We start from the raw sequence: 53969 nt of genomic DNA, 5'->3' as shown, positions 1-53969 counted from the left end.
TGACCTTCGATCTTCAAATCTCATTTCTTCTTCACGCATAGACCTCTAATAATGATAATACATCCGCATGTAACCAATAACCTGCACTGTCAATTTTCCACCTGTTTCGGTGTATTCCCAGTTCGCGAATTTTTATAAGGATTATATTTATTCAAGATAAGCATACAGGGAATAATATATCAGTAATGGGAGACGGTTTCCAACAAGACTCCATGGAAATGCTTTGGTAAAAAATCACACGAAAACAAAAAAAGTACATCAAAAAAATAAATTTAATTTATTTCCATAATTATTACGAAGCGATTTTACTGATGTCTTCGTATTCCACACCGCGTACCACACGACCAGAGAGAGGACCTTCCGATATCTGAAACAAAAGTCCTCGCATGAAATTTACATTATCACAAACAGGAGGTTCTTATTTGATAATAATTATGACCACAGCTGAACATAGGCCCATCCCATAGATTCTAAATAGGATCAACTGGAAGCGGGGTACGACCAGCGTCATCCTGAACACGGTAATCTGTTCGCTGCAAGAGTTAAGTAATAATCATTTAAATCGTAAAATGTCCACAGCTTGGCCAACTCGCCCACAGATTTTCAAAAGAACCATTTGAAAGTGGTTTGCACCCAGAATCTTCTTTATCCATGTCTTTCCATCGTAGGAGGTCACTTTACGCTATGTGGCCTACCCACTTCAACCAGCCAATCTGCTGGACTTTCATCAGAACTGATAACCCACGTTCCAGTGCTTGGTCATCACTGATAACACTCTTAGATGATAGACCTTCGCGTTCATGCGCTGAAGGATATTGGACTACAAAATGTTTCATAGTCTTCAGAACCCTTCCCAGCTGAGGTGGATATGATTTATAAACCACAACAACACACTAAGAATAAATATTTTTTTAAAATAAAGATTTTCGTAAAATTAATATAAATATATATAGTTCTTAGAAGCTGGTCTGACCTGGATGTCGCAGCAGAAATTATCCAGGTCCACGCTGCGCAGAACACCAGTGTGACCACTATAGGCGCCGTTGACGAACCTCACGGCTCGTCCAGTTGAAGGTATCACAGTCTCCAGGTGGTTCTGTTTAGAACAATATACTATGACGATTTTTTCATCACATCAGCCAATATACTAAGCATAAAGCCTCCCCCAAATATAGAAGTGCCATTTTTTACATATAGCAACTAAAAACTATACTCCCATGGTTTTTAATACTAAAACATGATTTAAATATCAGTCTAAGTATACAGGATAATTATCTATAGCAGTGATTCCCAAAGTGGTCTATATTGATCCCCAGGGGTCTATGACAACCTGCAAGGGGTCTACGTTAGCGAAAAAAAATTGGGGGTCCATGAAATGAAAATGGGGGTCCACGATAGTGGATCTCAACACATACACTGATAGTACCTATTTACTTACATCATACTATCTTATACTATCAAAACATTTACATTATTTATAAAAGTACATATAAAGTAAAAAAATTATTATATATGTTTATAAAATTGTGTAAGTCGTAGGATGTTGGTATTCGCTTTGTGGTCGTAATACATTTTGAACATACACTAAACTTCACTACAGTTAGAAATTTACATGAAATCAATATCAGGTAAGTAGGGGGTCTACCCAACACGGAAAAACATGGCAAGGGGTCTACGACACAAAGTTTGGGGAACTCTGATCTATAGGTATAAAAGATTTAAATGGGTGAATTTATATCTCATTTACTGTCAATTAATACATGGTAAACCCAATCCCAAAATCAATGGTTTCAGAAATATTAAATAACCTAATGATAATATAATAAGAAAAACTACATATTATTTTTCAATGTAATATCCCACGTTTATGGGGACCTTTCTTTCCCCCTATCATATGATGACAGGGCCTTTCTGTGCAATAACATTTAATTTTTATTAGCACAGTCTTCCCATATTCTTCACAAATTCTTCTATCTCCCTTTCAAACATTACATTCTCTATTCGTTCATTCACTATTCTTACACACATTCCCTCTCTTTCTTCACCACTACAATGTTCTGCAACTGTTTTTAGTTCATACTTTTATTTATGACTTGTTTTATTATTTTGTGACAAAGTTTTAAGAATATATCGCGTAGTGTTTTGTCTTCTATTCTGAAGGTGATGGTTACACTTTTTACCATCTCCTTTATCTACACTTTATATTCCCACATTTATCTTGCGAATTGAAATCCATTATTTATATTATTATACTACCTACCTCTGTCATGTCATTGTCATTGGCTGGTAGCTTTAAAAAAATGTAACATATTTCAGAGTGATCACTTTATTGTATGTATAATTTATAATATATTTAAAAGCTATACATTCACCAAATACACATAGCACTTAACAAAAATCAACACAGAATGTTATGCGACAAAATTGAATAAACCCATAATGTATCGGAGTATTCAAGTCGTCAACTGTTTGTATATTTAGCCGATTAACCATACGCCATTTTTGTTTATATAAATTACGTTCAGTATTACTCTGTTTAGTTTCATACAATTTTATATGAAAATCATAGACCTTGTGCCTCTGTGAAGTGGGAGTTTCGAGCCCCCACTCTAATCACCTGTGACTCCAAAGACTCAATTTCCTATGGTAATCAAGACTGACCTGATCCAACTTGATCTTGACATTCCCGTCAACCAGTTTGACGTGAGCAGCGTATTTGTCCACCACACGCTCCACGACAGCCTTCCTCTTGTAGTACTTGTCCCCGAGGCTCTTTGTGACAATCTTGACGACGATACCCTCGGTCAGCCAATGATCTTTCCTGTTAAACAAATTTATATTACTCATTATCGCACCAACGATACAATCTCCTTCAACTTATCATGATGGGAAAGGTCGCTGGTAGAAGGAAGGTTGGTAGGAGAAAGAAGTCGTGGCTTCGTAACATTAGAGAGTGGACCGGAATCGCCAGCGCTGCTGAGCTATTACGCAGAACTAAAAATAAGGAAGAGAGCAGGAAGCTGATAGCCAACCTCCACTAGTTGGAGAGGCACTTCAAGAAGAGAAGATATTACTCATAATGGTCGGCAGCGAATTGCCCGTCTAAAGTGGCAATGGGCGGGAGCACATGGGTTCTCAAGTGGCGACGACGTGTCTCGATCACCAGCACAGAACCAGTAATTGTGGATATCTTGGCGGAGGCCTATATAATACGTTACTATTCCCCCTTTCACCAGCAAATTGTCTGATGGAAAGCTAATCTAAGATGAAACACACAGTAAGTACCAGTTCTAACCCTGAAGAGACCCGGGTTATATTTCTCAGGATATAAACCCAGCAGATTTTTTCATACTCGGGTTGTACGGATCAGAAACGTTGAATCGAAATTTCTAGAATTCGGTAGGATAATATTGCAGACTGCAATAAAAGAAAACCAAACTCAGAAATAAAAAAGGGAGGGGGGGGAGGGACTTGCAAAAGTCAAGAAAATAAATTAAAATATGTAGTCAATACTTTAGTGTAAGCATATGGAAAAAGGATAAGGAGTAAGGATTTTAGAAAAAAGAAATGTAAATAAATAAAATAAATATGAGTAGTCTGTGATAGTTGATATATAGGAACGGGAAGGATATAGGAATGTAAATGAAGGAAGTAAGGAGCAGAGAGGCGAAGAATGACAGATCATGTGAAGCGTAAAAAGAAAGGAATAAGAGATAATGCGAAGGAAGAAAGAGAATGTAAAAACTCATTTTACTTCAATTTGTAACTTCCAGTTCCCACAAAAGTCAGGGATCGAGAGATCCTAAAAATCAGGGGGGTGGGGCATAAAAAGTTTAATACTCCTCCAAAGGAACCCCAAAATGTGAGTGTGGTGCCAAATATGATAGTAGGTAAAATCCATCAGCTGCTATTGTAATACTTTATACATTTCTTTGTCCACTACTGGTCATAAACGGGAGACCTAATGTCCAATAACATGTGATGTAACCCGGATTTGTGATATTTGAGGAACGAGGCAAAGAAAGTGGGGCATTAAATGATAGAAAATTGTAGAATGAAAGACAAGGACAGAAATAAAAGGAAAAAAAATGAAATTAAAACATTGAACAATATCAAACCCTGTGCTGTATCAAGATAGGGGAGTACAAGAGGTCCCCAATAACGGGGGTCATATAAAAATGTCCAAGAAGACTGACTTAAAGCGACCTGAAATACACATCTTTCAGAGACCGTGACAATGTTACCTCTTCACCTAAAAAAAACATATAAAATATTTACCTCACCTGTTGGCTCTCTCTCTCGCTTTCTCCTGCATCTGCTTTATTTCATCCAGTGCACTCTGTTTACTTCCGTTCTCCTCTTTCCTCTTCTTTGTAGATGAAGATTCTTCTTTCGTCTTGGGCGCCAGTAGAGCTGATTTCTGCAGGCTATCTGTTCTTTCTATATACAATATATAATATACATTTAAATATATATATTGAATGTGTTTCAATTTCAACTTACTGCCAGGTTCAAAATGTTGCTTCTATCGAGAATTCGACCGTTACACTTTTAGCGTCACATTTACAATAATTCTAAATATAAATGAGCATGTTCCTAATTCCGGACATATTTATCTCCTATCTGATAAATATAGAACTATTTTATCATATTTTCACTAAAATTCTACTAGATGGCGCCAGTCAACAAGCTTCATAGACATAGTACTGATTTACCAACGATTTATATATTTAAAACCACAATATATGCGTGTAATATGTTCTCTAAAAATGAACAATTATATATCACAAAAATTGTTTCTCTGTCTTTCTGGACTCTGAGCAGCCTAATATTGTCTAAATAATCTTTAACACAGGGGAATTATAAAAGTGTCAACTGATAAAAATAAATATTTTAAATAAAAAAACGGTAAAAAAGTAAAACAAGGAAAGATAGTAAAATTGTAAATGAAACATTAGAATAAATAAAATAAAATTTGGTAACAACTGATAATATCTACAAATATAATTAGTAAATAATACATATTTAAAATAAAATAAAAAAAACAGTAACAAAGTAAATGATGGAAAGATAGTAAAATTGTAAATAAAACATTAGATATATTAGATAAATAAAATTAAATGTGACACCAACTGATAATATCTACAAATATAATTAGTAAATATGGTTGAAGCATTAAAAAAATTGTGATAAAAAAATAAGAAACCCAACACCTGTGATATTTGAGAGGTGAGATGAAGGATGATAGGTGATGAAAAGGAGGAAACTAAAATTGGACGAGTATGTAAGATCATGTATAGTATTTTAGAAGACCTGAATGATCTCAGGACTGAAAGAGGAGTAAAGAAATATAAAGAAGGATGTGAAATAAATAATCAAAATTGTAAGTTTCATGTCCTTAAACGAGATAAGTGAGACCGAGTGGTGTGCAATAGTGGGAACCATTAAAAAAAAATCTTTAATACAGTAATATGCTTAATTGTGTTAAAGATTGTTACAAATGTATAATTGATTCAAGGATTTTATTACATAAGGAAACCTTGTCTCAATTAAAAGAAGCAACAACCATTCGCTGCTTTTAACTAAATCAAAGTTCATTGTTACACATTCGGTTAAAAAATAACTTCTTAGCGAGTAAATGTCAACTCGGTAAAAGGAACATGCTACAAAATTTTCAAGTATCTTAACTTTATGGTGTCCAGTTTCATTTTATGTGTCATCTTAAGAGGGAGAAGCTCGACAAATGTAACAGGAGGTACGTGGAATGTGAAACAGCTTCGGTAACTAGGATATTTTTTCCAGGACCTGTAGCAAAATCGTACTGGAGACAGTGCTGGCCCAAATGCTCACGGGGCATGGTGGATTATTGGAGTATCTACTTTTACACTCAACGAGGATCCCTTGTGTAATTGTTACAGAGGGCAGAATGTGCGATGTAATTGCAAAGAAGAGAGAGTGGCAACATTGCCTCCCTGATGGGAGATATCCGTTGCCCGCCACATATTCTTACACTAGTACAAAATAGCAAGAAGTAATGTTATAAAAAAATTGTGGTGAAGAATAATGGGAGGTGATGTAATGAATGTTCATAAATAAAAGTTTTTGATCAAATATAAAGATGAAGGAGAAGAAAATTGTACAAAATTTTAAAGAAAAAGTTCTAATATTTTAACTATGATAGGAAGAATTAAATAAAAATGGCTATATATATACATATATAATTATCTTTTTCATACCTTCTGTTTTCCGTTTCAAATTAAGACTAAGAGTGACTTTCTCTTGGCTGTTCTCTCTTTTGAACTCAGTGTATGTAGGCTCCTCCGTTTTTATCTCTTTCTTCCCTTTTTCCACTTGCTTCTGTATAAACTCTAGCATCCTCTCCTGTAATTAGAGATATTTATTTATATACACCCAGTTCATACATGTAAAAACTTTAAATGTTTGGCTCATTAGTCAGCATGAAACCTTTGAAACCTTACAACTATTTCCAATTACCCTTTATAAAGCGCTCATCCTGATTATTAGGGGGACCTGACAGTAATGTCGTTTCTGTTGATATATATTTTCCTGAAAAACCTATTATTTTTCACGCTCCAGCATTTTGTATACTAATTGGCAAAAGGTTGTTGACAACAAAGTTGAATATATTGTTGATTAGAAACATAAACTTGTTAAAAGTTCAGTGTAAATTTAACTTAAGAAAGCGACATTACTTTCCGGTCCCCCTAATATAACAAATTATTTTTTTTTTATCTATTAGAATATGATAGGCTGATAGTTTCTTGCAGTATAATAAAGTCTATACAGATAGAATTAAAACACTTTCTCTTACTATATTGTAATTTCGTTATTTATTATTATTAAAAACATTGATTTCGTAATAAAGTGGAATGTAAATTAATTGACAGCTAATATGCTTTATGTTTATGTTCTAAAGCCTTCACACTTATATAATCAACAAGACACAGGCCTCCGTTAAAGATCACCACTATGACCAAGCTATCCTCATCCATTGACTTCCTGAGACCTTGATTATTTTATCCACCTAGTCGGGGACCCATACTGAGTGGAGTGCAACTCGAGAATCTTTCGGCCTCAATGGCCATCAATTCTTCGAGCTGCATCCAACCTTGGTTCTTTCAATCACCACATATATATGAACATATAGATATATACAACATACCTGGTCATCTTTCTCCATCTTCTCCTTTTTAGCTTTAGCCTCCTGCGCAGCGATGGTGGCTGGATCTCTATCTATGTATGCGACGAACCAGCCTTTCTCCGTTTCATCAACAACACACTTCCCTTCTCTTCCCAACCATTTTACAAAGTCTGTCAACGTTTCCCATTGTGTTGCGTTCATGTGAAGATGGTCTCTGGAATCATTAGATTAATATAAACATAGCCTTTCCTAATAAATGCTTAATTCAGAATAATACGCGAAACTTTGTCAAATAAGCTGTCTGCAGAACTATGTTAACATCCGACTTCCCTTCCAAGGAGCTCGAGAATATGAGTGACATCGGATGGATATAGCGTCAGTTCTGGGTTAGGCTGCAGGGGTGTCACTGCTCACCACAGCACCAGCTCAGACTCATAGTCCCCAAATCGACTCTAAGATAAGTTAAACAATAGAATTAGAAATATTCTTGTATAACTTAAAAAAAAGTCTTGTATTTATGTAACTTGACTAGAGATTTTTATGTTAAAAATAAGCCCTTGTAAGACATATACATCCTCCATCACAGATCGCCATAGTGGCACACACACACCTTTGAGTTCTTTGACCTTTTGAGTTCTAAATGCTCTCTCTAAAGAGTCCATAATAAAGGCTCATCTAGCACTGACAGTGACTAGGGATGAAATACCTTAAAGTTAGACTGAATCATTTCCACTGTCCTTTAAGCATAAACAACAATTAATTTTATTGTTTTTGGTACCGGGCGAAAGAGAGATGCCTTCACAAGAATAACCAACCAAATTTCAGTATACTAGGCTTTGTGAAAATGCTCATAAAAACCAAAGAATAAACACAACTTCCATAATTTAAGAAGCAATGTACAAAGGTTGAAATACAGAAAAAAAAACAATTTCACTATTTTTGGTCTACTCATTTATAATTATAAAAATAACAAAGGTATCCAGGTATCCATATAAATAGTAAAAGTTTATTTCTCTCTTACAAAACATATTTGCATGTGCAAAAAGTCATCTTTTCATAATAATTTTATAAAGACTAATTATTATGAAGTATATCTAGAAAAGGTCCGATAAGACCCAATGCCACAGCAAATGAAGCCGCAGCTTACATCGCCTGAGCAACCATCTTCAGTATTTAAGTTTTGCAATAGGAAAAGTTGTCCACAAAGAGTTAAAACAAAAAACTATTATTTTATCTCATAATGAAATTAAATCATTTATAACATATTACAAATTTATTTTGAATAAGAGTTCTCCTGCATGGCAAAGAACTTTGAGGCACAGGCCAATATATCATCTCCTGCACTTCTCGCCAGTGTACCAGGCACCAATATCAGCTCCTGGCACAAAAAGGTCTAAGTAATTTAGGTGTTATTATTTTGCAGATATATTAGCAACAAGTGTCCCATGTATTGTTTTACAAAAAACTTTACATTGATTAAAAAAAATTGACATATACAACACATATGACTCTAGTACAAGCCATTGTAAATGCCTATCCATGCATTCATACATGAAAATGACTTTAGATAAACACATATGTGTCATGAAGCCCAAATGGTTAAAATGATGGTAGTACAAATGATGTTAACAATGCTATACTGTAGTTTATCTATTGAATATATTATATGTTTGTAAAAATGTGATTAAACCATATATTATTTGCTATGTAGTTTTTCATCAACGAGAGTAAATAACAGGGGTGGCCAAGCTCCTTGATAGTTCGAGCCATTTTTAAAAACTAGAAATTTTTCGCAAGGTACAATTTAATACGCATTTAAAACATGCAAATGAATATTTATTTAACAAAAATTATATTCATTGCAAATACATTACAAAAGTACAAAATATGTTTATTGAAGTTAGATACAATGGTACATGTATATGACAGCACTCCTAATAATACTTGAAATGCCAGTTAGTTGATTACAATCGGTGTTTGTATTTCGCTAATATTATGGCAGAATAATAATAATAATTATTCACACCAGTAATTTGTTACAATTTCCCAGGAGCTGGCATAGGTTATATAAATTAAAATATTGAAATAATTCAACAATCAATCAGAGCCAAAAATAATTGCTGATAGAACCGCATGTGGCTAGCGAGCAGTTTGGCCACCCCAGGTATATGTGATAATTGGCATGCTTGGTAGGTGGGATGGTGAGTGGATACTGCCTATCATGTGGAAATCGATCCCTCTGTCGCCCTGATTTCAATAGCAGGAAATTCTGTACATGCAGCATGGGAAAGTAACCTACTAGGTAGACTGACTTAGTCAAGGTTGCAGGAAGTCCCTGGTTGTAGGCAATGCTAGACAGGTCATCATGGCTATTTTTGAGGAACGTCTATGCTTTGTAATGAGTATCTATCATCTATCTTACATGGTGTCATTTAAGTCAATTTTTTGTTAGTGCCAAGCTTTAACTGTATTGAAATAAGATAATTATTTGTAATTCTGGAAAATGTTTTACCTGTTAGATATGTAGTCTTGATACACTTTGTTTGCGTTAACCCTTTTAGTTCCGAATTGACGCTTCAACATTTCAAGGTACCCGTCAGAGAACTCTCTGGAGAACTCGTCTATGTACTTAGAAGCGTTGTCGGCGAAGAGTAGCAGTTGCCGCTGGTGGGATTCTGACATGGTGTGGCATTTGAATCCGTTCTCGTCCCTACACTGTTTCTGACACATTTGACAGTACCATCGCAATTTCTGCAAACCTTTAGCTTTAATTTTATTCGCTATGTACTTCGGTGTACCTTTTTCCGCTTTTCCGCCCATGTTTTACAAATATTTGTAATGAAATTATCAATTTTAAACAAATTACAAATCTACAGTTTCGTCACGCGTTTGTTACAAATTGCAAAGTTTGATCATATATCTAATATTTTAAAGTTTTTTTATTAACCCAAATAGAAGAATTGTCCTTTTTCTATTTAAACGCCTCCTAATTATTACAAATCGAAGGAAATACAATATCAACACGTAAATAACACCATAAATGTCAATGTCAATGTCGTTCAAATTGACAGCTGCCCACAGACTTCAAGCAAATTATTTATGGCATAGATAAAAAATTTTAAAGTTGACTCATTGAATATTTGCTTTTATTTCAAGATAAACGATTAATAAGTAATATCATGAGTAAATAAATCTTTTCCAAAAATTATTTTATGCTCTATCATAAGTCTTATGAAATATTAATTTTATTAACAAAATAATAGTTTCTTTATAAAAATTGAGGAGTGTATATTCATACATAATCAATTATTCGAGTATTAATTTATATGGATGAAAATTTCTTAAATTTTCTATTTTATCCTTTCTATTATAGACGACAATTTAAACCTCAAGTCAAACAATAATTTGCAGCTATTAAATATTTTTTTCTTTTAATTTGACTGTAATAATATGATATAGGTGACACGAAGTGTTAAAATATAATGTTACAAAATAAAATTATACAAGTTCTTTTACCTATATCAATTAAATTTTAATTTTATATTTGTATAAAAATGGATATAACATGGTCAAAGGATAGACTGCTGAAGATATTCAGTACAGTAAGTAAAATATTACTTTGATTTCATATGCGTCTTACTGAATAGTTACTTATATGTTTTTAACTTATATATCCTAATACAATTTAAAACTTCATATTGCCATTTTGCGTTTTGAAATTACCCATTTCGATCAGTAGATAATAAAATGAAAAGACTGCCAGGAATGTTAAAATTTGATAGAAACTAGAATGAAAAGCAACTGGTCTACCAAGTTCTCCCATAACTTAAAAAAATTCAGCCAGACTTTTTTTTTCTCACTACGGTCGGAAAAGTTTTTAACTCGATAAAGCATACATTGTCGGGATTTAAGTATAATTGCTACACTTGAAGCTTCGTTTGTTATCGTCCAATAGTTAACCAGCGAAGTCCCGACCGTCGGTCTACTTTAAACGAAGAGAGAATAATGGCCATGTTGCTATTAATGTTGCCACAACACATGCCACGCTTGTATAGATTTCCATGTAATTGTATTAATACAATAATTCCGAATGTAACAGCCATGCGGTTTTCTTCACTCAATAATGTTTCATTTTATTTAGGAATTGAGAATCTCCTTTATGCTAATGTGATCGTATATTTTTAGGGAGTATGTTATTATAATTTAAATATTTTGTTGAATGCCGAACGACGCTGCGTTTATATACACTCCGTTAGTAAATTAAGCGTATATATAAGATTAAAATATAAACGGGTTGAACAATATGTCATGCCTTTGCCAGGAGTCTCTGATGGTGCACGCGAACGCCACGGGGGATTGTGGAGCGGTCCCTGCGCCGACCTGCCGGCTGTGCGGCGGAGGTAGCGACCTCAGACGTTGCGAAGGCACCTACCTCTGGAATGGCACCGAAGAGAATTACGAGCTCATGCTCTATGAGTGCTTCGGGGTAGAGGTAACGTCGTTTTTCTTAACCCTTGTATAAGATTGGGATTGAATTTAGTGGACTGTATTTAATTAAAAGGTCTTGGTCCAGAGAAAGAATTAATTTATTAAGACTTAATTTCACAAGGAAGCGGAAGACACGTGTGCTCGGTAGCGGTAGGGAGCAGAGAGAGAGCGAGCACAGATAAAAATATTTTACAAATTCGCCAAACCATAGACAAGATATTACCTAAAACATTTTTGGTTGGTACCATTGCCAACAACCCTTAATAGCCTGATTTACGAAAGTGATTTTTTTTTAATATTACTATGTTTGCTTGAGGGTCTAGATGAAGGGAAAAATAGATTTTTTTTAATTTCGTTGTAAAGAATATTATACAACAGTAAAATTTGTACAGCCAACCTATAAAAAAAAAACTAATAGTAATGTGAACATTCGGTTTAAAAGATTGGTATCAAAATTGAAACTCTAGGCTATTAAGGGTTAAAATCAATTTAGTGATGACATAAAACACTGAAAGCTGGTTCTCTACTTCAGGCATCGTTGACAAGTAGCACAATTATCCACGGAGAGGACTATTCTCACATTTTCTCTATTAGATTGAATCAGGAATAAGTAAGAAAAGGACCAATATTTAGCCACTTTCGCACATGCAGTGGTAGTCGTGCAATAAAGTGCACCGCCCGCCAGCCCGCTGATAAATGCGTATGCGGCAAACAATGCGAATCACACAACCGCCACCGCCAAATTACTTAACACGTGTTTCACCCCTCCACGGGGCATCTTCAGGAGTTATGTTACACCGATTAGTGCCAACCACAAAGTCAACTGACTGCATGACTACCACTGCATGTGCGGAAGTGGTTAAATATTGGTCCTTTTCTTACTTAGGATCGACATCCGCGAAGTAACGCCTGATTCCATTAAATATTTGAATCAGGAATGAAGAGATCTCTGGAGGAACGGAAACTGTGGGAGAGGTTTATGTCCAACGGTGGACATACTAAGGTTGCAATGATGATGATGACGTAAATTTGATGAGGTGAAATTGTTTAAAAACTATGAATAACACGTTCACTGCGGCTTGAGGCCGATTCAGCCTCATGGTAGACTTTGCACTGGTGCGGCGCGTAAAACTCGTGTTTTCTCTCTAGTGCGGCGGCTGTTTACACTCAACCGAAACATGAGGCAGAAAAGGCCTTAACCGCACTACTAGGAAGTTCAGCTTGAGGCTGATTCGACCTCAGCCGCACCAGCTGAAAGTTCTTCAAAATTGGGCCCGCAGTGAACCTGTTAACTTGACACAGGTGCCGAGATCGGACTGTATGATATGCGACCACTGTATACACCAACTGCGGAGCGCGCAAAGATTCAGGAACATCGTCAAGGCTGCCTTCGTGAACCCTTCAAGCGAAGGTCACAAAAATATTTTATGTTTCTCCTTCTCTTACTCGACTTTACCACTAATAAGATCACATTAAAAAAGAAACCTTGAAAGACCTTGGAGCCTTCAGGTTCTGGAGTGGAGATCACGAACCTGCAAGCGCTGCAAGTCTTCCACTAATAAGCCCGGCCATAACCTGTTCTATTGGAATATTTTTGGGACCTATGAGCAGCTGTGAACATCCAACAGCTAAAGAGTTGCTTAAGAATAATAAAAAAAAATAAGAATCTGCAACTTATCTTTCTATTCCTTGGTAACGCCATATATAAAGATGAATTGAAATACGTTTATACAACATTGTAACTTTTAACAGAACTTATTGATCGTCAACGTATCTATTTATGTTTTTAATCTATTTTATTATTGACTCTACTCTGCTTTGCACGATGTTATAGTTGTGGAGAAGAAGCAGGAAGGAACTTCACAGCAATACATATTAGTAAAGTTTAACAATACAGATTATATATGCACTTTATCGTTTAGACGTCACTGACAAGGATTCTTTTCATTTAAATATTCGTGTATTGAACAATAAGCATTTTTCGTTAATTTATTTTTAATACGTGCTTGGAGTTTTGGAAATGGTGGTCCAATAATGTTTTGTGTATTTTTACTAAAAGTTTTATTCCGTTTATAGTCCGAATTAGAAGACTTTTTGCAGTCGAAATTTTGGTACAGACATATCATAATTTTTTTATGTTTAATAATATTTCGCTAAAGATTTTTATGTCAAAGAAAATAGAGAAAGTTCTACAGAAACTTTTCGCATTTGACAGTTCGCTTTGAACTTCGTACATTTGACGTTTCACTTTTCGCGCGTTTGACACTTCGATTAGTAGATGCATCGGTCAGTATTTATTTATCTCGAAATTTCTTTATTTATTTCACACCTAATTAATGTTATTACTCTTAAACATGTATTGTTTTTTTATTAAAAAATAATTGGCCAATACTTTCCGGTTTTATATAATCCGTCTACACTGCTGGTTTTTAATATTAATCTTACATTTTATTTATGGATATTTGTTTTTAAAACAGGCGAAATAAACTCGAATATCAAAATTATGAAGACGTTATCAAATTCAAGGGTCGATATTGGTATTAATTATCCTAAGAAGGTAGCTGCGAAGACGTCAAAGCCAAAAATAAGCGAGGGGTACCAGAAGAGAGGAGAGCTGAGGCGCGATGTCAGAAGACCGTTTCTGGTTCAGCCGAAGAAGGCTAACGTACTCTGCAGCGTCTGTAATCAACGATATCCGATGATAGTCCCGTTCGATGGCTTCAAAAAGTTCGTCTGCTCACGCTGCAAGAAGAATGCAGAGACTTACGGCGTCTGCAGGACTTGTAACTTGAGGATGCCGATGATTCTGATGAATGACCACATGAAGACTCATGAGAAAGTAAAGAAAGGGAAAAGCAGGTAATGATTTACCATAATTTCCGTCTTAGGTTATCCACTGGAGATTGATCTCCACATAGACTTCCAATGGGACTGATAGGGAGCGGTCTCTATCTTTCTTTTTCCAACGACCTTCACAATTTTTTTTTTTGTTTCAAATATACTCTTTCCCGATATTGTTTCTGAACAGGGCATATATACCTCCCACTTTCACCCTACCTCTCTCATCCTACATATTTTCTGTTATTCAGCATACATTCAATATACATCATTCACTCACATTACATTCACATATCGCCTCCCATCCCTCGCCACATTCCATGTTACACGGTTTTGTTTTGCCTAATTACGTCGCCCATCACCCTGCAACAAAACCGTAAGCAAGAGTGGTGGCTCTCTTCTGAAATGGCAATGCTCCTACCCATTTCCACTTCGTAAACCACTGAGCCCTCCATATACGGGACAGCAAGCAATTGCTTGCACCACGGACTAGTCCACCGCTGGACAACAAATGCACGAGGGACTCCCTTTGAACTTAAATCTTTGCAGGTACTCTTAGAATCCCCCGTGTCGCGTGAACATTTCACTTTTTTTTATGGCCCCCGCTATTGGGAGCCTCTCGTACCCCTTATCTGGTGTGGGACAGGGACTTTTTGTTTTAATTTATTAAGTTTTACACAATCTTTTTTATTTTCTTACTCTTCATTTATACATCTTAAGATCTTTCATTCGGTTTTTTTCCACATTTCTTCTTTCATTCTCTTTCGCTCTGTGACCTTTCATTCCTCTCTCGTAACACAAACATTTTGTAACTTTATTTCTGTTTATTTACATTGTTTTTTCGCTTCACATTAATATCACATTACATTTCACCTATACATATTGTTGTGGATGTCTTACGTTATGTTTACCGGTGCGTGGTCTCCACTTACGTCCCAAGAGCCATCTGTTCTGTGGGCAATGTGGCCTGTCCACTGTCAACTCGAGATGCCAATCCGTTGGCCTATGACGGTGGTTATTTTAGTTCGTTCACCGATTCTGGTTTTGATAATTTTATTATGGCAATGATGGTAGATTGCCAAACTTTTTACAAGCTTAGACTAGAAGCAAAGACATTGGGCTTTTAGCCGGGCCGGTAAAACAATATCAGATCTATTAATCTAAAATGAATATTTTCAAAATTCATTCATTCATTCATACATCATTTAGAACAGAGTTCCCCAAACTTTTTTGTGTCGTAGACCCCTTGCCATGTTTTTCCGTGTTGGATAGACTCCCTACTTACCTGATATTGATTTCCTGTAAATTTCTAACTGTAGTGAAGTTTAGTGTTAAAAACTTAGTAAAAGCACATGTTAATTTATACATTTATTAATTGAATTTAAATTAAAACTACTCAAAATAAAATTTTGTATATGTTATGTAAAATATACGTATCATATTAATAATTTTTAACTTCATTGGTATTTTTATAAATAATGTAAATATTTCGATATTATAAGATAGTATGATGTAAGTAAATAGGTAGGTACTATCAGTGTATGTGTTGAGATCCACTATCGTGGACCCCCATTTTCATTTCATGGACCCCCAAATTTTTTTTTGCTGACGTAGACCCCTTGCAGGTTGTCATAGACCCCTAGGGGTCGATATAGACCACTTTGGGAATCACTGATTTAGAGTGAACAATTGTATGTCACGAGACAAATAACAAAAGGGCCGAATTTGATTCAAATTACAATCAAATTCACGTCCCCTGTAACTACGAGGGTTCCAAATGCATTGTGATCTGTAAAGAGCGCACAACAAACTCAGTTTGTTTGTGGTCACATTTCCTTTGTACAGTAATATAGCAATTCTTTCCCGTTTATTATCACTTAAAAGGCAAAGCTACGGTACAAAGGCAGGTTCAAAAACGCTCATCATCCACGAGGCTCAGAATAAATATAACATAGTTTTGACTTTAGAACACCTGCCAATATTCTAATAACAGGGGCAGCTTTAGCTCGTGTAGCGCCCGTGTGCAATGAAACCCTGGCGACCCCTAGACCTACCCCCTGCGGCTTTAACTATTAATTTTCTGTCGTAACAAGAAAGTTTTTTCATATTCCAACAAGCTGTTTCATGAGTAGCATGTAGCATACAGTATGGTATTAGTTACGGCCTTTCTTCTTATGACGGCAGAATAACTGTAGCACATCTCTGTTGCGAAACTAAGCGGCGAACCGCTATAGTTCATGTTTCGTCTTGTGTTTGCTATCTTATGGATAGCGAAATGGATAAGAAAAAGCGTGTGCATTGCACACCCTGCACTACAGGTTAACACATTCAGTGCTCATCACTCGGATCCGAGTGGGGCGGGGCCATAGTAGCAGTGCCTCCCACTCGGATCCGAGCGAGCTTCCCGTTCATTTTGTATTAGTCAGTAAAACGCCAGCGCTTGTGGCCAGTGGTGGTTTTTTGCGCGGCCACTCTGGTAACATCGTCAACTTACGAAAACGTGTATTGGATTCATTCTTACAGACTACGATATTCTCCCTGATATACCAGACAGTCTATTAACCGATAACCCATCAACTCCAACTGTATCCCTTCTGAGATCTGATGCGCCCACTCCAAACTTGTCACGAGAGCATAATGACGCCTCTTCTTCTGCTTTACCTGTTCCGAGATCTGAATGTAGTACTCCCAACTTACCAATTGATAACGATGATGTCCCATTACTTGACCATTCACAAAATAACTCACCTTCTCATCAAGGAGCCACTAGTACCTGGAGCAGTATTTCACATTCAATGAAAATTATTGAGTTTACTAAAGAACAGGAACTTTTAGTGCCACCTCCATCAGATCCTAACCAAGCATTCCGTTTATTAATTGACGACGATTTATTGGATCTTATTGTTCGAGAGACGAATGCAAACGCATTGAGACAGTACCCACTGCAGAGAATGTGAAGCAAAAATCAAGAATAAAAAATTGGAAAGATTTAACTCTGGAAGAACTGCTGACATTTCTAGGTCTCCTTCTTCACACTGGAACAATTCGACTAAACCGTATAAGCGATTATTGGAAACGACACTATTTATTTAATATTCCATGCTTCGGACAATTCATGGCTCGAAATTATTTTCTACTAATCTTACGATGCTTGCACTTTATGTCCGAAACAAGTGAGGATGGCCGTTTGAAAAAAAATTAGACCATTTATACCACTCGGATCCGAGTATTTGGCACCCAGGCGATCCGAAAAATGATTATTTTTATTAAAATAATAATAATAACAATATACATTCATGCATATTTTCAAATATTCATTTGTTCTTAATCAAAATTCAGCTAATAAAAATTTGGTTCCCGACTATTATTTTTTATTTCTTTTACAGCAGTGAATGTGTTAAGCCGCCCCTGTCTAGAAATATTCCGTACTTTCTTTTCAGTGTTTATCTGCAATCAGTTTCAAACTATATGCAGATCTCCATGTCCTCTATCTAGTCTAGACCTCTACTTTTCAAGAGATACCTCATCTTTCACCATCTATTACAAGTTCTATTATGTCATGGCGTTTCATTGTTTTGGTATGGCTATTGGTTGCCAATAGCTGCTTAGGCTTTTAGGTGATTTTCCAGTCGTGGTATATATTTACCCCCTGTTACTTTTTACTTCTAAATAGTTTTCATGTTGAGTGCTTCATGGATCTCTGGAATTTTTATGAATTGCAGGTCATCCACGGCACCAAAGATGTTGCATACGTTGTCCAAAACGGAACATCTGTCGAGGACAAACACGTATGTGAAGTACCCGAAGAAGTACCAGTGCAGTCATTGTCAGAAGCGGTACATGGTACCCCACCACCTGGCAAGCCACATCAATAACGATCACGGCGACCTGCTTGACTGTACTTGCACAGTCTGCGGTAGGGATCTGAAGACGCGTGAAATGCTCGACAAACACATGAGGACCCACACCGGTCAACCGATATACCAGTGCCACAAATGCATGAAGATATTCAAGAGCCAACGAAACCTTCAATCTCATTACGCTGTACACGAAAAACGATAACTTTGTCTATGGTTATAAAAATAGCACAATAAACACGGAACAATTCAAATGAAAGCGCGGGACGGGCTGCCTGTCAAAATGACTTTGACAGATCGCTTTTAATTTTTTTTTTGCAAATATTTGACATTTGCGAAGTTTGCTAAAACATTCAAAATTAATTGTGCATCCAATATGATGGCGATTCCGTTCCATGAATGTAAAATTGTTCGTATGCGAATATAAATAATAAATTATATATGTGACAATACGTAAATGACGTTTTTAATTTAATTTGCATTTTAATAAAGATATATATTGAACAAATTTATATATACACATTAGGCTTCCTTCACAGATTTATATGACGCGACTTTGTCGGCGTGGAATTTAAAAGAAAAAAATATTTAGTTTAGTTTTCTTTTTTCGTCTGTACCTTTGAGTTGGAATCCTAAACTACTTAATTAAAACCTTAAAAACACTAACAACCTAGAAAGATTACCTGTCTTCCTAATGCACGGAAGTTTTAACACGTTTTCAGCGGCATTTATTATATTTTTTTGCTAAATCTTCCACTATCTGTGGTACAGGGCGTTTTGAACCTTTTTCTTAACCAGACATTGCAGCGTTACCAGGTCTAATAAACCCCACCGCCCTAATTTTAAAAAATCAAGGATTTTTAACAATAAATTTAATTTTAATGAGATTTATTTCAAAAATGTTTAGTTGTAATTATTTATCAAGGCATAATTATTTTAATTAAATTCTGTTTAAAACACTGGCGGTTGATTCCAGCCCGGAATGCGGTATGAGGTATGCTGGATTACAAGGTGCTTTCAACCTCGTTCCGTACTGCATCATCATTTTATTTATCCAGTGCGGCACAGGATTTAAAAAAAAACCCTGTACTAAGGTAAGTATGCCACGGAGCCCAGGATTAATAGCATATCTCAGATGTTTATCCCTTTCCTCCTCCGATTCAAACAGAAGTTACATTCTCCGCACGACAGGCCCCGTTCAGCATTCAACGTTAAATGACAATTTCACTTTACTGTTTAATCACAGTAGTATGTCGCATATATTCTTTACATTGAAAAAATCGGTATATTTATTTGTAACAAAAAAGAAAGACTTCTATTGTGTGTAAACAGTCACTTTAGATCAGTGATTCTCAAAGTAGTCTATATCGACCCCTAGGGGTCTATAACAACCAGCAAGGGGTCTACGTCAGCGAAAAAAAATTTGGGGGTCCATGAAATGAAAATGGGGGTCCACGATAGTGGATCTCAAGACATACACTGATAGTACCTATTTACTTACATTATGCTATCTTATAATATCAAAACATTTACATTATTTATAAAAGTACCTATGAAGTAAAAAAATTATTATATATATTTATAAAATTGTGTAAGTTGTAGGATGTTGGTATTCGCTTTGTGGTCGCAATACTTTTTGAACTTGTAAAAACCTGAGAGTCGCAGTCTCAGAGCTTCGCTACCTTGCACTGACTTGTTCAATTCGTCACTCTATAAATACGAATGTGGGACAAATACGTTTATTCGTTTCCTGAATCTTGAAAAGGAAAGTGCTAAGAAAAAATATTTTAAAAAATATAAACATAGTATATCACACAATTTATAGTGAGTCAGTGTTATTTTGTTTAAGAGTGCTGGAGAAAAGTAAGTACATTATTTTTTATTAAATTTTAGTTTTGTACTCGTAGTTAGCAAAGATAGATAAATGACGCCACTCATGACAGTTAGAAATTTACAGGAAATCAATATCAGGTAAGTAGGGGGTCTACCCAACACGGAAAAACATGGCAAGGGGTCTACGACACAAAAAAGTTTGGGGAACTCTGCATAAGATGAACAATCCTTTTTAACGTTTGATGAATATCATTAAATTAAAATGTACAATTAGTTCATGTTTTAATTGCAATAATATTTTGTAAATCAAAGCGTATATTAGTTTCTCCGTGACATGAAGATGGTTCATGCGAACTTGGAGCAGGTCTTCCGGAGCGGCTGCGGGGCGGTGCGCAGTGCCGCCACGGAACTCTTGGTGGACGACAGCTCCTTCCTCAGTCTAACAATGTCGTTCTCAGCCTGCCGTTTACGCTGGAAATACACTGCTGGATTTTATTACAATTCTTCTTTGTCATCTCTTTTATTAACAATTATTTTACATTGTTATAATGCATCAGGGGCGACTCTAGCTCGTGTAGCGCCCGTGTGCAATGAAACCCTAGCGCCCCTTAGACCTGACCCCCCCCCCCGCGGCTATAACTATTAACTTTGCCGTCGTAACAAGAAGGTTTTTTCATACTCCAACAAGCTATTTTATAAGTAGGTATAGCTTACAGTATGGTATTAGTTACGGCCTTTCTTCTTATGACGGCAGAATAACACTCATTGTTTTTATGCCTGTAGCACATCTCTGTTGCGAAACTAAACAGCGAAGTGCGATAGTTCATGTTTCGTCTTGTGTTTTAAGCTTTATGGACAGCGAAATAGAAGCGAAATGTATCGAATTTCTGTGTCGTTGCTCGTAGAACTTACAACACAAGGCGTAACTCTATCGCGGTTTTGCCGCTCGAGTTCCGTAAGAGACGAGGTTGCCAGCGACATCAAGAGTTTACTGGGTTTCCCCGTGGAGTTGTGTTGGCTGAAAAATATCCGTTTAAAACAGTTCACTGGGTTGATTTGTAAGTAATACTTGCAGGTTTGAAATTCCGCCATTGATGACATACTTGGATTCTGACAGCTGTCAAAAATGGCGGGAATCCATCCAGTCTCGTCCGGCGAGTACAGATTATAAAACCATTGTCTTATATAAGTTACACTCTTAACATATTAATAATTTTAAATTTAAATAAATATTGGTACTGGAATGAAACCAGGAACACATTTATATATAAACAATACTGGTGAGTGACGTATTGATTTCTTGTACCGCCAGAGGGCTTGGGTAAGAGAGCTGCCATCATTAATTGCGATCTGACCAGTCCACGATTACCTTCAGCTCATTCGCCAACCTGGCCTCCACCTGGGCCACCCGCTGTCGCAGTTCTGCAATATCCCGCATAAGCCTCGCTGCTGCTAGCTTGTTGTCCGCCTGGAAACATATAGTACACCTGATCAACGGCTGTCCTGTGTTTGGCACGGAGCGTATAGACTGTCAGTTTCAGTTCACAGGAGAAAAGAGGAGGCAAATATTGCCAAGCTTTTAGAGGAAGAACAAAGGCGCCAAATCTTCTTGGAGTAGTGTAAAAATATAATAAGTAAGGTATTTAAAAGAAGCAAATCCTAGTCTAGTAAGATTTGAATGAGAAAACAAATTGAGATAAAAAAAAATTGTAATGTAAACTATTTAGATAAATAAAAGTAAATGAAGAAAATAACTTACTACTAACTAACCTACATTTACTAATTATAGTTTTTTGAGTTCACAGGTATAAAAATAAATGTAAAATTGTGTTTTTATTCATTTGCTCACCGCTTTAGAGGGTGCGTTCTTGGCGACATTTCGACTGACTATATTTGGCAGTTCCGTCACGGAGCACGGCGAGAACAACTGTTCCACTGGCATCTTCGTCACACCCTGAATTGCCTGAATAAGCAGTTTATTATTCCATATTTTATTTCCCTGGCATACATAGCGCTTTTTCATTCACACATTTGTATTAAAATGAAAGGGACAGATGATTGTTTTGGCATCAACAATTATAATTAAATATTAAGATGCGTTTATACTTTTTTAATCTCCTCGGCTGATTTAAAACTATTTCATTCTCTTTGCTGAGATTTACGACATATTTACCACAGCTGCCCACGAAATCAAGTACAAGTTTCATCATCAATACACGTTCAGCCGTGTGATCTTCACTGAACATAGGCTTCCCATATGAGATCAGTCGAAATCGGGCTGCATCCAGCTTCGCAGTAAATGCTGCCTAGCAACAGATTAAACAGAAATAAATACTAGAAGAAAAAAGTAGAGGAATTTCGACAGTTATTTATTTGTTGCTAATATGTTTGACTATTTGCGAAAATGTCCTGTTTTAAGTAAGAAAAGGACCAATATTTAGTCACTTTCGCACATGCAGTGGTAATCGTGCAATAAAGTGCACCGCCCGCCAAACACAGAGTCCACACACTAATCGGTGTAACATAACTCTTGAAGATGCCCCGTGGAGGGGTGAAAAACGTGTTGAGTGATTTGACGGTGGCAGTTGTGTAATTCGCATTGCTTGCCGCATGCGCATTTATCAGCATGCTGGCGGGCGGTGCACTTTGTTGCACGACTACCACTGCATGTGCGGAAGTGGCTAAATATTGGTCCTTTTCTTACTTAGGATGAACTTCCACAAGGTAACGCCTGATTCCATTAAATGTCCTGTTTTAGTTTTAGATACACTGTGGTATTTGGCAAGCAAATCGTAAGCCATTTAACGACAAGATGGACAGTCCTTGTTGAAATTGCCCAACCCGGTCTTATAGCTAATATATGGGTAAGCCCTATGTCCAGGAGTCAAAGTTTAAAACTTACCTGTGCAACTGCGTTTCGCGCGTGCTGTGCATGATGGGCCTCTTCCCTCTCCAGATGCCTTTTCAGGTGTTCTATCTCGGAGATAATTCCGAATTTCTCCTTCTCCAGTCGAAGATTGGCCTGTTTCAGTGCCTGTAATCATTCTTTTATTCATTACTGTCTCCCACTTATTATGAGAAGTTGAAGAGTTGGTTCAAAAGTCTTATTTAAATTGTCTGAAATCCGTACGAGTGAGACGGATGATATTAGTATTTTCTGTCTCGTTCCTCTGGGATAGGGAATTGACTTATGTATTTTTTTTTCAATTTCACATTCTCTGTTCTATCTTTCAATATCTTTCACTCTACAACTTTTATTTATATTCTGTTCATACATCACCGCCTTCTATTCGTCGCCACATTTCTTACAATAATACATATTTATTATTTTCTTTTTTTTTATTTGTATTTTTATATTAATTTTTATTATTACATTGATTATATGTTTTGTTCACAACTATGACTTTATGATATCCCGGCAGTATTGTAAGAATCTTGCTATTGTAGATCTGTATCTTCTTTTTTCTTGATCGGGTCTGTAACTTCCGCTCAGAAACAAGTTACCAGAGGATGGGCAACCTTGTCCTCTGCGTAACATACCACACTGCGATCGCCTACCCGCCTTCCTAGTGTGGCGATTATGGTATATCCCTTCAGTTTTGCAATGAGTATATATGGATTTTACTTTTTTTTTCCGTTTTAGGAGCGAATTTTTGTTTATACTTTTATATATAATTTTCACCTAATATATATGTAATAGTATATGGCTATCATGGTATATCTCACATATATCATAATCGCCACGCTTTGTAGACAGGTTGGCGATCACAGTATAGTACTATGGTACGTTAAGGACGGTGCTGTACATCCTCAGAAAACTTATTTGTAAATAGTGACAATCCTATGTATATGATAATTAACGCAAAAAGGTTTAAATTATATGTAAGATTGTTTTCTGAGAATCGATTCCAGTGATCTACAATCGTAAGTCTAAAAATAATACGTCACGGTAAATATCTTTCAGTCTTTCAACTGATAAAGGCAGTCATCCTAAAGATGCTATCTTGTCGAACGATGGTTTAATTAGAAATCTATGGGACAGTTCAATGTCCAACAGTGGGAGTTCTAGGGCTAAAATGAATGAATAATTGAAATTTAATAATTTTTATATACGTCTTAAATTTATCTGAAATATACTGTGGCGTTCATTTGAACGCACCCAAATTTATTATCTATGAACGCATCTGTTTTTGCATGCCTATTCCTACACTCGGTACATCTCGCCCTTTCTCTGACGCGCCGCGCTACCGATCGGACGTGTCGCTTCAACCGCTGTTCAACAAAGGAAATACTTGTAACTCAGATTGAGATCTATTGTTCTTTGATATTATAAGTTGAACTATCCGGCAAGTGTTTTTCTTTACATCGAATTATCTATTATGGGACTAGGGGCCCGTACTAACGACCACCCCTCAATACCTTCATTTTTTCCTTCTTCTCTAGATGACATTCTTCAACTCTCCTCTTAAGTTTCCTCTTGAGTTCTTCTAGAAGGCCGGAGAGTGTTGACCTGTTGCTCTCCAAGTCGGCACGCTGTTGCACTATCTGATTTATTGCGGTCAAGAGTTTGATTCCTGTTGAAAACATTATCATTTGGTTTTAAATGATGATCTTTATTTTAACTGGATATACAGGTGATTCATTATAAGTGTAAAAAGTGGTGAACGTATTTATATGCATTTACAAACATTTGAAAGATTTAGAAACATTGAAAAGCGACAAGTAACTTCCGTTAGTACAAAATCTTTACAAACAGGTAGTAAACAACTAATAATTTTAATATGTAGTCATCTGAATTTTTATAACGCATTTTCTTACAATATTATCATAAAGTTTTTTTGTTATTCTATATTCAATAATTTTTTATAGTCGAATGTACTGTTACGTACTATGGGTTCTGACTCGAAATGCAACACCACTGGTTCACAAGGAGTCCTTTATTCACAAATCAGATGGTCACCCTACTTTAACACAAAGTATACTTTCGCTTCCAAACTTCGCTTTTAAATCGCTCAAGAAATCACTGCACAAATAACTTACCAAATAGTCACATTGTATCACTGATCGTAGATCTTAATCTTATAACTTGAAAAACAACTTGAACTGTCGTCATGCGGAGTACACCTATTTATACTACGAATAAAGTTCTAGTAAGTTCTAGATAGTTCTCGGTTAGAATTTCCGAGAACTGTACACAAAAATCTATCAATAACTTTAAGATCACGCGTGTTTACGGCACTTCTTGATCCTGGGGTTCCGTGTTTATTTATTGTTTAGAGGGTTCTGTAACTCGTGCTTTAACGACATATAGATAAGCTTAGTGATAATTGGACAAGTTTTTTGTTATATTAGTTCGTTTTATATATATTTATATATATATCTATCTTAATATATATAAATCTCGTGTCACAATGTTTATACTCAATGGACTTCTAAACCACTTAACCGATTATAATAAAATTCGCACACCATGTGCAGTTCGATCTAACTTGAGAGATAGGATAGTTTAAATCTCAAATTATAGTCGCAATTTTAATTTATTGCTAATTATTGTCTGTTATTATTTGACAGTCACAATTATCTGTTAACTCCAAATGATTCTAACAGATGTCGATACCTTTCGACTGGGTTGAGTAAGTAATCAATAGATGGCGCTGCTATGGTAAATCTACGAACGTGTCATATAAGCTACATTTTAACAGCATAATTACCACGTGTTGTTGACGCTATAAAATTAATTAAATTTATTTTGTAGTGAACGAAATACCGTATAATTCAATTATTTCCACTTTTTAAATTTTCACAGCAACGCGTGGCCGGGTCAGCTAGTGTATATATATGTACATCGTATTTTCATGCTACGTCATGAGCTGGTGGAACTAATTTGAAATAAATAAGAATAAAATAAATAGAACTGAAACTTATATACTGAAAAAAGCTAAAATTGTTTATTTGTGATAAAATTTGTATTTAAATATGTATATTAATTAATAATAAAACATATTATAAATAAAATTGTAATGCCCTGCCCCTTAAATACGTAGAGATCAAGCCAGGACACTCAAGATAATGCCCTTGTGTATCGGATATGATCACTTTAAATAAATAAATTCCGTAGGGGTCGAACTAAATATAAATACATTTAAAAAACTTTTAAGTTAAACGGTTTTGATAACCATATTGTGGTGGTTGTGGAAAAATATGTACCTAGTCCGCCATATTGGAACGGCGTCCATCTTGAATTTTAAATTTTGACATAATCATCGTGGTTTACTAGTGTAGCCCTTTCATTTGATACCCATATTGAGGAGGTTAAGGAAAAATATGTAATCCGCCATTTTGTATCGGCGGCCATCTTAGATTTATAATGTTATTGATTTTAATTTATTGTATTGTCATCTAAATTAAATGTTTGTACCAAATTTCAGATCAATCTGACAACGGGAAGGTTCAATTTCTAATTTTGATCCAAATAAATTCCGTACGGGTCGAACTAAATAAAACCGTTTAATAAAGGATAATTGCTTTTAACATACTCTGTTCGTTTAGACGAAACCTCTGCGCTGCTGGCTGGAAATGACAGGCGTCGGGGCTGGGGGCTCCGGAGTCCTGTCCCGGATAGGACTGCGGACCGTAGCCCCCGCTGCTGGAGTCCGTTGACTCCTGCACACGAGAATGAACCTACAATTTTACTGTCGATTAAAATAAATGTTAATTTCATTTCATCATTATCATTTCTTCCGTAGAAAATCTGCAACTGGGTTAGAGATGGGTAGCTCGCGAGCTAAAGACAAAAAAGATATATATCTTTGCAAAAGATATAATCACTCTCCAGCGCGCGCGTTGCCATTGTATCTCTATGACTTTATACTTATAACGAGTTGTCTTGTTCAGAGTTAGAGAGAGAGATAGGCTTATATAGCAATTTACACGTAAGAGAGAGAAGGACAACTATTGCATTTTTGTATTAAAAATGTAAACTACGAAATTTCGGAACGACATCACTCGCGCGGGCGTTTAGCTTTCCTGTGCTTTATGACAAAGACATGAAATGCTTAATAGGAATATTTCACGCGTTTTATTCCGCCTTACCAAGTTCTAAGTTTGAGCTAAAAGAGCTGAAGATATGAAGGATTTAATTTTAGTGTTAGCTGCCTTATTCTCTCTCTGAGCCGCACTGAGCTAAATGAATAGATATAAAAGAGATATATATTCCAAGATCGAAAACATATGTATTATTCTTTTCTTATCAGAGATATATTATATATTTTACCCATCTCTAAACTGGATGAATGTAACCATCATATATTTCCAATAAGACAAAGTGCTAAAAACAAACCATGCGGTATTTTGAACGAGAAAAAATATCTGGATACATATAAATAACAATAGTGATGCTATTCGATTCCTTTATATATGACACAATATTAAAAAGTTACTATATATAGAATTGTAGAAAGAAAAATGTCAAATCAAAAACCAATTTAAGAGAAAGTGATCGCACGTAAGAAGATACATCTATCTGTCTTACTTTTGACACCGGAAGAGTTCTTAATTTGAAGATGTTACTTCCGGGGTGCAATCTTTAAGGCTGTGTGCTTAAAAATAGTCAATTAAAATTACAAATATATCTTTATAAGAGACGCGAAAGATTGTGCATGAAGCTGTTTTTAATAGGTAATATATAAAGATAGTTCAGAACATCTTGGAAACATGCACTATGGTCCAACCAAAAAAGCATGACGCGCAGATACAATATAAATGTGGTAGAACTCACCAAAGACTTGTACCTGGGCAGCTCGTCGCTGGAGAACCTGACGCTGTGACCGCGGGGCAGTTTCTGAACGTTGTGCTGAAGAATCTTCAACGCCATGGTGATGGTATTGAACCGGTTTTATTGAACATCTGTAATATCATCACCTGGATTTTTATCACTTAGGTTCTTACTACTTTTGGGGACCCTCGTTCGACCATTGCCACGACATGAGTCGACCATAATTGCTCGACCCATGTCGTGGCAATTATGGTATACACCAGGAGTGTCCAAACTGCGGCTCTTTGAACGATTATTTTTGGCTCCGATTGATTGTCGAATTATATCACAATATTTAAATTTATGTAACTCACGTCAGCTGCTGGAAAATCGAAATAAATTACTGGTGTGAATAATTATTATTATTATTGCACCACAACATTAGCGAAATCCAAACACCGATCGTAATTAACTAACCGGGGTCTTAAGTATTGTTAGGAGTGCTGTCATATACGTGTGCCGGCATATCTAACTTTAATACATATATTTTTTACTTTAGTCATATAATTTTTATAAAAAAAATATTCGTTTGCGTATTTTAAATGCGTATTCAATTGCGGCTCGCGAAATTTTCAAATTTCGAACAATGGCTCGAACTAACAAGAAGCTTGGTCACCCCTGGTATATATCCTGAAAGATGTCTTTGGGGTAGGCCTATTCCTTGCAGTGCTTCTAACGCTGGAACGGTGACAACGGTCCTCGTGGATTAGCTAGTGGACGATACGTGGTTCAACCGGCAGTTCAGGAAGATGCTACTTTTTGTTCACCACGTGAAGCAAGTGTGTTTGATGTGTATCACATATAGGACGAAAAATACATTTAATACATATTTAACATACATTAAAGCAGCTTGGAAGCAAACATTATATAAAACAGTGATTCCCAAACTGGTCTATATCGACCTCTCGGGGTCTATGACAACCTGCAAGGGGTCTACGTCAGCGAAAAAAAATTTGGAGGTCCATGAAATGAAAATGGGGGTCCACGATAGTGGATCTCAACACATACACTGATAGTACCTATTAACTTACATCATACTATCTTATAATATCAAAACATTTACATTATTTATAAAATTACCTATGAAGTAAAAAAAATATTATATATGTTTATAAAATTGTGTAAGTTGTAGGATGTTGGTATTCGCTTTGTGGTCGCAATACATTTTGAACTTACACTAAACTTCACTACAGTTAGAAATTTACAGGAAATCAATATCAGGTAAGTAGGGGGTCTACCCAACACGAAAAAACATGGCAAGGGGTCTACGACACAAAAAAGTTTGGGGAACTCTGCTCTAGTGAGTCCAAAGAATATAATTTGAAAATTGTACAAAAAAATATAATCCGTGTTGTGTGATAATTAAAGAGAAAAATCCGCCATCTTGTTGTCGACATTAGTGGCGTTCAAAATGGCGTAATTTGAGCTAATATAAATAATCGTAAAAAGAACTCACCCAAACAACTTGCCGGCTACGCGACCGCTTCGCCTTTTCTACGCCAATTTTGCATTTTAGTTTTCGTACAGAGAAACTGTGAGTTGCTAATACAGGGTGATCTAAATGTAAATGCTTCGTATTTATTTATTTTTCAATTGGAGATGTCAAAGGTTTAGCTGGTTTACTAAATGTTGACATTTTTCCTGTATTCGCTCGTTCTGCAAGTGCGACTTCTGTCAACAGAATCATTATTTCGACTCGCAGATTTTAAGGTTCAAGTGGCAGATATACTCCTCTTACAAGTAGATTAAAACGGCTGCCGGAACATGATGTGCGATTTACTGACTTGCTACTTCACATTGGCTCATCGGTTGACTTCGTTGAGTTCTGCTGGTGTCGATGTTCATTCTGGCAATGGAAATTGTATTTTTTGACATGTGCGAAATTCGTGTACCTTCACGGATACTACAACTTCTGTTCTTAGGGGGCGGCCGCCTGTTCCCTTAACATAAACAGCATGGATGAACCAAGGTTGGATCCGGATCGCTCCTTGGCTCGCCTATCGTCCAAGCTGCCGTCCCAAACCGCATACACAACATCAACACTACACAGCTCTACTCGGGTAAAGCGGTTTAATACGTGCGAACGTCATCGTACACCTGGAATGCATCTAACCTTCTGTTTTATTTTTAATTTCACGGACCCTTCCGCTCCGTGAACTCTGCTCCGATGATGCCGTAAAAGCCTTCGGACTATCAGCACTAACATCAACAGAGAACATGTAAATAAGTAAGAGGCAGTTCATCTTGATGTAGACGAGACTGGTTCGTGACAGAGGCCGTTGAAGTGGCTGAAGAAGCTGATGAGAGGCAAGTTCCGCTGGTTGTGAATACACGAAGGTTTAAAAGGAACAACTCCAAGCTGCTGTAACTGCGTAGATTACTGGGTTATATTTGATTGGTGCTGGAAGCTTTTAGCCGTTCCGGATCTTACAGTTTCTTCGGACTCGGGGCTTGGAAAAAATAAATGAAAAAATAAAATTACGTCAGATGTGACGCCTGATGTATTGAATTGACTAGTTAATATATACTCGGTATCGGAGAAAGGCGTGAACCTTTTCTCTGAAGACATTTTAGCTGAATTGTTATCGCAGTTAGAGCAGGTTTGAGTCCCTAGCGTACATGAGGGTGTCGCGTACTATTAAGATAAAGTAGTGATTTTTTAACGGTTTTATTTAGTTTGACCCGTACGGAATTTATTTGTTTATTTATTTGGGTCAAAATTAGAAATTGAAATTTAAGCACCTTCCCGTTATCAGATTGATCTGAAATTTGGTACACACATTTAATTTAGATGACAATACAATATAGTAAAATCAATAACATTATAAATCTAAGATGGCCGCCGATACAAAATGGCGGATTACATATTTTTCCTTAACCCCCTCAATATGGGTATCAAATGAAAGGGCTACACTAGTAAAACACGATGATTATGTCAAAATTTAAAATTCAAGATGGACGCCGTTCCAATATGGCGGACTAGGTACATATTTTTCCACAACCACCACAATATGGGTATCAAAAAACCGTTTAACTTAAAAGTTTTTAAATATATTTATTATCCATAATGTAAAAAAAAAATTTATTTATTTACACTTTATTGTTCGCCATAGATAGTAACAAAAAAAACAATTTATATAGATGTACAGAAGGCGGTGTTATCGCTAGGGGCGATCTCTACCAGACAATCTTTGGATGGAGATGAGAGACATGAAGGATTGGGCAGTTTAGGGTGTAAGTACATTACTAAACACACATACATATATACAAACATACTTATATAACTATATATACAAATATAATTACAAAGAAATAAAAAAATTTCAATTATGTACAATCGATGCATTGTTTGTTCATAAAAATTATTTTAATTTAGAACATCCTGTATGTATAACGAGCCGTACTTGGTACGGGCGAGCGTGCATCGTAAAAAATGAAATCACAACCCCTACAGCATTTTGCCAAAGATCTGCCATTTTGAATGCCTTTATGCTATAATGCGACAGTAATGAAAATATTTTGACACTTTTTTTTATTATTAGTATCAATGTTAATATTTTAGACTTATTATTGCTCCCGCTTTTACGTGATACAGTGTTTACTGAGTATCTTAATCTATTTTAACGACGCCATTACAATGTTCTGTTCTTAAATTACGTTTTGTACGACCACTTCCTCATCCCTACTCCACATTACCATCCTCAGGTTGTGCGCCAGTTGATGAACCTTGCGATCGCTTCTTGAATCTCGTGTGACGTGATATTGCTAACACAACATGGACACTGTTGTACAGCCCGAGAGTGTCGATGGCCACCTCGCTCTTTAGCCCCTGAACCTCGTGGATGGTGAGCGTCTTTGACCCTGTCTGTATCGTAGCCTTGGTTGATGGGAACTTGTTTATCCACTTGGGTGTCAGTTAGATACAGGGTGTTTCTATAATATTCTAATATTTAATTTGATTATTTTTACAGTATATATAATGTTTGAAGGAGTGAATGTATTGCATTTTTGCAGTTATATATATAGTACATCTTATCCAAAAATAAATAGTTGAAGAAAGCTCATTTGTCAGCAATAATCTTTATAACTTTCATTTCACTTTCCGTTCACTATGCATAAAATGTCGCTCTGAAAATCTTATTTTCATTTATTTCGTGTTATTAGAATGCGTCAGACCCATAAATTCTGGCAGCACGAAGTCTGCGTTGACAGATAGTAAAGAATAATGAATTTTAATATGTAGTAATACTAATTTTGAAACATATTTATTGTACTAGTATTGAAAGTATACTAAAGGTGTACTTTATATTAATCATCAACAATATGGGCTGAAAGGCGGTGCAGTTCATTGCACGACTACTACTACATAGCGGAAGTAGCTATAAAGTATATATTATTTTTTTACTTTTGCAATTCTTACCCTTCTTTCTACTTTCTTAATTATGTCATCAGTTTACCTAGTGGGGGCTTATATTGGCGCCAACCGGTTCATGATCACCACTGGAGAATCCCTGACCTGACCGGCCATGACCGCAATAGGTTGCATGAGAGATATGCCCCGGCAGTGTGGCAGGCAAGTGGCAGTACTTCAGACGAGAAATATATATAAATAATAATATATCTTTACAACGATTTAACACTACTGCATTAAAGTAGAAATAAGGTAATTACACGTAATGAATTATATCTCTCTCCATGCCTTTGGAAACAAAAATAATAAAAAAAAAATCTTTATTCAAGTATGACATGCGCTTTTAAATGGTCGATTATTTTAACATTATAAGCAGCAAGCTGCCGACGGCTGTCGTTGTTTTAATAGACGGACAGAAAGTCAACAGTAGCTATTTTTAAATGACATTTAACCCTTTTCTTGATAATGTATCTCTAGAGATACATCTGAATTAAAAAAAATAATGGCACCAATTTTGAACGCAAAGTAATCATTTGTATGTGAATGTTTAGGTAATTTTTTAATTTCCGAACGCTTGTTCAGTTGGCATCTCTGTTGGCATCCTTGGGTCTTAAAAGTCAAGTGGTATGAATATTAATGTATAATATTCAATGTGTACATTATAATATCGACCATGTAAATGGGTCACACATTTTGATTTTATTTTTAGATTATACTTTTAATTTTATATTTGAACTTAGAGAAGGAATGTCTGAAATATCAGACACTCGGACCCATGAAGGACTTGTTTTTGAAGACGAAATTTACAAATTTATATATTTATTTATTATATTATTAGTGTATCTGTCGCTATTTTTATATTAGTACTAGCTGATCCCGCAAACGTTGTTTTGCAAAAAAAATATTTTTAATTTTCAATTTAAAAATAAGGGTTGATCGTAGAGGGGTGAAAATTTAGGCTTGTATGTATTTTTGTATGTTGTATCATAAAAAAATAAAAACAAAAAATTTCGTCAAAAAAATAAAAAATAATTTAGGGGTGGACCACCCTTATGACTTAGGGGTATGAAAAATAGATAGTAGCTGATTCTCAGACCTACTAAATACGCATATAAAATTTGGTAAAAATCGGTCAAGCCGTTTCAGAGGAGTTCAAGTTCGAACACCGTGACATGAGAATTTTATATATTAGTACTAGTATTTAAATGTTTACTAATTCGCTTGTGATGTATGGCATAAAGCCGTCCATGTTTGACAGTGGCTCCCTCTGCTGAGGCTTGTCACGCGATCGAGCATCGATTGGAAGGAAGGTTTTAACAATACACTGACAGAAATACATTTATTGTTATGCCAGGAATATTTACTGATCAATATATATATCCTTTAGACGATAAAATATGTTTTAATTAGGCTGAGCTGTTATTTTTATCTGTAATATAAGAGGTAAAGAAAATTTTAGAGGAGTAAAGAAAAAACTTAACAATGTATAGTCGAGTATATTTTTTATGGCCGCTTTTATTGCGGATCTCTCTTTCACAACTATCTGGTGAGTTATAGGGAAATTACCTTCAGTGTTAATAATTTTTTCAAATAAATTTTTATTTAGTTATTTCTCTATTTCCATTCCTCGTATGATCATTCGTTTTCTTATCATTCGTCGTTCATAAAGTCTTTCATTCTTTTATCTTTATTGTTTCTTTCATTCAATCCTCTCCTCCTCCTATTCCTTTCTATGTTATTACACTTTTATTTAGTTTAGTTTATTATGGTGTTGTACACCAATACCTAACTTTGCATCGTGGTAAAGTTCCAAAAAAAAAACACGACGTTAATTGAAACGCCGCAAAATGAATTAAGATTTTCTATAGCAAACCATGTTAAGATCGAGGATAGGTTCCAGGGTCACGAAAATATTACTTTTTAAAAAGAAAATTAAACAAAGTAAACGTTTAAAAAACAAAAATAATAAAACTCTGCCAATAAATAAATTGGAATAACATTTACCTTTTTTGTAACCAGAAACAACGCGTAAAAATTAATATAAATTTATTATTCTCTTTAAAAAAAAAGCACAACACACTATGTAATTGAAACTGAACTCTAAAATTAGCCAAACAAAGTGAAAATAAAACTGTATTAAAATTGCGTTGATTTTTAGTCATAAAGGGAATCCCCGAGTTTTGATGGCATGGCGCAATTAGAAACAAAAATGTTGCCGTCTTTTGGAAAAAAAAAAGAAAATTTCAAACTTATCGATTTTGTTACGGCTATTACGGCCTCGTAGAGCATTATCTCTGTCCCACACTAGCTATGTGACGTTTTGTCAGTCGTGCGACAGAGATAACGCTCTATGAAGCCGAAATTAACCGATTGTTTTTTTCCAAAGGTCGATGTGCACTATTTATCGCCAGGTATTGTAGTTTAAAGGATTTTTATGTAATAATAAAGCTTAGGAATTAAATATTCTATTATCGTATTAAAAATGCTGTTAACAAAGGATTGTAACGGAATCCAACGCTTAAAATCATCTATCATTAAAGACAGCACACAAGAGCAGGGGCGGCTTAACCTATAGTGCATGGTGTGCAATGCACACGGGCGGCGTGCCGCTCCCTGAGACAGCTAAGAGCATCGTCTCGGACCATCACGGTACAACAATGATATGACAGAAGCGGCCAGCCAGCGCGGTGGCGGCAGTTATCAAACGCAAGCGCCCTATGGACGGCTTCTTTTTCGACAGCTTCGTTTTAACTCGAAATAAACCTTATTTCACGTATTTAAAGTTTAATACTGTAAGCTATACCTACTTATAAAATAGCTTATTGGAATATGAAAAAACTTTCTTGTTACGACGGCAAAGTTAATAGTTATAGCTGCGGGTGGAAGATCAGGTCTAGGGGGCGCTAGAGTTTCATTGCACACGGGCGCTACACGAGCTGGAGCCGCATCTGGCTACCGACCAAGTCGAAGTTCCGCCCTCCAGGCTACCCTTGATTGTAGTTACTTCATGGAGTGTCCAGCAATCTAAAAGCTTGGCTGTCTCTACTACTTACTCTCGGTTCTCGGTTCAAGTTGATGCTGTTAGCCCAAAGGCTTTTACAGCTTCGTCGGAACTGAGTTCGCGGAGCGGAAGGGTCTGTGAACTTAAAAAGGAAACAGAAGCTGAACAGACGCATTCCAGTTTTCGAACGTAGTAAACCGCTCTACCCAATTAGAGATGTGTAGAGTTGATATTGGGTCTGGCTTGGGACGGCAGCGTGGACCACAGGCGAGCCAAGGATGGATCCGGATCCAACTTCGGTCCGCGGTTAGGTGTGCTAAGTAGCGTTTGGTTCTGTTGTGTATTCCTTGATGTCCTGTGCGGAGTCTCGCAGGTGAAGTGGACGCTGGTGCTGTGTGGTTAGCGCCTGCAGTGTGGTGCATTTTCTAGGAATCCTGTGATAGGTGTGAGGAGTAAGTGTTTGGGATGGCTGACCTTTGCTGAGTTACGAGGGGGATAGTGAGAAGCACTCGCTATGAGAGGGTTTGGTCGGCCTTCCAAACCGCTGAAATCGTAGTGTAGTGGCACGAGACGAGTCTTCCTAGGGTGATCTCGAGTTTTTCTACTTTAAAAGAAGCCTTCATTGCCCGCTTGCACCTGCAGAATCTGCAAATGCCATCTGAGCACCGGAGTAAGTCAGAAATAATAAAAAAAATGGAAGATAATTTACATGTCGGATTTCAAAAACTACGCCTACATTTACTAATTTAAAAAAAAATCTTAACTATTTGTGATAAATAACATTCTAAAGTATTGATTTAATGTTGAGTGAAGAAATTTAATATTTCTTTTATTTCATAAAATTGTGTACAACGCCATCTATGGGAGAGATAATGTAGTAAACCACGCCTTTTTTTATATATATTCGTTCCACTTCAAATTTTACTGGGCACGGAGATTTACTTTCTTTATTAAATTTTTCACTTCCTCTTTATTATTTTCATACTCTTCTTCATTCTTCACAATCTCTATCATTCTGTTCTTCATTTCATAATTCAGTATATTTTTCTCTTCCGCTTTAATATCCTTTCGTCCATCCTCAATTACTGTAGTTTAGTTTATTTATACAATTTATATATATGACAGCTTTTTTAATAAATTTTGCATGTTATATCTATATATCACAGTTCTCTTATTTTCAATATTCAATTTTTATCTTTTTTTCAAAATAAACCACTACTTTCAGTATTTTCAGGTCTGTCCACGGGGCTGTTTTTAACTGTACGTTTAAGAGAACAAAGGTTTGAGACAGTTGTCAAATTGTGTTTTTAGCACTAAGCTGCAGATGTGCTCGAAGTATTTTTACAAGAAAATAATTATCCTTTAGATATATAGATCTAATATCCTTTAGATATATAGATCTTTGAATATATACAGCGAATCAACAATCGATTTTCACGAGTCATGAACTTGTGTACAACACTAGACATAATAAAAAAAAAACATTTTTTTTTCATTTACATTCATACTATAATCTATATCAAATTCCGTCATTTATACATAAAATATAAATTAGTGACTTTTACAGTCTATTTTTAGAGACATAGCAAAAAGTTTAAAACAACAGTTTTTATTGTATTTGGGGGTCCGGAAAGTAATGTTGCTTTATTAAGTTAAATTTACACGATTGCATTTTTAACGAACTTTTATTTGTAATAAACAATATATTCACCTTCGTTATCAAAAACCTTTTGCGATCCTATATACAAAATCAACGTCAGAGCGGTAAAAATTCAATCGGTTTTTCTGTAAAATATGTCGACAGAAATGACATTACTTTCCGGTAGTTTTAATATTTGAAAAATAAAAGCGTAATATTAGCCAACATGGCGACGCGGCTCAATTCTTTGGTCCCTCACCCTCGACGACATCTTGTATGCTATCTCGCGCCCGCTTTAACATCGTTGTATATCCAAAAGCAAAAATAAATATTGTTTTTATAAAATGACAATCTGTTTATTCATTTATTTTCGGATCAAGCAATAGCTGGTATTGGTTTGACTATTATTATTATATATTCAATTTTTAATTCTTTTCCCTAGTATAAATAATTGACTTTTATTAAAATTGCACATTACAACAGAAATAGCTTTTTATTGATATATTTTAATAAATAGTTTTTACATTTTGTCTACATTTTAACCAATCCTTGACAAATTAAGTTATAAATATGAGAGTAGATTGTGTACTGATTTTAATATAAATAAATTCTCGAGATTTCTCTTTTATGCAATTATCACATATTTGTATAAAATACGTGTTTATATACAGTTGCCATTCTGAAGCTTGTTGGGGTCGCTACTGTAGTGCGTTGAAAATGTGATCAACAAACGTTAGTAGCGTGGCTGTCGCGTATAGTAAACCTGCGACAATATCGTTACATAATAATATCGGACAAAAAGTCGCCATGGGCCTTTATGCCTTTTGTTTCAGTGAGAAAGAGCTCATCGGTGAACCCGCGTGGCCTTTATTGGAATAAAATTAATAGTCTTATATTTTGAATCTTTATAAACATTTTTTGATTCTACATGGAGAGTGGAATTATATTTCAACGTAATCTTAAGTTTTGTGTAGTAAGATATTAGAAATTATTTAAACAACTTTTAGAAATGCACACAAATAGCTGATAATAATAGAGTTTATAAAAAAAACATATGTCGTACGATATTCTTCAAATAAAAACCGTTGTGTCCAATATCTGTCGTGGTTGATGTTTGACTCTTGTTATCAAGAAGCGAATAGTTGCTAAATTGATTTTCATTCCTAATTTCATTTTGTGTTATATGTATATTTCGTTCTTATAGATGAAATTTTGACAAAACGCTTATTTTAATTTATTATAAATATGAATTGATTCATAAATAATTGTCGTTTAGATTTATTACTAATTATTTTATAGGTTTTTTTTTTAAATATTTTTTACGATTTTTTGAGAACATATTTAGTTTTTTTTTATAAAATACCTTAACAAATTGTTAAACGTTTTGCTGCAATTTACATGGTTTTTGGCGCGCTTTTCTTAGATCTATTTCTACCGTTTAAAGTGTCGAGTGAATTAGTTTAATTTGGGGTTTAATAAAAAAACATGCGAAATAATATTAAAACCAAAATAAAAAGTTAAAATTTATAAAAATTTAAGAAGTGTGATAATCTAGTGGGACTTCAACTGGTTTGGGGGCAGAATTTCATTTTGTCCAGGCTTTGAGATTGGCGTAGTGTTAACGCAATTTCAGATGTGGTGGCGTTAATACTACGCATATCGTAGTTTCAGCACATTGACACCCAATGTAAAATGTTAGTGCCTTCCCCCCTAAGAAATTTATGGGGGGATATATCATTATTGACGCACTTGATAGGCGGTTTGAGATCGCAGTGAGTAGTATGGTGGGCAGAGAACACCTGCCTTTTCTCTTAAACTTATTTGCTAGTGGCTATACTATATAACTCTCGCAAAGACCCACCTCCATCGCGTCTCACGTACAATTGCCCAGCGGTGAAGTCGACACTGCGCGGTGGGCCGCTGCCTATGACTCTGATTTAAAGAATATACAGCAGAAATGGTGTAGGTTATTAATGTATCTACCTGTCTAGCTAGATTTGCGTTTGTTGTTTTTAAATGCTTTACATAGCCTTATACCATTTTTGGGTGTATTTCTATTTCAACACACTATATTACAGAATTTATTGGACTACATCTCCATTTGAGTTTATTTAAAATGATTTTTATCTTACCCATCTAGAAATAATGAAGTGTGAATTATGGTTATATCCCGGGAATCGAACACGCGATCTATGACCATGTCTCGGCGCCAAACCACTGAGTAACCAGTGCTCAAATATAGAAGTACTTAAAAATGTTGAACAACGCCATCTTTGGTTGGGATAATTTAGTTATATTAGACTTAACTTCCCCCATTATACTTTTAATTGCCACATAAAGATAGTCTGAAGAACTATGTCATACCAAAGTAAATAAATAAAAAAAAACTATTTTTATATAACTTTATTTAATCTTAAGTTTATTCGTTCTCCTGGCTGCGCAGACGTGCGGCCGCGTTGGTGACCCTGATACTGAGCTGCTGGGCTCTCTCCACGATCGTCTTCCGCTTCTTGGAGGAAACACCATGGGCGATCTCAGCGCAGAACTTCCTGTTCTGCATCATCAGGATCTCTAGCTCGCGGACGTTGTGTACCAGGACCTGTAACAATGTTTCTGTTAGTTATCAATATTATCATTATAAATTGGCATTAAATTCAAGATGTGTGGCAAAGCAGTCTGATCACATATGGCAGGCAGTGGTAAAGAAATAGCCAGCAGGTAACTGTGAATGACAAGATAGAGAAAGGAGTGCTTATTAATAAAATGAATTAGTATATATCAGGGTTGGCCAAACTGAAGCTCACGAATCACATGCGACTCTGAATGATTATTTTTGGCACCAATTCTTTGTTGAATTATTTCAATTTTTAAATTTATATAACCCATATCAGCTCCTGAGAAATCGAAACAAATTACTTGGGTAAATGATTATTATTCCATCATAAAATTAGCGAAATCCAAATACCGTCATAATTAACTGACCGGCATTAAAAAAATAATAATATTAGAATTGCCATCATACATGTGTGCCATTATATCTCATAATTTAAAAAAAATATTGTATGCGTGTTTTAAATGCACATTCAATTGCGGCTCGAAAAAAATTTCAAATTTCGAAAAATGCCACAAGGAACTTGGCCACCACCCCTGGTATATATATATATTAAATAAATACTTCGCCTATTATATAAGTATTAATAAATATGCAAGGTGTAACTTGGGAATATATCAAACCTAGCCCGGGGGCAGCGAACCTAAATATCTATTCATTTCACACCCATGTTCAATAGTTTTCAATGGCTCGATTGGTATTAGAGAATTTGTGATTTTTTTTCTGGAAAATTCCGAATACTTGAGACATCTTGATTAAATGTAACTTAGGCTCATCATTTTAGGTCTTTAACTAGCAGAACACTAAGTCTTATATATCATGTATCCACAGTACAGTACCCGGCGATAAATATTGCACATCAACTTTTGGAAGGAGGCAATGGCTAATTTCGGCTTCATAACACGTTATCTCTATCGCACGAAATACAAACAGTCCAGTATCTATTATTAAATTTTAAATGACATTCAAGGTTATTTTTTTAAATAAACTAATAATGCTGATAAAACTTTCACTTTGAATGGCTGTAGTAAATTAACTATTTTTTCTCAAATTGAGTTTGTGGTAAATAATCTCTAAAAAAGTGACTTATAAAAACATAATTGGAGTGAAGGAGGGGTGACATTTCAACATTTTAATAACTTTAATTTTAAGGAGCATTAGAATATAAAAAGTTGTATGAAACACAAAGATGAAATAGGTGGCCAAAAGCCTTGTATCTACCACTGTGACCAAACTGCAAATGATTACAGCTTGGAATAGGTATCGATAGAATTAATATTGCAAGGTAACAAATTGTGAATATCATATATAGATGTATAACACAGAGTGCCCTTGCATGGAGAAATATTCAGATCTTTATTATATCAACAGAAAGACACCCAAAGAAAAGCATAGGCCTCCACTAAGTATCGCAACAATAACAGGTTTTAATTATTAGGGGGACTGAAAAGTAATGTCATTTCTGTCGACATATTTTACAGAAAAGCTGATTGATTTATACGGCCCCGGCATTGAATATTTGGTATATTCAATGGAAAATGGTTGTTGATGACAAATGTGAAGATATTGTTGATTAGAAATAAAATCTTGTTAAAAATGTAGTCATGTGAATTTAACGAACTGACATTACTTTCCGGTCCCTCTAATACATCATCATTCCAACTATTCTACCTACACCTTGCCAATTGGTTTGTTGGTCTCCTAACTGCCATTATCAACAAGTAATGTGCTCCAATACAGACACAATTATTTACAACGCGGATGAACAACATGCAGGCTAAACATTTCTTAAATTTATTTTATTTGACTTTCTTATATAATAAAATAGTAGTACATACTAAACTGAAATAATTTGTAAGTAGTTTCTTGGCGACTTGTTCAAACTTGGAATACAAAACCAACATGTTTGCTAGATTTTTTTGTATTGAATTTATATATGAAATATTTCAGTATAATTTATCTGCAGACCGCCAAACAATTTTAAAATTTAAATTGGCCTATTAGTTAAAATAGTTGCTCACTGCTGCTTTACAATATTCTGATAAACCATTAATATATGAATATTACCAAACACTCAGAAACACTTGTCAGTGAATGGTTGAAACACTATGGTATTCCACTGCGGCTGCTGATCTGGTTATTTAGACCAATGGCACAATAAGATGGGTGGGGCATCCTGCATAACACATCATCTGTATACCAGGCAGAGCTGCTGGCATTAGTGGAAGCAACAGGGTACGCGGTCGGCGAGTTGGCGCAGTTATGCGCCATATTAAGCGACTTGCGGTCCCTCCAAACAGTTGCAAGATCTGACACCCTCCATCCATTAGCATTAAGAGTAAAAAAAAACACTATGGTATTGAAATCTTCTATAAAGGACTTTGTTTTGTATGATCTTTTAAAATTTAGATAGGAAGGGTAAGTAGTTAATGCCAAAGGATCACAAATATACCCCTAAACTTGGTATAAGGGTCATCAGCCCAAAGCACCATACCCAGCCTTTCTCTACATGCACTGGATATGTCACCTTCATAGTGAATCCGTCGAATGTTAAATTACCTCCCATTGTTATAAGATGATTCTATTTTACAAACAAACTACTAAAATTTTATTTAATACCTTACGGAAACCATTTGGTAGCATGTGACGGGTCTTCTTGTTTGAACCATAACCAATGCTTGGCATCAAGTACTGTCCCTTGAAACGCCTGCGCACCCTGTTGTCAATACCTGAAAATAATAAATGCTTTTATAATACATTAAACATTGGAACATGGTAAACTTGGTTTATCACCGGAAATACAATTTAAAATGTTACCACCAATATGACCAAATAACAATATGACAGTTATCTGGAATAGGGTGTGGTGGTATTAATATAGCAAGGTAACAAATTGTGATTATCATATTTTAAATGAATAACACAGAGTGCCCTTGCAAATTTAAAAAAAAATTTCAGAAGTACCCAAAATGATTAGAAATTAGAATCAAATAGTGCCTTCAAATTGCAATAAAAGGCTTTGACGGTACCAAAATCTCAGGTTTGAGGAGTTTGCAACATTTTAATTTGATTTATAATTTAAAATACAATTCCAAGAGATAGCAAGTCACTATATCTTTAAGTGGGCTTATAAAAACATTTAACACAGGCTTTTTATTTATTTATATATAGTCCATTAAGTTGAGAAACTAGGAAATAATCCATTTTAATCATTGTAAACAGTTTTTTTTTCATTATTTAATAAGTTTGTAGCAAAATGAAAATCCATTGAAAGTCTATGGATGGTCTATGTCAAATGGATGTCCACAGCTGAAATTATGATGATTTAGAGTAAACAGCCTGATGAAATTAATGTTTTAATTGTGATGAAATGCTTTATTCATCATATTCTGATAAGCCCGGTCAAATATATCCTGAAAAACTTTTAAGAAAATTCGAGTAATATTCAAATGAACAGTTCTACTGCTGACATTGTTTTAAATTCGAATATAGAAGCCTTAGTTAAAGCGCCAAGCGCTAATGATAATTTATTAGAATACCCTGAAGTATATTAACCTATCTAACCTGAAATATACCGGCTGACAAATTATAATTTACTATTTCAGTAACAAAATTAATGAGTTCCATGCTTAATAAGGGTTTAATATATAGAAAAAACCTAACTATCACATTTTCGATATAAAAAGCAGTTGCGTTGTCTGTCGCCAAAATGTCAAATCTATCGACCAATGCCTCCATATATTATGTCCAGGCAGAATATTAACATGTAAAAGTTAATTACAAAATATAACTACACACTTTTCGTGTAATTTGTGATTAAATAGTAGGCTTTCAAGAGCCGATAAGAGAAAATTATTGAGGTTAGAACAAAACGTGGGACACAAAGTAAGATGAATATATTACCTCTAGGTTTACGCCAGTTGCGTTTAAGTTTATCATAGCGATCAGATTGGTGTCTGATGAACCGTTTCGTCCTCTTCTTGATGACCGTCGGTCTATACGCTGGTCGGATGGCCATTTTAAATGTTTAACGAGAGACGCAAATGCGACACACGCGGTGACACGGTCGCACGAAAAGGAAGAAGCAGTAGACAAAAACACACATTGTTAGACTTTTGTGTGTTCTCGATGATTTCACTCAATTAATTTTATTTTAAATTTTTATGTATTAGTAGTCAGAAAATTATAAGAAAATTGTCATTTAACTAAAATGATTGTTTTTAGATTTAATTTGCAATACTTAATAATTAATTTATTTATAATTTCAATTGCGAAAAATAGATTGAACAATATTTATGTGTGTATCTACTGTTTTATATACATATCTATTTAAAACAAGTATTGAGAAAGCCATTAATGAAGAAAATTTTAAAATAACGAAATTTCATTGTCTGTTGTATATGTAGGCATATTTATGACAGTTCAATTAACAGGTTACAAGTAATTGAGAACAATCCGAGTTCTCTATGCCACAGACGCCAAATGTCGCCATCGATCAATGACGTTTTGTGAAGTTGAATTTATTGATATAAAGCGTTAATGTAAATAATAAACAATTGCAACATAAACGTCGGCTTCCAGTCGATATGTATGCCAAGGGCAAAGGCTCAACAGTGCCTTCGGACGCTCAAGCGCGCGAGAAATTGGCGCTTTATGTGTACGAGTACTTGCTACACGTCGGGGCGCAGAAGGCGGCGCAAACTTTCCTCTCCGAAATCAGATGGGAGAAGAACATAACGCTTGGTGAGCCGCCCGGGTTTCTACATTCGTGGTGGTGCGTGTTCTGGGACCTGTACTGCGCGGCGCCCGAGCGGCGGGACTCCTGCGAGCACTCATCAGAGGCCAAGGCTTTCCACGACTACGGTTTCGTCAATTCCGGGTATGGAGTCAACGGAATCGGCCACAATGCCGGCCCTGCGCCTCCCAATGACGGTACGAAACTTACTTATCTACATTAATGAAATACCGCGTTTTCGCTACAACGAAATTGTCTTTCTAGGCCACAGTTTCAGCTTATCTTGGTAAGTAAATAGTCATTGATTTAAAATCTTACAATACTAATATTTACAGTATAAACACGATTATTACGTGAATATCTGCTATGATATTCTATTGTTTATTTGAGCTCAAATAGATGTAATTTCTGGTATAATTTAAATAAAATTCATTTACTTTCTAATAAATTTTCAAATGAAACACCATAATGAATTCTAACATATGTATTTATGCTACAAATTTAACTCATTTTAGTATATATATTAATTACTTTAGATTAAAGAGATTGATTTGTTATTTTATATGTATATGTATAGATTTCTGTTGTTTTGAGGTTATGCAGTGTTACTCATTATTCTTTTTTAATGTTAGTATCCAGTGCTCTAATTAAATAGATAATGTAAGAACAGGCTTCTGAGGGTGCTCCTTTAGTTGTGGAGAAATATGGACTAAGTGCTTTTAGCTATAGGACAGCTAAAATTTGTTGAAGCTGTGAACTTCAATGAACAATTAGTGGTAACATCCTTCTGACTCTCTTACTGTAGGGCCTCTATGAGTTTGCAGGTGACTTTAAGATTCTGCAGGATTTCTTGAGGAGTTGAGTTAGTTAGGCAATACCTAACCTTTATGCGAAATTATTAGAATATTGCTTTGTTATTGAAATCAGCACAGCCAGCTGATATTCTTTAGCTACATAAGATGTGTCCATAAGTCATAGGTACAACACTAGCTATAGATAAAATATTAGAAGAAGCATACTTAGATACTCAGAAATGGATAACAAAAGAGCCCAGGACTTGAAAATACAATAAAATAGGAGATATCAAGGAGTATAAATTTGAATTAGACATGGTCTGGTTAACTACTGAGACAAACAAGTAGTAAGTGGACAAGGTCCATCACTGTGTAAACCCCTTTTTTTAAAATATGTCCCCTGCTATTAGGGACCTCTAGTACCCTTTTCTTGTTCGGGACTGGGTTTTTATTCCTCTTTTATTAATTTTCTTCACATCCTTTTTTATTTCTATACTCTGTCATTTCTCTTAAGATCTATCTTTTCTCCTCTTTTATTATACAGTTTTCTATTGTTCTCTTCCGCTCATCATCTCATTCCACAAATATCACAAAATTATCATATTTGTATATTTGTTTATGCTATTTTATATTTTTTTTTCCTCTTTTGTATGCTCTATATTACTGTGTAGATTAGAGGCAATACAATGATAAAGATGCAGACATTACAGACGGTTTGATGACATTAGAAGGTTTTCAGTGCCATAGTGGACATGATTGAAGATTGAAGCAATTGGGGGAGGCCTATGTGACTTATGTTGCACTATTGATCAAAATTATATATATATATATTTATATATATATATATATACACATACATACATATATATCTATAAATATATAAAATGAGATTAAATAAATTTACAAATTGAGTATAGTCCAGCATAGCATAGAACATATGTCCACATTGTCATGGTCCTTGTTCATGGTGGAACCTGTTAAGATTGTGATAAGATGCAGGACTTATCCCACTTCCGACCAGGTCTCTAACAATATGAGAGAAGCCAATAGGAGTATTGACAAGAGACAAGTGAAGGTCTTGCTGAAGCAAACGTACAATGTCCACTAATTACATATAAAGCTAAATATTTTGATTTGATTTGAAAGAAATTATTTTCATTGGAAATTTGAAACTTTTATAACCATAAATAGTTTTAACTTTACTACATACATATGTATAAATATATACTTACATATGTATATATGGAAGATCAGAGGTGAGCAACCTTTTAAATCAACAGGCCAATATAAATTCAATTTTTTTTTGGCGCACCACACATAAAGTGACACATGTAATAATTTACAAAATTTTATTTTATAATAAATTATTTGTTACTTAATTGTAACTTTATTCAATTTAATTCAAATTTTTATTATTTTATTTATAATAAAAATTTGAATTAAATTGAATAATGTTACAAAAGTAGAAGTTTCATGAATATGAAATTAGTTGAAATATATAATTGGAAGATTGACACTGTTTTTTCAATACAAGCTGATTAATATAAGTTTGAATTGATGGGATAGCTACATTTTTTTCTAGAGGTACACATTATTCTATTTGTGTACCTCTCATTCATGATTAATAGTTTTGGTCTAGTATGTGCTACCATTTTGTTATAATTAATTTTCTAACAATATATTGAAGACAGAAAATCTGTAAAATGAATTTTAGGGATATTTGCCCGGCATATAAGTATGTTTAAAGAGCCGAAATTAGGCGATTGTCTCTTTCCAAAGGTCAATGTGCAGTTTTTTCGCAGGGTACTGTATAAGCAGTGGTATAACGGCAGAGTACTGAAACTTGCAATCATAGGTTGCAGGTTCAAGTTCTGGGATGCAATCTTATAGTTCACACTTGTGTGCTTTTATGTCAAGACAGTCACTGCGATATTAAAGTTCCCAGAGGTCATCATCTGCATATTATTGAGTAATGGCCAACCTGCCTGCATTGTGATTATATTATAAACCTCCGTAGATATCTTTGGGAAAGGCCTGTCATTGACTGTATGATGGTGTTTATGGATTGAATGATGAACTCTTAAAAGGCTTCAAACACTAATTATAATTTATTTAATACAATTGTATACATTTGAAGATATAATAAAATACAGATCTGTCTCTGAGTTGTCATAAATTTGCAAAAAAAACTGAACTTGTAACCCTTTTGAGATGGTATTTAAAAATTGTTTAAATAAACAGTTGGTATATTTCTAATGTGTGGTACATGTTAAGATATAAATCATAAATATAATAATTTACAAGAATAGGTGGACAGCTCCGGAGATTGGTAAACTATTGTATTATCCATACTTTTTATTGGTACATATATCTACCAACAGTCATATAAAACCATACAATTCAGCAAATTATGAATTTGTTTTACTGTACATTTCAAAAGATATACATTATATGATACAGTATGATAAAGTCTAAAACAATTTTTTCATAAAGCTATATCAAATTGTTGGCACAGTAGGTTTGTTCTTGTTCGATATTTTATTATGACTGCGTCTTGAATACTTTGACCTTCAATTGGTAAATTTTATGATACTTTGCCATATAATTTAGTTTCTTAGAGATAACCCCCTCTTTTTATGCATGCTTGTATTTTTAACTCCCTTCAGCAAGTAGTTGTTCAGAGTTAATAGGAATGATAAAAACAGTGTTTTTTCTTCGTCTGATTTGATTATACATATTCCAAAAAATTAACCACATCCACATTTAGAACACACTTGCAAGATTTTCTATCATGATTTTACAAGAAACACTTAAAATATTGTGTGGTACAAATTGCATTGCTTCTATACATAAAGGTTACTGTTTTTAAACTTATGTGATACTGAAAAGGTTGTGTTGATAATATCATGAAAGTGTACACAAAAAAATAACCCGAGTTGTGGCAAGCCGCAAGATGTTATTGTAGAAAAGCTCAGTTAACTAAAATACTATATCATGGTTTTCCATGTATAACTAATTGTATTGTATATACCAGGGGGTGGTCAAGCGCTTTGATAGTGCGAGCAAATTTTCGAAATTTGAAATTTTTCAGCTACAATTGAAATATTGAAGCACGCAAAAAGATGTTTTATTACAAAAATCATATTAAAATTATTTAGAACTAAAGTACAAAATATGTATATTGAAGGTAGATATATGCACATGTATATGACAGCACTCCTAATAATACTATGCCGGTTAGTTTGTTAATTACGATCGGTGTTTGGATTTCGCTAATGTTGTGGTGCAATAATAATAATAATTGTTTACACCAGTAATTTGTTTCAATTTCCCAGCAGCTGACGTGGGTTATATAAATTTAAATATTGAAATAATTCGACAATCAATCGGAGACAAAAATAATCGTTCAAAGTGCCGCATGTGGCTCGCGAGCCGCAGTTTGGCCACCCTTGATTATTTTTTTTCTTCTTATTTAACTTTAACTTTTAAAAAAAAGATAAAATAATTATAACTGTAGGTAAAGGTTTTTTGGTATTGAAAATAAAAAGTTTTTAAAAATGGTAAATAAATATACTAATAATTCTTTATTTTAATATAATTATTATTTTGTATATATAGATAAAATTAAACAAGGCGCTCAAGACACACACAAGGTGTCCTTCTTAAGGTTGTCAGAAGATATTGTATGTTGAATGCTTCAGAACTGTTTTATAGGATATCTGTGGTAGGCCAGTGTCAAACAGTGGACATCTTATTTCTTAAATGATGATGATAATAATGTATTATGTATCACTAATTAAAAATAATATTTGTTTAATGAAAATAAAATAAAGAATATCATGTTTCCAGGTATGGGTGGCGGCGGGATGCCTCCAGGGTTCTTCCCCAACTCATCGTTGCGACCGTCACCGCCGGCGCCACATCCAGGATCGCAGCCCTCGCCTCATGGGCCACAGGCTCAGCTGATGGGCACGGGACAGCCGTTCATTGGCCCGTGGTACTCAGGTGGACCGAGATCCGGTGTCAGGATGGGCATGGGAAATGATTTTAATGGACCACCAGGTAAATTTATAATTTATTTGAAAATAAAAAGCTAATGTAATAATTAAAAAAATAACAGAAACAGCTGGCCATTTATAGTTTTTCACATTTATAAGGGTGATTTAGTAAATGTATTTTCATTTTTATTATGTGTTCATTTAATTAATTCAAGCTCCACAGCTCAGACAATAGATCCATGGAGTCTATAAATGCTAGTAAGCCATCTGACCTTCCATCAATGTATATATATATATATATATATACTAGCTGACCCGGCCACGCGTTGGTGTGAAAATTTAAAAAGTGGAAACACTTGTAGTACTTTAATTTATTTTGTATTGCTTTAACATTGTATTTAAATGAATACATAACTTCACAAGTTACTATTTACAATATTTAATGTATATTGTGAAGCATTTTAAAAATATAACAGCAATTGTAAAATACAGTTTAAGTTTGATAATGGTTATGGTGCATGGGGCCATGTCGAACTGGTGACCAAGACAATGACATCCACATCTGTCGCTTGAACATAAGTTTTTTAAACAACATGCCTTATGACTTCAAATCAGTTTGTCATTGAATTGATATATAAAACAATGGAGTAATGCTGTTAAAAGTATAGTAGTATTTTACCACAAGTTGAAGTTGCCTTGTGGGAGATCTTAACCTGTCAACTACCTATGAACATATCCGTCAAAACTCCCCAGGTGCATACGGGTCAGATCAGCGCGAAATAAAATAGGCTATACTATATTGAATCACCTTAAAAATACAGTTCAAAATCGCTTGCTTTGGATGTACTACAGATATACAATAAACAGTAATGTTTCATTTATCATTTTAAAAATTCTTTTTCGGCACTGTCGGGCGCCATGTTACGGCAAGCGAAGGGTTAAGCACGGTTTCTAAATAGAGCCTCACAACCTGGTGAAGTAGTAGTATGTAGCAACCTTTTTTATCTTTGGTTACGGAGAGGAAATCTTACAGATGTTATAATATAATATCTCTGTCCCACACTATCCATGTGGCTTTTGGTCAGTCGTTGTATTTCGTGCGACAGAGATAACGCTATACGAAGCCGAAATTAGCAGATTGTCTTTCCAAAGGTTGATGTGCAATATTTATTGCTGGGTACTGTACCTTATATTAGTTTTAAACAATTTTAAATGTATATATTTAAACAAATCTTATTAAAGTATTGAAGTGTTTGTAATAGAATATGTGGAAGTTGGTTAATACATTTGCATGCACAGAAAAATAAGCAACTGTTGAGTTTCTGAATGGTTCTTCTCAGATCAGAGTTTTCAACCATTGAAAAATAAAGATATAAAACTGTGTAGATACTTTCTTAAATGTAGATATTTTGAATTTAGAATTCTATCATTTTTTAAAAAAAATTATGCAATACAGCATTAGTCATGGTTGCTTATTGCCATTGGTTTTATGTCATATATTTACTATGTTTGATTTTTTTATGAGGAAGTATGAGAGGCCCTCAATGGGGGGTTCTATTGGGGGCCTTTCATACTTCTCCTGTCCTGGGTTCACAGGGATAACAGTCACAATAAAAATCTATTAAATATTTTTTTATTTTCATACTCTTTTTCCTTCCATGTTAAAGAAAACCATTCATTCTTTTGTTTGTCACAATTTCATTTATTCCATTTCATTTTTTGTATTAATTTTTCTTCTTTTCTTAAGAAATAACTACACATATTACATTTAATTTTTTTGGTTCATTTTTATTACACATTTTTATTTTAAATTTTCTTCAAATTATATCACAGTTCTATCATATGTTTTATAATATATCATAATTCCTATGTATAAATTTTTAAACAATTTTTTTATTGTCATAGGGCAAGGTATGATGGGTAACTCGTTGGAGCGAGGCGGGGCAGGCGGTGCTGGGCTTCTGGGCGGTCCGCGCATGACGCCACCACGCCCCGGCTGCGGTCCTATGAGCCCCGGCGCCTACGCGGCAGGGATGCGTGGGCCTCCGCCCCAGGGTCCAGGTACGTGTCTCATTTCAAAAGATTTTTCGAGGTCCCGGAGTAAAACCATGGACTTGCAATTGCAGTGAAACATTTCATAAGGTAGATCGATTACCTTGTTAAAGTCCGCAGAAAACGTTGGATGGAGGCCTCTTCCAACCCGTTCTATTAGAAATGAAAGAGGCTTATATCCAGCTGTGGACATAATATTGTTGAAATGATAATGATTAAATTTCTTAACTATAGACAGATTGTTATAGATATTTGAGGGAAGGCCTATGCCTTGCAGTAGGAGTGGGCTGAAACAATGGCATTATTATCATTTTAGCTGTAAAAGTCCTTGTCAGAAGTTTCCCCTAGAGATGTGAAAACCTTAACAAGGACATATCTATCTAATAGATTCAGGCGTTACCTTACGGAAGTCCATCCTAACTAAGAAAGGTACAAATATATAGCTACTTCTGCTATGCAGTAGTTGTCGTGCAATGAAGTGCACTGAATTGTTTGAACTGCCCATATCCTATGACTTCCAGACCTTGACTATGTCTTCGGTGCACCTGGACTGTGAAAATTATATTTCTTTTTGCTTTCCTTATTGTACAGGTCTGAACAGGAATGATATGTTTTGTACAGGTATGCCACCGATGGGCTTGGGTCCGCGTGGTTCGTGGTCAGGCGGAGGGGGCGGCGGTGGGGCTGCGCCCCTAAACTACAGCGGCGGCTCGCCAGGCGCCTACGGTGCGCCGCCGGGCTCCAACGGGCCACCAGGTCCGCCCACACCGATAATGCCCAGCCCGCAAGACTCTTCCAACTCGGGTGAGTAGGAAACCTGGGCACAGTTGTTTGGCTATACGGTCTTTTGATACGTCATCGCATGAATCGATACAGAATATCGATTTTTTACGATTGTCAAAGAATCGATAGCCTAATGCACTAGAAAATAATCGATGTGAAAATCGTATGAAATTCTAAATAAAACAAAAATAATTTTCAATAATAAATATACTTTATTGATTTTTAATTCCTCCGTTGATACAAATAAAATACTGTCAGAAGTGGAAAATCCCATGGTACCACTTGAACTTAGGTCTTGAATGTCCTGGTAAACTTAGTTCAAAGGTTATATTAAAAAACTCGAAGGCATAAACATAATTATATGCCTTTAATATTTTTTGATTATCATTTAATTTTACATATAATAGTATTAGTTTTGGTTTCAAAAAAAATCTGATACTAGAAACAAATAATTGAATTTATTGAAATGTTAGTAATTTTATATTTTAATATTTCATAGTATATCTGGTAATTTTTTAATGTAATATATGTTGTCTTAGATTTAAGATATTCATTGTTTGGTACTGTTTGATATTGAGTCATAAATATATCTTGTATGTAATATTTTATTGTTGAATTTAAGTAAATTAAAAAAATATATATATTGGAATTTCGTACGACTTCACATATATATAGAAGTAAATATATATATGCACCATGTTATGAAATTATCTTGTAATATCAAATTCTTCATGTTTTCACTTTGTACTGCAAACTTGCATCTATCTGTTGTATATATTAGATGAATTTTTCAAGAATATAAAAATATTTTGTATTTAAAATATTTTTTTTATTTCAAAATTATCTTACCTTTATGATTTGTCTGTCTGAAAATATATAGAGATAGCTAAAAATAACAAAGTCTAAATTTAAAATTTGTTTATACAAGTAGGCTTTTGCGAGCCCTTGAATAGTCGATTATTTGTAACATTATAAGCAGCAAAATGCCCCTGGCTGACGCTGGTCTAACAGACGTACAGAAACTCAACCGTTGATCTGTATAGATATAATTTTAAAATTTTTCATGTACATATTATAATATCAAACTTGTAAATGAGTCAACAAACCAAATTCCACACAGTTCAATCAACTAGAAAATCTTGAATGCTATAATAATATTTATTTAATAATATACCTTTATTTTTAGATTCAAAACTATGAAAAAGAAGGTCTAAGCCTAATTTATCTTGTGAAACCTTGTATTATAGATATGAATATATATTATAAATATGCAATAGAGATATCGATTTTAAAATTATATTTTTGCCAATTTTCGATTATATTACTATCAAGATAAGAGAGTTTTATATGAGTTACTTTTTATTGATTATTGAGAAAAAAAAAACAATATCTATTGACATATAGTTTCATATTAAAATAGGTGATGAAAAGAAAAGATTTCTAAAATGTTTTCATCGTAAAGATGCAAGTTTGCTGTATCTCTTGTTCATTCACAAGCGTCTTCTTTGTTCTGCTGTCATTCTTTTTTCAATTTATTTCTTGCTTCATTCTCGCTTAACTAGGTTACCTAAACAGCCTATGAGCTCCAAACATTTATAAACCGAATGCTTAAAGTTTCTCAGCGCATGCTTTCAACACAAGTGATAAACACATGGCGGCTTTGTACGGTATAAGAAACATAATTAGTAATGTATTTGAGAGGAACAGAGAGAGATAGTGTTAGAGAAAGACAGAGAATACGAAAGAAAGAGAGGGTAGGTAACAGGTCAATAGTTAACTGTGCTATTGACGTGTTAGAAAGAGACAGTAAATGAATTCTAATCTAAATATAATCGAAGATTCTACCGCACGGTACCCCTTTTATACGTGTCGGAACTAGCGCCATCTGTCGACGCTATGAAACTAAAGTGTTCAGACATATATATATTTTGCGTTATTTGCCAAATGAAAGTGA

At 34.9% G+C, this 53969-nt stretch overlaps 5 protein-coding genes and 1 non-coding gene across 9 annotated transcripts in view; 2 read left to right on the top strand and 4 right to left on the bottom strand.

Annotated features, from left to right (window-relative positions):
• Positions 1 to 258: 258 nt before the first annotated feature.
• Positions 259 to 10181, bottom strand: kin17 (kin17 DNA and RNA binding protein). Its single transcript, XM_068769864.1, has 7 exons — positions 9675 to 10181; positions 7184 to 7376; positions 6237 to 6381; positions 4284 to 4440; positions 2662 to 2821; positions 974 to 1096; positions 259 to 367 (listed from the first exon to the last, which is right to left on the bottom strand). The coding sequence occupies exons 1-7, from the start codon at positions 9980 to 9982 to the stop codon at positions 293 to 295; spliced, it is 1161 nt and encodes a 386-aa protein (XP_068625965.1). The 5' UTR covers positions 9983 to 10181; the 3' UTR covers positions 259 to 292.
• Positions 10182 to 10716: 535 nt separating this feature from the next.
• On the top strand, positions 10717 to 18550 carry LOC137926420 (zinc finger protein Paris-like). Its single transcript, XM_068770020.1, has 5 exons — positions 10717 to 10764; positions 11484 to 11654; positions 12953 to 13061; positions 14128 to 14509; positions 18211 to 18550. The coding sequence occupies exons 1-5, from the start codon at positions 10717 to 10719 to the stop codon at positions 18548 to 18550; spliced, it is 1050 nt and encodes a 349-aa protein (XP_068626121.1).
• Positions 18551 to 20509: 1959 nt separating this feature from the next.
• LOC137926357 (paramyosin-like) lies at positions 20510 to 28051 on the bottom strand. Its single transcript, XM_068769961.1, has 7 exons — positions 27956 to 28051; positions 26715 to 26841; positions 24598 to 24752; positions 23081 to 23212; positions 22028 to 22141; positions 21548 to 21646; positions 20510 to 20649 (listed from the first exon to the last, which is right to left on the bottom strand). Exons 1-7 carry the CDS (start codon positions 28049 to 28051, stop codon positions 20524 to 20526), a joined length of 849 nt encoding a protein of 282 aa, XP_068626062.1. The 3' UTR covers positions 20510 to 20523.
• Positions 28052 to 39430: 11379 nt separating this feature from the next.
• RpL32 (Ribosomal protein L32) lies at positions 39431 to 43741 on the bottom strand. The gene is made up of 3 exons (XM_068769951.1): positions 43557 to 43741; positions 42273 to 42382; positions 39431 to 39641 (listed from the first exon to the last, which is right to left on the bottom strand). Exons 1-3 carry the CDS (start codon positions 43669 to 43671, stop codon positions 39462 to 39464), a joined length of 405 nt encoding a protein of 134 aa, XP_068626052.1. The 5' UTR covers positions 43672 to 43741; the 3' UTR covers positions 39431 to 39461.
• Positions 42461 to 42591, bottom strand: LOC137926459 (small nucleolar RNA psi18S-841/snoR66). The gene has a single exon (XR_011107711.1). It is a non-coding gene; the product is annotated as a small nucleolar RNA psi18S-841/snoR66 (small nucleolar RNA).
• A 383-nt stretch (positions 43742 to 44124) lies between the features above and the next one.
• The window catches only part of Ssdp (Sequence-specific single-stranded DNA-binding protein), a 19802-nt gene continuing 9957 nt past the window's right edge, over positions 44125 to 53969 (top strand). For all 4 annotated transcript variants that reach the window (XM_068769802.1, XM_068769800.1, XM_068769799.1 and 1 more), the window contains exons 1-4: positions 44125 to 44585; positions 49032 to 49244; positions 51086 to 51241; positions 51854 to 52036. In XM_068769802.1, coding sequence (XP_068625903.1) covers positions 44240 to 44585; positions 49032 to 49244; positions 51086 to 51241; positions 51854 to 52036 — 898 coding nt within the window. In that variant the 5' untranslated portion in view covers positions 44125 to 44239. The remainder of the gene's footprint in view (positions 44586 to 49031; positions 49245 to 51085; positions 51242 to 51853; positions 52037 to 53969) is intronic.

This window comes from Battus philenor, unplaced genomic scaffold (genome assembly GCF_028537555.1).
Source record: "Battus philenor isolate CCGP_79_NKW_IND1 unplaced genomic scaffold, ilBatPhil1.0.hap1 SCAF_29, whole genome shotgun sequence".
In the NCBI taxonomy this organism is placed as follows: Eukaryota; Metazoa; Arthropoda; class Insecta; order Lepidoptera; family Papilionidae; genus Battus; species Battus philenor.
Note: the sequence above shows the minus strand (reverse complement) of the source record. Positions and strands in the feature narration are given on the sequence as shown.

Bases quoted from the DNA above. Each gene is read 5' to 3' on its own strand.
- kin17 (XM_068769864.1), bottom strand. From the start codon at position 9,982: ATGGGCGGAAAAGCGGAAAAAGGTACACCGAAGTACATAGCGAATAAA. The intron at 1,097-2,661 runs GTCAGTCTTGAT...TGTTCTAAACAG, and splicing joins TCAAGATCAAGTTGGATCAG to AACCACCTGGAGACTGTGAT. The intron at 368-973 runs GTCAGACCAGCT...CTTTTGTTTCAG, and splicing joins ATTTCTGCTGCGACATCCAG to ATATCGGAAGGTCCTCTCTC.
- LOC137926420 (XM_068770020.1), top strand. From the start codon at position 10,717: ATGGATATAACATGGTCAAAGGATAGACTGCTGAAGATATTCAGTACA. The intron at 11,655-12,952 runs GTAACGTCGTTT...AACTTGACACAG, and splicing joins ATGAGTGCTTCGGGGTAGAG to GTGCCGAGATCGGACTGTAT. The intron at 14,510-18,210 runs GTAATGATTTAC...TATGAATTGCAG, and splicing joins GTAAAGAAAGGGAAAAGCAG to GTCATCCACGGCACCAAAGA.
- LOC137926357 (XM_068769961.1), bottom strand. From the start codon at position 28,051: ATGGCGTTGAAGATTCTTCAGCACAACGTTCAGAAACTGCCCCGCGGT. The intron at 26,842-27,955 runs GTGAGTTCTACC...TCTCGTGTGCAG, and splicing joins TGCCCAGGTACAAGTCTTTG to GAGTCAACGGACTCCAGCAG. The intron at 20,650-21,547 runs GTAATCGTGGAC...GTGTATTTCCAG, and splicing joins GGTTGGCGAATGAGCTGAAG to CGTAAACGGCAGGCTGAGAA.
- RpL32 (XM_068769951.1), bottom strand. From the start codon at position 43,671: ATGGCCATCCGACCAGCGTATAGACCGACGGTCATCAAGAAGAGGACG. The intron at 42,383-43,556 runs GTAATATATTCA...TATTATTTTCAG, and splicing joins CAACTGGCGTAAACCTAGAG to GTATTGACAACAGGGTGCGC. The intron at 39,642-42,272 runs GTATTAAATAAA...ACATTGTTACAG, and splicing joins TACCAAATGGTTTCCGTAAG to GTCCTGGTACACAACGTCCG.